The sequence below is a fragment of the Theropithecus gelada genome, chromosome 5 (assembly GCF_003255815.1).
Source record: "Theropithecus gelada isolate Dixy chromosome 5, Tgel_1.0, whole genome shotgun sequence".
Lineage (NCBI taxonomy): Eukaryota > Metazoa > Chordata > Mammalia > Primates > Cercopithecidae > Theropithecus > Theropithecus gelada.
The window spans coordinates 149589461-149656200 of record NC_037672.1 but is presented as its reverse complement, the minus strand read 5'-3'; the positions used below and the strand labels follow the sequence as shown (position 1 = coordinate 149656200).

At 41.9% G+C, this 66740-nt stretch overlaps 1 protein-coding gene across 2 annotated transcripts; it reads left to right on the top strand.

Annotated features, from left to right (window-relative positions):
- Nucleotides 1–6284: 6284 nt before the first annotated feature.
- TMEM154 (transmembrane protein 154) lies at nucleotides 6285–60862 on the top strand. Of its 2 annotated transcripts, XM_025386731.1 has the most exons (7): nucleotides 6285–6574; nucleotides 33849–34109; nucleotides 34200–34238; nucleotides 42664–42691; nucleotides 43929–44014; nucleotides 46076–46133; nucleotides 58418–60862. In XM_025386731.1, the coding sequence occupies exons 1-7, from the start codon at nucleotides 6511–6513 to the stop codon at nucleotides 58431–58433; spliced, it is 552 nt and encodes a 183-aa protein (XP_025242516.1). In that variant the 5' UTR covers nucleotides 6285–6510; the 3' UTR covers nucleotides 58434–60862. The 2 variants fall into 2 exon arrangements, with proteins under 2 accessions (XP_025242516.1, XP_025242517.1); XM_025386732.1 differs by lacking the exons at nucleotides 42664–42691; nucleotides 43929–44014; nucleotides 46076–46133; nucleotides 58418–60862 and adding an exon at nucleotides 40145–40579.
- Nucleotides 60863–66740: the final 5878 nt, after the last annotated feature.

The window sequence follows — 66740 nt, the reverse complement described above, 5'->3', positions numbered from 1 at the left end:
ACCAGGAATCTGATAGACTCGTGGAATATGAGTGCTGGGTCTTAGAGATCATCTACTTAGCCCTACTGTTTTACAGATAGGCAAATGAAGCCACAAGAATCTAATTAGTGAAAAAACTAAGACCGGGACCTTGGACTTCTGGTGCTCAATCCAGCGGACCCACCATGTCTCACCACATCCATCCTTCCCTGGAGAGAGTGCGTTACATTGTTACTGAAACTATCATGAATATAAGTGGCAGGATAGTAGATGAAATTCTATAAACATAGTAGGTGTTCGGGAGCCCTGAACACTCTGTTTATACACCTACCTAAACCCACCCAAACTAGGAAATTAGACCATTTGATCTACAAAAAGGAGGCCATTCTGAAATATAAACATAAGGAGTTAATTCTTAGCTCTTGGTCCTCTAAGAGCTGACGAACCAATGTTGTATTTTAGAGACAACTTTCCCTATCAACTCTTTGGCATTCTGGAGGCAATTCTAGAGAAAAACAGAAGTGGGGGTAAAGGGTGGAGCAAGGGAGGGACCCAGAAATAACTGAAGGTAATCCCGAATAACTGGGAAATCACTAAACTGACTGATTGTATTAGTAAGTGACTGCATTTGGTTTACCACTAGCAGAAGAATTGGAATTCAAAATTGATGCTGTAATAGAAAAATAGAGCAAGTTACCATTTTCCCATGTCTGAATTTGTTACCTGTAAATTCTATACCTCCGGCCAGTTAGCAGGATTGTAATACCAACTGTTAGTACAGGAAACAAAGTGGAATAATACTGCTAGTTAATATGTATAGAAAAAGATCTGGAAGAATTTAAAAACAGAATAATTTTGATTCTGCCTTTTATGTATTTTTAGTCTTTCCACAACAAACATGTATTGTCTTTGTAATATGAAAAATAAGTTATTTTAATTGAAAACTAATCACCTGTTACCTTCTCTCACCTGATACAATATCCTCTCAAGTTTTGCTTATTTCTGGCACTACCCACATATATACCCTGGCACTGGAGTTCCTCCTAGCATCTCTCCTAATTCTTTTATTTTATTTTATTTTATTTTATTATTTTTTGAGATAGGGTCTCCCTCAGTTGCCCAGGCTGGAGTGCAGTGATGCAATCATAGCTCACAGCAGCCTTGAATTCCCAGGCTCCAGTGATCCTCCTGCCTCAGCCTCCTGAGTAGCTTGGATTACAGGTAGGTGCCACCATGCCCGGCTAATTTTTTTATTTTTTGTAGGAATGGGATCTCACCGTATTACCCAGGCTTTCTTTTCTAATTTGCTGTATCCTCCAAATCTTTGTTCCTTTGTTTTTTTCTAGTTCCATTGGTGTTGAAGATTTAGTTGGCAAGGACACTATCAACTGTGAATCGGGAAAGTCAAATTCAACAGAAAAGCACAAGAAGAAACGTTGAGGCCATCAATCTGCATGTATCATTCTGGAGTGGACTTTGGTAAAAATACTATATATTTATTAATGAGGTATGTCCTACTTGCAAAATATTTGGAGAGACTTGGGGGGAAAAGGCCTTAAGGTATGATTTGATCAAAAACAAAACAGCAATAGAAGGAAGTCTAGTTCCTTTTAACAGATGCAGGAGACCACAGATGAGTGACACTGGGGTGATTAAGGTGGGGAGACAGAGACACAGCCTGGTCTTCTGGATATATTGTGATGGGTGTTATGTGGGTGGCAGTAAAGGATGAGCATTTCGTTCAGCTTGGGTTGGGGGAGGAGGAAGGCTTCTAATAACTCCCTGGTGGAGATGTCTTCTGAACTAGGTCTGGACAGATGAGTTAGAGTTAGCCAGGAAAAGAAATATTCCTAGAAATGGTAAAGACGCCTGGGCTAATAAAAGTTACACAACCAAGCTTAAACTTTTAGTTCCAGGCTTCCCTAGTAGTCAAGGCAAAACAGGAGAATACAATGTGCTTTTTATTTCTTTGGAGAAAAAGGACCTTTCTAGGAACTAGCAATAATTTCCAGGAACTAACAAACAAATGAGTCTCAAGTTTTATCTATCATGCATAAAAATCCCCTCGAACATTACAAATGCAGAGTTCTGGACCTCAGCTCTAGGGATTCCGACTCAGTAGTTCTGGCCTAGGGTCCAGGACTCTGTATTTTAGCAAGCTCCTCCGAATAATTCTGACAAGGTGGCCCTCTCTCGTGCACTTAAAAAAACACTGCTGTAAAGGGATTTTCCCCCCATTTACTCACTTCTCTGTTCTCTGTCCTAAATGCTGAGGATAGACTGGAGAGCAAGACAGAGAATGCCATTGCTCTCAGAGGGCAATTAGAGGAGGCCATGGATGTTCACCAGTGAGCGGATGCCCTCTCTTCTCAGATGCACCACAGCACCCTCTAGCCCAGAGCTCTGCACTCTGTCCCACGTGTCAACTGCCACTTTTGCTCCTAATCACAATCCTTTACAGTTTCATGTTGTGGTGACCAGGCCATCTGCCTGGGCCCTGGAAGACCCTGTCATGGAAGCCCCTAGGATTATCCAAACCTTGCAACAGCTTCTCTGAAGAGTATTGGCAGCCAGGATGCAGAGACAGAGACCCCCAAGAGTGGAGATAGGCTGGTCAAGATGGACCTGGCTGTGCAGGCTCCAGCTGCTCCCACTTCACACACAGTGAAATACCTGTCAGCCCCTCTCCCAGCTCTGGCTTCTCTGCACACCCTAAGTTTCAGCCTAATCCTTCTGCCCCAGCCTCTGCCCTGCCCGGCTACCTCTCTGGCCTTTCCTTCAGAACCTGGGATTTCAATTGGCTTCCTCCCTGAACTTTCCTAACTGACTTCAGAGTGATACACAGGCCCCATCTGATGTTACTGTTGTCTTGTCTGAGGGCCAGCTCATAGCCAACCAGACACCCAGGAGCCATCCACTGCCGCTAGCTGGCATTTAGACAGAGAAAGCCGCCCCAGAACATTTGTGTGTGTCGATGTGAGAGTGTGTGTGTGTGAGCATGTGTGCACGTTTCTGAATATGTGAGTGTGGTGTGTATTGGGAGACTGGATATACAAATGGACAGTGGCCAAATCATATATGCAAAAACAGAACCTTGACTGCCAACTTGCAGCAACCAATCCAGGAAACCAATTCACTATCTTCAGTAGCAAGTCTAGGAAGTCAGCCTGCTAGAAATCAAACTTATAGGAGGTCAGAGCACCATCTGACAGATTCCCTTATTTTAATCTCCTCTTCTGATCTAGAAGCAGCCAAATATGCATGCCCTCACCAATTGCTGCTGGTTCCCTATGCCAGCAGCCTCCCTTCAGGCCATACCTGAGCCTTCCTATTTTTGTGTTTTTTTTTTTTTTGAGGCAGAGTCTTGCTCTGTCACCCAGGCTGGAGTGCAATGGTGGGATTTCGGCTCACTGCAAACTTTGCCTCTCGAGTTCAAGTGATTCTCCCGCCTTAGCCTCCCAAGTAGTTGGGATTACAGGTACCCCGGATCATGCCCTGCTAATTTTTGTATTTTTGTAGAGATGGGGTTTTACTATATTGGCCAGGCTGGTCTTGAACTCCTGACCTCAGGTGATCCACCCGCCTTGGCCTCCCAAAGTGCTGGGATTACAGGCATGAGCCACTGCGCCCAGCCCCGAGCCTTCGTTTTATCCACTATAAAGTTTTCTCACTCTTTGGCCTGCCTTTGGGTCTCCGCAAAAATGCAGTGACGGTGACTGACTCTCTTGCTATGGCAAGCTCTGAGTTAAATACCATTGCTTGGTTTCATTTGCCTGTGCTCATTTAGTCTTCATTTATTTCCACTATGTGCATGAATGTGTGTGTGAGAGACAGCTGTGTGTGTATCTGAGTGCATGTGCACATCTGTGTGTATTGGGAATGGCAGGATTGGCGTGTGAAGAGGAATGCGGAGAAGGCTGTCTGCACTCACTGGAAGATCCCACCATTTATCTGGATCTGTTCCCTAGGAGTCCCTCTTCTTTTATGGCCCATGGAGTTGAGGGTGGAGAGACGGGTTGGGGGACTGGATGACAGTCACTTCTGTAGTACAGACAGTTGATTGTAAAAGTCACACTCCTTTGTGTAAAGTAATAAAGAGTCCCCAGACGTGGCACCCAGTGTCCCTTCCTGCCCTCCTAACATGATGAGGCACCATACTTCTTTCCTGCTTTCAGACAGCCAGTGGCAGGCTCCAAAGTGGCATTACCCCTGCCTGTGTGCCACTCGCTCCGAGGTTCCCCTGTGCTCCACATCTGGGACTGAGGCCCTGACTTCCTGCCACCAGTGCATCAGGATTTAATCTGAGGCCGGGTGGCTACTTGTCCAAATTAATGGTTGCTAAAATTAAAACAGAGGTAAATAGCCCTTTACCTACCACACAGCCTCCCTGGAATTTTAACTGCAGCAAAGAGATCATTGAGGTGCTACCATTTTCTGATCAATGATGGTAATTTTCTTCCCCCTAAGATCAGCTTAATCATGCTAGGGTCTTAGAGAGCACAGAGGTCAAAAGAAAATTACATGGTTGGGGAGGATTTCTCTGCAGCTCCGGTTTATTTTGTACCCCATTCTGACTTAGTGTTGTGCTGCTCAGAAGCAATGCATAGTGCAGTTGTTGAAACTGTAATGAACTGTTTGGCCATGTCATGGGGCTCAGCAGAGGTCCACAGAATAAGACAGTCTGTGGTCCAATCCACAGATACCTGACTGCAAAAGCTTCCACAGGGAGCTGAAGTTTAAGATGAAAGAAACGAAGGCTGACAACCTTGCCCTTGCCAAACATTTGCCTCCAGCCTGGGATTCAACAATGTTTTAATAACATTTAATAATATTTTAATAGGGCATAAATGGTAAAATGGAGAGAACTCCCAAGCCCTGGGCCTGCTCTCTTGCACGTGTGTGTCACAGCTGCAGAAACACGTGCTTGTACAGGAATAATTACCACCCCAACTCAGTACTAGCGGGTCTTGGAGCCCGTGGTCTATTCATATGCTCGGCAAGTGTTTAATTAATAGTTCTTTCTCTGTTGTTTTCTAATCAATCACCCAGTTTTGAGCGTGTCTATTTTCTCCTGCTGTTTGTTCCGTATTGTCACCTATGGTGCAAAAAGCGTATTTTATCAAGAGTTGACTTAATTGCCAGTTTAAAACATTAAAGTGCATACTGTAAATCCATTAACAAACTGATCATTACATGAATCACCAACCTATTTCTTGTGGATAATAACTGAGATAAACAGTGACTAATGACATTGAAAAGCAGCAATGCATTAAAGAAAAAATTAACAACTATGTCAGGGGCTAAGGAATTCCAGTCACCTCATATGTCTGCACCAACCAGATCACTGAAGACAAACGACGGGAAGTGGTGACTCAGATGGTAATCTGCAGGGAAAGGTTTAGAGATGAGATGTGTCTGATGCCTCAACACTACCCCTCTCTCCATCTGTCTGTCTCTCTTGGCACCAAGATTATGAAACTGCTTTCTGCATGCTTAGTCCCTAAACCTAAACCAAGGGAAGGACCTCCAACAGAACACCCAACACATGCTAATCTCCCCTGTATACTAGACATGACCTTTCTGTATTGTTTTGATTGGATAGGATTTCCACCATTATTCTATTTCAGTTCAGTCCTGTTTTGTTTGTTGTCTGAGAACTTGATCGTCAAGTAAGAAGGAAGGAAGGTGAGATGCAGACTCACCCCTACCTCCACCCTCAGAGCACATTCTCCTCTGGAAATGGACCTTGAAAAGATCATTTCTCTCTGGGGAAGCAGGACATAACCTTCAGGTGTGGGTGTGGCATCCACCTCTATCTGGCTTGGGCCTTGGTGGGAGGAGGGCATTCAAGGGTGGAGAAAGGAGAATGGGCCTGGCTGGAGAGACGTGGTCTGGCAGTTTTCTGATGATGCAGTTGTCCCTGCTGTCTGGGCCTGCGCTATCCAACACAGCAGCCACGAGCCACTTGGAGTTATTAACATGTTATAAAAATTCAATAAAATTTAAAATTCCATCAGCACTAGCCTCATTTCAAATGCTCAGTGACCACTGTGGCTGATGGCTACTGTATTGGACAGCACAGACTTGGAACATTTCTATCAGGGCAGAAAGTTCTAAAGGACAGCTTGTCCCTAGGCTCTAGGCAGCCCCGGAGCCTCACCTGGGGGATAGGCAAAATCACAGAGTGAGAATGCTTGTGGTCCAGGACCCCTCCCAGTCCCAGATACCGAATGACATCTGAGCAAGGGACTCTGTTGCCCCGGGGTCGGTTTCAAAAGCTGGAGGCCGAGACTCCAAAGGGCTGGAGAGGCGTGCCAACAGAATCAGTGCTTGAACAGCAACTTCTCTTTTGCAATCCTTGCTGGTCTGACAGGCTCCTGCAGAATTACATCACTTCCTAAAAAACAGGCAAACACCTCTCCTTCAAGTCAGCACCGACCCAAACAAGCAGGAAACAGGAAATGTTCACGTTTCAGGGAGGCTGCAAGCCGGCGCAGCATCCTGAGCGCGCCTCCGCCGAGGCGAGCGGACATGCAGGCTCCCCGCGCAGCCCTGGTCTTCGCCCTGGTGATCGCGCTCGTTCCGGTCGGCCGGGGTAAGCCGTCTCCACTTCCCACTCCTGGGAAGGAGGATCGCAAAAGCTGGTAGGGTGCCCGAGGCTACAGAACTCTGCCGGGGAGGGTGACACCCGGAAAATCTAATCCTTTCTGTGAAAGAAGTGGAGAAAATTAGAACTCCCTTTTTTGGGGGGTGGGATGGAGGGAGGACTTCGCTTTCGCTGCAGCTGTCTAATCTGGCTCCAGCTCTCTCACTTCATTTACCCCTCTTTCAGTCTTTGTCTTCTAGGATGTGTGCGTCCCTGTAATTTACCAGCCTTAATGAGCATATTAAGAAAACCATAAACTTTTTGGCAGTTTATGTAAAAAAAAAAAAAAAAAGCTTCAATCTGCTGAAACAGAGACATGATTAATTTGCTTTTAATAGTGTGGGCTGAGAAGTCTGCTGGTTCCAAAATCTCCTGGAAAAACTGGGGTGTGAAAATTGACTACTAGAAAGCATACTAAAGAAACGACATAAACTTAAAAAAAAAAAAAAAAAGGAAACGGGAAATTATCCAAAGAGCTACCAAAGAGCTATGTGTTAGGGTACTCCCTCTAACACATCAAGTAAGGTCTTTCATCTACTTTTATTGCTCCTTGTTACTTTTACAGATTTTTTTTTTTTTTTTGCATTGACTGTTACTAATGAAGATTTGTTTGAAAAAATAGTATGATTGGAGCCAATCAAAGGTATTGGGAAAAACAAAATATTGAATCTCATTATTATGGGCTAAAAGCAACAACTGAGACTTGCCAGTTTCTGCAACAAGCACAAGCACCCTCAGTTGCCTCTCTTGTCTTGCCCTTGGGCAAATACACTCGCTGCTCATTGTTTCTGTCAATGACACTGGCTGCTTTTAGTGTAGGGCAGTATTTCAAGCAAAAGGAAAGTTCTCAAGCTACAGTTCTTTAGATAGAATGAAGGACATCAACCACGACCTAACAGATGTGACAACTTCCTGGAGGTCAGCAGCCAGCAGCCAGCCACCCCACCCCATCAATTTCTCTCCAGGCATCTGAGTAGAAAACGAAGTGGAAGGCAAACCATTCCAGCTGAAAAGATGTCTGGTTGAAATTGAGTTTAGTGTTCAGAGTGGGTTTGGAAGTTGATGTGTTGTTTTAGGCCCAGTGTTTTGGAGCTGGAAGGAACTTGAAGGTGATGCAGCTCAAACCATATTAGGCATACAGGTGAAGAAACGGAGGTGGAAAAAGGGAGATGTCTGGGTCTTGCTGCTAGTCAGCTCTACTGGCTTCTACTCCAGGGTTTTTGAGCTCCTCCATGCCCCCCCCCCGGCCCCCCAGGGAACCAATCACTGTCTCTGCCAAGAGTTCTGGAAACTTTCCTAGTAGGACATCAGGGGAGCAAAGCCTAGCCATCCTCCTTCCACCTCTTCTATTGTGCAACACTGCCACAGGTGCCTCAAACACTCCCTTAATAATAATTCATCTTGCCTGAATTTTTTCTTAGCTTCTAAAAAATGATTGCATCCTAGTGTTTGCAATTCAGGAGATGCAAAAGGAGAATCCGAAGAGACTCGGTTAAAGTTCCCTTTCTGACACCTGAATCTGATCATGCACATCTTCCCCTTCAGGACCCCTCACTTATGCCCCTTCACTTGTTCCTCATTTTTGCCCCTTAGACTCTCACTGCAACCTCCCTCCCAGTGGCACCTGCTTCCGGGTGTCTTCCCACTCCATGGCTCTTGCCTATGATGAATACATTCTTTTTCCTACCTAGCGAATTCTTATATCACCTTAAAAGGATAAAACTAAATGTGATCTCCTCCTTGATGTCTCCTTTCTCTGCCCCTTCCCTGCAGTTCTACTTGTACCTGCTGCTGGGCCCCCATAGACCTAAACTTCTGCTAATCACTTTGAACCATAATTGTGTCCATGCCTCCCAACTGGCTGTGAACAACTCCAGGGAAAATCCTCTGTAGTTCATCTTTGACTTTCCAAAATCCTGTAAGGGCTCAGCATAAATTAGAAAATAATTGTTGATAAATATGAAAATCATCCCTAGAATGGATATGAGGCTGATTACAAAAAAAAAAACCTGATAGCTCCTGAAAACAGGTAGCGTTGGAATGTAAAGAGAAGTCAAAGATGAGAAGTTGCATTTCAGTAGAGTGCAGAGATTGCCTAAATAATCCAACATGCTAATTGGGCCCTGCCGGGATTCCCAATGTCTTCAAAATGCCCACTTGCAAAAAGCTGTTTAATGAAAGCTATGACTTTGAGATGATTAGTCATGGAAAAGGTGATTTTAAATTAAAGATTTTAAAAATTAATTAATGTACACTACTTTTAGCTAATAGCGCCTGAGGCTTCAGGAGATGAGTTACTTTCTAGGTGTCACAGGTGTATTTCCTTGAATTCTTCAAAAAATACCTGGGGATGTTTGTTAGAAGAATCCAACCTACTGAAAGGCCTGGTGCTTTGTCTGTGAGCATACTCTGAGATGTATCCCAAATTAAGCCTTTATTAACAACAAGCAGGCAACGTGAGATAATATCTGCAGTTGCATGAGACCAGCACTGTTACCTCGGAGTCAGCGACCTCTTCTTTTATATAGATAGATAGCCTGACAGAGAATTGAGTTCTACCCCAAGAGAAATAATTCACTTGGAAGTCACCAGGAGAGAAATAAGAAAGCAGCTTTTCTGGGACTCTAATCAAATGGGTGAGCATAGTTAAAGGAAAGCTTGGGCCTGGGTGTCTTGGCCAGTGTAGGATCCTAAGAAAGTTCAAACTCAAGGAGACATTCTGCTCATGGAGTGAAGAGGGGCAGGGGGTCCCCATCTCTGTTCTTTATGCCCTGTCAGTGTCAGCTTAACACTACCAGAAAACCAAAAGCAACTTCCTAAATACCAAAAGCATGGGATTTATTAGTTGCTACAAGCAGAATTGTTGCAGAAGGGAGAGCTAAAGGGCATGAGGCAGAAACAAGGATGCTGTGACTGTTTTGGTGGCCCAACAGAGAGGAATGGGAGATTTTCTGGGCTGGTTCAGGAGAATAAGAACTACGTAAGTATTGGATGAATCTTGGCAAGGAGAGAAAGAATAGAAGAAAATACTAGCTATGTAAGTAAGGCTACACATTCTGACACTGTAGTATCTCATATCTCATTTCAATGAACATGGCTGACACCTGCCATTTCCTGGGACAGTCCCAATTTCAAGTATTAAGAGCAATGGTAGCTAACATATATAGAACTCATTACAGTTCAGACACTGTTCTAGACGCTACATACACGAACTCATTTAATTCTCAGAACAACCTTCTAAGGTGGGCACTATTATCCCTGTTTTTACATTTGAGAAAACTGAGGCACAGAGAGGCTAAGTGACTTGCCCAGGGTCACACAGCTAATTAGTGGATCTAAGTAAGATTCTGCCTCAGGAGTCCATACTCTAACCATACTCCATACTGCCTCTGGGTTTCCAGGCTCTGCCAGGCTACTCGTCTAGTTTTGGGTTTAGAAAACTGTGGTTGTTGAAACTTTCCAGCTGTAGGTGCAGCACAGAACTCTTGGCTAGGCTTTACGGTTGCTGCATGTCAATTATAGAGCTGCATTTGTTTGCACTGGGTCAGAGACTGGCTGACAGGAAGAGGAATTATGAGAGTTGGGTTAAAACTCAGACTGCTGAGGAAGAAGGGAGGGGCTGAAAGAGGTGCAGAGTGAGCAGAAGAGAATCTGGGGATTAGTGTATTTAAGACTAGAAGCAGGAAAAACAGAATGGTGAAGCCACTGGGTAAGAGGCTTCAGGGTGTGGGAACCAGACAGAGGAAGAACAGCCTCATGTCAGGCAGTCACTGTGGGGGAGCCCTACTGAGAACTGGCCATTAGGACCAAATACTCTCAGGGACTCCCCCCCAAAAAAACAGAGTGGATGAGCTTTAAAGTCCTTCTGTGTCTCAAATTTGGAATCCCAGGAAACCATAAAGATATTGACTGGGATGGGCTCAGTTTTGTAATGAAACAATGCAACTTGCAACTTGCCTATTTGTATGTAGTTTGTACCACTCTCAAATGCTGGCAAAGACAGACAGGAACTCTGCACTACTGGTTTGAGGGGAGATTAGTGCAATCACCTGGATCACCTTGTCTGTCTATCTTGATGGTTGATCCATCCATTGGGCTTTTAATTTTAATCATCATTATTTGGCATTTCTAGAAAATTTGTTCTTTTTTTTTTTTTTTGAGACAGAGTTTTACTCTTATTGCCCAGGCTGGAGTGCAACGGTGCCATCTTGGCTCACCTCAACCTTCGCCTCCCGGGTCCAAGCGATTCTCCTGCATCAGCCTCCCGAGTAGCTGGGATTACAGGCGTGCGCCACCACACCCGGCTAATTTTGTATTTTTAGTAGAGATGGGGTTTCTCCCTGTTAGTCAGGCTGGTGATTTGCCCTCTTCGGCCTCCCAAAGTGCTAGGATTACAGGCATGAGCCACCGCGCCTGGCCTATGTGTTCTTTTTTAATACACATTGTGCTTTGGGTTTTTTTTTTCCCTTGTGTTATTTATTCCTCCTTTTATGTCATTATTTTAAACATCTTATTATCTATTTAGTAACTTTTAGCTAAAGTTTGTGTAGACATAATCTTGCTGCTTGTCATATCTGTTGCCTCACATTCTTTTTTTTTTTTTTTTGAGATGGAGTCTCGCTCTACTGCCCAGGCTGGAGTGCAGTGGTGTGATCTCGGCTCACTGCAACCTCTGCTTCCTGGGTTCAAGCTGATTCTCCCGCCTCAGCCTCCCTAGTAGCTGGGATTACAGGTGCATGCCACCACACTGGCTGATTTTTGTATTTTTAGTACAGACAGGGTTTCACCATGTTGGCCAGGGTGGTCTTGAACTCCTGACTTCAGGTGATCCACTCACCTCAGCCTCCCAAAGTGCTGGGATTACAGGCATGAGCCACCACGCCCGGCCTTGCCTCCCATTCTTGGTGGAAATCCTGGGGGCCCTGAGAGCAGAACCTGATATGCCGAGGATGGCTCACCCTGCTTAACAGAACCCCAAATTATCTGATCCCATCACCAAGCTACTATAAAGTGCTCTAAGCCCCAATTATTTTCAAATATAATCCCAGCTTTGTCATCACAAACTAGGATTTGGAAGAAACTGAGACAGGGGTGTGCTTACAGGAGCCCATGACTGAACCTCAGTAATTCCCAGCCTTGAATGGGAAGTGGCAGGCATCAGAGGTCAGCTTCCAAGCTGCAGGAGGAAGCAACAAAGCCTCCATGAAGGGGTAAGCTGGCAGACCAGAGCCGGCAGTGGAGCTAAGTCAGGTGCCAGAAGTAGGTAACCAAGGAGACTGAACTGATTGCCCTCAAGAAAGAAGAAAGGAGTAGAGCAATCCAAATTGAAAATCAGAGGAGGGCCCAGGTTCCACAGGTGTCAGGATGATGGCAAGATCAGCCTGGGGTAGCTGACCAGACTCTGAACTTTGCCAAAGTCGTTTCAGTGACCTTTTTTTTCTCTTTCTTATACCGTGGTCTGAAGTTTTAGCTTTAACTCTTGACCCAGTGAATGGACAGGAGCTCCCTGAAAACATTATATAGCCTGTTATCTCCCTGGGCCCACACTTTTGTTGAGGAAATCTCCACTGGTAGATATAACTCTGAATTTCAACTTCCTCTATAAGCACTTACAAATATATATATTTCCTGAGCCCTAGGCATTTTCTTGCTTTCTTGAGATTTCTTTATGTGTTTAAAATATTGCTTTTTTATATTTTATCCAGCATTTCTAGGTGTTGCACATTGGGAGAATTTTCAGGTTACCACGTTTATCAGATTATATGAAAAGGGAAATTTTTCTCTACAACCATTCTGGAGAATAATTTGGAAATATTACATAAGCAGAATATGTTCATGCTCCACAATCCCAAGAATTGACTTCTAGCTCACTCACAAATGTGCAGTCAAAAGATATGGCTGAGGTTGTCGATGATAACATTGTTTGTAAAAATGAAAAACAAAACAAAATGAAAGCAACCTAAATGTCTATCAACAAGAGGAAAAATAAAATTTAATGTAGTCACAGGATGAATAGAACAGAACAAGTAAAATTAATGAAGTCAAGCCAGACGTATCAAGGTGAATCAGTTTCAAAAGTCATGTTGATATATGCATCAAATGTATCAAAAGTCATGTTCAGGAAAAAGTCAGTAAAAGATTATTATGCTGCCAGGCATGGTGGCTCACCACTGTAATCCCAGCACTTTGGGAGGCAGGGGCAGGTGGATCACTTGAGGTCAGGTGTTCGAGACTGGCTTTACCAATGTAGTGAAATACCGTCTCTACTAAAAATACAAAAATTAGCTGGGCATGGTGGCGCACGCCTGTAGTCCCAGCTACTCGGGAGGCTGAGGCAGAATTGCTTGAATCTGGGAGGCGGAGTTTGCAGTGAGCTGAGATTGTGCCACTTCACTCCAGCCTGGGCAATAGAGTGAGATTCTGTCTCAAAACAAATAAAGTAGTAAATAAAATTATTATGCAGAAGTGGGGTGGGAAAAAAAAGAAAAAATATATTATTATGCATAGAATAATTATATTTATTTAAACATTTTTAAACATCCAAAATTATGCTATATATTGCTTAGGGATATAGACATGTTTGAAAAGTGGGAATGATACACAGTAACTTTAGGAAAACCATTACTGATGAGTGAGGAAGAGAAATGAGATCAGAGAGGGGCATAATGGGGGCTTCAATTATATCCAAAATATTGTTTCTGTCAGCAAAAACATGGTAGTCCAGGGCTCAGTAAACTAAGACCCATGGGCCAAACCCAGCCAGCTTCCTTTATTTCCAAGGCCTTGAGCTAAGATTGATTTTTATATCTGTAAATGCTTATATCTTTTTTTTTTTTTTTTTTGAGACGGAGTCTCGCGCTGTGTCACCCAGGCTGGAGTGCAGTGGCGCGATCTCGGCTCACTGCAAGCTCCGCCTCCCAGGTTCAGGCCATTCTCCTGCCTCAGCCTCCGAGTAGCTGGGACTACAGGCGCCCGCCACCACGCCCGGCTAGTTTTTTTTTTTTGTATTTTTAGTAGAGACGGGGTTTCACCATGTTAGCCAGGATGGTCTCGATCTCCTGACCTCGTGATCCGCCCGCCTCGGCCTCCCAAAGTGCTGGGATTACAGGCTTGAGCCACCGTGCCCGGCCTGTAAATGCTTATATCTTTAATGTTTACATAAATAAGTGCTTTCCTAATAGCTGGTATTTGCCTCTTGGTCCACAAAATCGAAAATGTTTACTCTCTAGCCTTTTAAGAGAAAGTCTGCCAACCTCTGCTCTTGTCAATATGAAAAAATTTAAGATAATTAGAGGATGAATGCCTTGTTATTTGTTAAATCATTCTCTATTCTTTTCAGTAGGTATACTTTCATAATGAAAAATAATGAGAGAGCCTGTGAGTTCTTCTCGCTCTCCTCCATCTTTCTTTTTCACGTCTCCCAGCCTCTTTGAAGATGGTCAATACACCCTCATTTTCTCGCATTCCATTCATTTCTCAATCCTCTGCCATGTGGCTACTGTGTCAGGTACAAATTTCAAATTGCTCTGTCTCCATCACCAGTGCCTCCTATAAGCTAAACCCAAAAGACCCATTTCTGTGCTTATTTTATGTTTTTCTGCACAGCACTTGTCCTAATTAATCAGTGATTGCAGCTCTCTTATCCTTGATCTTCATGATGCTCTTTTCTTCTGGGTCTCCTACTGTGACTCTGATTGCTTCTTTCCAGTGTTTGGTTATGGACCTTTCTCTACCACCTGCTCATTTCATGTCAATGTTCTGTTCTTTCTCACTCCTTACACCAGTCCTGGGTCATGACAACCCCTTTTTTTTTCAAGGGTTTCACTTTGTCACCCAGGCTGTATAGTACAGTGGCATGATCTTGGATTCAAGCCTCTGGGTTCAAGCAATCCTCCCACCTCAGCCTCCTGAGTAGCTGGGATACAGGCACATGCCACTACTCTCAGCTAATTTTTGCTTTTTTTTTTTTTTTTTTTTTGGTAGAGATAGGGTCTCTCTATGTTGCTCAGCTGGTCTTGAACTTTTGGGCTCAAGCCATCCTCCCACTTAGGCCTCCCAAAGTGCTGGGATTATAGGTGTGAGACACTGAGCCCAGCCACACCCACTTTCTTCTCACTCCTGGGTTGAGGATTCCCAAATAACCACCTCCAGCCAGACCTATCTGCCCGACTCTAGACCTGTATTTTCATCACCAGGTTTCCCTGGACGTGTCACAGAGACCTTAAACTCAGTTCCAAAACAATACTCATTCTTGGCTCCCTGCCAGTTCAGACTCTTGTGGGCTCTCACCTAGGCTATTTTGTTAACTTCTTAACCAGTCTTCTTGCCTCTACTCTCATCTCCAACCCATTTTCACATAACTTCCAGAGTAGTGGTACTGTAATAAAAATGGAATCATTTCCTCCTGTACTCATCCCTCAATGGTTCTTCATCTCCTTGAGATAGAGTCCAATCCCCTTGGCATTATTACAAGCTAATGATGAGCTGGTCTTAAGTTCCTTTCCTGCTTTACATTTGCTACGTCCTGCTTCCCACCGTGAGTCTTATAATACAGCCACTTGAGGGTGCCAAGCTCTGTCAGGCCACTGAGTCTTTCTGTATGCTGTGCCCTCAACCCTAATGCCTTTCTCTTCCCTCTTTGCTTGAAGAACTCCCAAGGTTCAATTGACTGGTCCACTCCCCTGCATCAAATACCTGAGTACCCCTTAGCCCCAAATGCAGTGAAGGTCCTCCTCTCCCATGTGCTCATGAGACTTTGTATACAAACACATGATGGCTTTTATTAATCTGTATTATAATTACTGATTTGCATGCCACTGTCCCTACTTAACGGCCACTTCCCTGGGAGACAGAAGCTGGTCTCATTCACCTTCACATGCCAAAGCTTAGAATGGCGACTTGCACGTTAATAGTCACACAACAAAAGGGTAGTGGCTGACTCAATGAACGCATAAACAACATGAAATTTATCATATGCCCCAATATTTACTTGTATTTATGAGGATCTTATAATCATTTAAATAATAAAATCAAAATATAGCAATACTTGGATAAATGTTATTTTTAGTTAACTCAGTTTTATAATTTTATTCCAGAATATTAGCTAACTATCCCAAATCTTTTATTTAGTTAGTTAGTTACTTTATTTTATTTTTATTTTTTGAGATGGAGTCTTGCTCTGTTGCCCAGGCTGGAGTGTAGTGGTGCTGCTCCTGCAACCTCCGACTCCTGGGTTCAAGCGATTCTCCTGCCTCAGCCTCCCGAGTAGTTGGGATTACAGGCACCTGCCACCAAGCCCTGCTCATTTTTTTGTATTTTCAGTAGAGACGGGGTTGTATCATGTTGGCCAGGCTGGTCTCGAACTCCTGATCTCAAGTAATCCACCCTCTTCGGCCTCCCAAAGTGCTGGGATTACAGATTACAGGCGTGAGCCACTGCACCCGGCCTCCCAAATCTTTTAATGTATGAACAGTTCACTTCTGTCCCTTGAAACAATTATTGCGCTCCACCCCCGCCAGCCTTCCTGGAGAGAACACTGTGTAGCTGCAGAGAAAATGTTTTTACCCACCTTCTGAAAATACGAACACAAGTTCAGACCCAGAAAAATACACATTAAGTGGCAAAATTATTTACAGAAAGGACACACAGTTACAAGCAATTTGGGGAGACATTTGAAAGGAAAACAAAGGAAATATAAGTTCCATAGATACTTAACTTCAAGCCAGTAAGAGCTGATTTGATAACTTTAAAAATAACTAAACTTTGCGTAACATAAAACTCATGGGAAAATCTACTTCAGTAGTTGAGGAAAAACGCAGAAATATTTCCTGAGTAATTAAAGAAAGTGCTTAACAGAAGAGTTACCTAACAGAACAGTATTCTGGTTGTTGTTCTGGCTTCTTTTCCTTAAAACCAACAAATCTAGTTTGTTTTTGAATTTTTTTCTATGTTTCATATGAGTTTAAACCATCGTTGTTATTTTCTACTTCACACTACATTATAATTTTCAGAAACGGGATTCCAATGGTTGCCAAGGTTTGTTGACATGTTATTATCATTCCCTGACAACACTAAATTCATTCATTTAAAAATTGATTTATTCTTTTCTAAGACTTATACTTGTTTGCTTATTTGTTTATGATTAAGATTGCCAAATTTAGCAAATAAAAATATAGGACAACCAGTTAAATGTGAATTTCAGATAAGCAATGCTTTTCTTTAGTATAAGGATGTCCATTACAATTTAGTATAAATATTTAGTACAAATATTACACAGGACATACTAATACTAAAAACGTTTCATTGTTTATCTGATACTCAAATTTAACTAGGCATCCTGTATTTTATCCAGTAATTTTATTTGGGATTGTGATTATCTTTTATCAAGCAAAGACCATCTCTGTGGTGGTTCTGGTTCATCACTAATGTCACAGATATGTTGGTTACGTACAGCTACATGTTAGAATTATACTTAGGCTGAGTCCTAGATCAACCATTCAAATAAAAAGAGACCATTTCTGAAAAAAAATACTGATAATTACATAGAATAAAGCCAGGAATTCAAGAGTAGATCAACTTTTAAAAATTCTATGAACATAATCACATTAACAACTATGTTAGGGAAAAATAATAAGTTTGTATTAATAAATGCACAAGAGAGGTTGACAAAGAGAGTGAGACTAGCACCACATCAATAGCTCCAGCCACGATACTAAAATTCAAAGTGCTTGAGCATTGGAGACTGTTCAGGATGGAAAGACAGGATTGATTCTCTTTGAAGGTAAAATAGGACCAGAAGCCCAGTGGCTTTAGGGACCTGTTCAGGGTTTAACTTATTCAAGGAAATGGGATGCATGATTCTGCTCCCTTCACACAGCACTTCAAAACCTCAGCAACTTGTTTCCTTCTTCAGCCTCTTGTAGGAAAGCACCAAACGCTGTTGCTCCTGTGCTCCTGCTTAGGCTGGCGATGGGGACTCTGGTGCACATCCTCTCCCTGTTGTTCCTCCTTCACTCTTGGTGGCAACCAAGCCCCTGGGGTGGGAGCCCACAGTGTTCCCTGGTTTCCTGTTCTTTAACTTATCAAGCACTCACCTACCAGTTATCATTTTGTTTGTCTCTGTCTTCCCGTTTTTCTCTCTGGCAATGCTGAGCTGGTGCTGAGCTGAGCAAGGAGTGGGATGCCCATGAACCCCAGGAAACAGCCCCTCACCTGTGGAATGAGGTGGCAGTGTCTTCCCACCCTGTCTCAGAGGCCAGGGAGACAGCAGATGTCTTGAGGCAAGGGCATGGCTGGGAGTGTCTGTTTTCAAGTTACTCTTTTCAATTGCAATTTTGAAATTGGCCCTTGAAAAGAAGAAATATAATAAAATAAATAGAAATAAAATAAAAATAGGAAAGTATTCAGTTTGGCAATAACTATCATTTAACAATGCTTTTTTTTTTTTTTTTTTTCATTTCAAAGCACTTTCGTGTCGCTTATCTCATTTATGGTATGAAGAACTTTTTTAAGGTTTTAAAATGTATTTGTATTCTGTCTCATAAAAATACACATTCTTTAAAACTGCCAGGTGCTACAGGCCACTGTAGGAATCCAGTGTATAAAAAGATAGTCAGGTGGTCAAACATATAGCTTCCCCAAGTGAGTGACTTTAAACCAGAAACAGCTTTAGGGCTTGAGCAAATCTGATTAAATGTGAGCAAGCTTTCTCTTAAGAGGACATCAAAATAAAAGGTAAAAATGAAAAAGACATTGGAACATTGTGGGTGTCGCCATTGTAAAACATGTGTTAATCTGATAGTAAATTACAATTGCAGGTGCGCTTCTCAATTTAAAGAGGTAAAAATACAACACAGCCTCACAAGTAATTTCCCAGAGCAGACTACTAGCTGAAAGTGTTTTACCAGACAGCCTCCTCAAAACTAGAAAAAAGCATCCTTTCTTTATATTCTTTTGATGAAAGGCATCATCACCTCTAGTTATCGGGTGGCTGAAGAGAAAAAGTGCACAAAACACAGGCATTGCTTGCTGATCTCAAATACCTTCCTGTACTTACAAGCTGCCATTAACCTTCAATGCTTCTGCCTTGTATCTGTTCAACCACCTATTTATTCTGTCCATATCTTCTCCAGTAAATTAGTCAGAAAAAAAAAGTATTAGGTGAAGACTTTCACTTAATAAAATTGGCAAATATGCAGAACAACTGAGCTTGTAAGAAAACAGCAATCCCTCCTCTCCTTGAGTCCTACTACCAGAGAGAATCAAGTCACCTGACCTTTACATGGGGGCAAATGCGTGAACCACCCTCATTGCTCCTGCCAAAAAAACTATAAACATGAAATTTCATCATTTAGGATGCATAAGTTGTTATTAAGCAATTCCTCCATTCCCTAGTATGTTTGAAAAATTTAGATAGCTTTTTGAGAGAAAACCACTTTAGATTTCTGTTTCTTTGTGACTAGAGATACACCGTGTATGTATGACTGAAAGGAAGTTGTTAAGGGAAGGAGAGCAAACTCTGGAGAAAAATGTGAGAGCGTGACTGGCAATTTCACCACAGACCCACCAGGCCTATTGGACATTACCTTCAGTCATTCCTTCCACACACAGCAGATGGGGTTGCAGGTGCTGGGGATACGTTCTAAACAGTGAAGGAGACAGATGGCAGACAAGCACACAAATGAAGTAATTCCAGATAATAAACAATAAGTTAGTATCATTTGGAAATGAAGTAAACTAGAGAAAAGTGCAGAGCACTTCAGAGCAGCATCTATAGTCCATGAACATCAGTGTCCTCATAGCACTGTCTGCAGTCCATGAGCAATGGTGTCCCAGTGCCATGTCTGCAGTCCACGAGCAATGGTGTCCCAGTGCCATATCTGCAGTCCACGAGCAATGGTGTCCCATCACCACCATCTATGGTCTGTGAGCATTGGTGTCCCAGCACCACTGTCTGTGGTCCATGATCAATAGTGTCCCAGTGGTGTCATCCATCCACTTGCAGTTAGTGTCTCTATGCAAACACAGTCAGCCTCCCACAGCCAGGCTGTGTCCTGAAGAGTCTGGCATGGTTATTCTCATTTTAGTTCCATTCTGTTCCTGACCACATCACAGTCAGATTCCACAGATGCTGAACAATTGATTTTTAAAAAGAGATCAACTGAAGAGTTAAACTATTTAATGGTGCATACTCCATTAATGTTGTTCCCAAAGGCTTCTGTGTAGGGTTCTCTAATCACATTTAAAACTAATGAGGACTGTCTTCATGAACAATAGCAAATTAAAATAAAGTCCACTCAGTTATTATTTAACTCAGTAATTCTCAACCTAACATACATACTTACTGCAGTTATTTGGGGAGCTTTTAAGAAATACTGTTACCTAGGCCACCCCCTCAGATATTCTCAAATAACTAATTTAGTTAGGGCTTAAAAACTTCCCAGGTGATGCTGATGCACAGTAAATGTGGAGAACAACAACAGGTGTGACTGATAATTAGACACAACTAAATGAGATCGTGTGAGCAACTTCAACCGGTATGACCTGCAGACCAGCAGCATCAGCACAACCTAATTACTTGCTAAAAATGCAAATTCTGGTAGAGCTTAGTGGCTCATGCCTGTAATCCTAGCACTTTGGGAGGCTGAAGCAGGAGGATTGCTTGAGACCATTAGTTTGAGGCCAGCCTGGGTAACAAAGCGAGACTCCCTGTCTCTACAAATAATACAAAAATTAGTCAGGCGTGGTGGCGCACGTCTGTAGTCCCACCTACTTGGTGGGCTGAGGTGGGAGGATTGCTTGAGCCCAGGAGTGCCAGGCTGCAGTGAGCCATGTTCATACCACTGCACTCCAGGCTGGGCAACCGAGTGAGACCCTGTCTCAAAAAAAAAAAAAGCAAATTCTTGGGCCCCCTTCCAGACCTATTACATCAGAAAGTATAAGACTATGCCCAGCAGTCTGTGCTTTAAGAACCCCTGTAGGTGTTTCCAATACACACTGAGGTTTGAGGACCACTGGCTTAAAGCACCAACCAAAGCTATTGCTGATAGTTGTTCTATTAGCAATAACATTTTCTGGATATGCAGGGTTTAAACGCTGGCATGCATCTCTCTACTTCAGACTTATTCGGGAAGGTGTGATGGTCACAGGACTCTCTCAGTGTGTCCTAGCTAGACTCTTCCAGCTTCTTGAGACTTCAGTGATGATTTTTAAGCTACTGTGTTCTGGTGATAGAGTTGGCAGCTGCTAGGCAAGCCTTTGGCACCCAACTCCTTGACCTCTGATTCTTCTCAAATTCACCAAGGAGCATGGAGAACAATGATTTGGTATGGCTCAGGGGAGGCCAGAAGTGGGCAGGGTCTGGAGAAGTGAGTCTCAACTTCAGCTGCATCCTGGAGCCACAAGGAAAACTGTAAAAATTATTGAGGCCTGGGTTCTACCCCTAAATATTTTGATTGATTGATATTTAGAGCAGGGTCTTGCTCTGTTACCCAGGCTAGAGTGCAGTGGTGTGATCATAGTTCACACAACCTTGGACTGGACTCAAGTGATCCTCCTGCTTCGGCCTCCCTAGAAGCTGTACCCTCAGGTATGTTGATGTAATAAGTTTGCGGTATGGTGTGGGCATCAGGTTATTGGAAGATGCCTCAGTGATTCTATGTGCAGACTAGGCTGAGAACCACTGGAAGACTTCTTGGTTTGTTTTTCTCTCCTTCTAACGCTAATCAGGCTCTTCATTGTATACCGAGGTACAGGAGAGAATGAAAAGGAGTCAGGCTTTTGGGTTTGCTTTCTTGATCATCCTGAAATTCAAACTTGTCAGTTACTCCACAAAGCAGGGAAGAGTTTGAAGCCTTGACATCTGACATGTTTTCTTTCATTTCACCATCTTAACTATAAAATTGCTTAAATAATTGGTGCATGGAGTTCACATAATTGACAAATGAAAGAATGGGGCATCTGACTGTGGTCCAACATACTTCATGACATCCTGAGTTTAGTAGCATTCTCTTGTCATTGTTTTATTTCACATTGTATTATTAGTATGACAGTCTTTCAGTCAGTCTTTCTTCTTCTAACTTTAAAAGCTAGAGCTTGGTCGCACTGTTTTAAAACATATTTTTGTGTTAATTAAGCTTTTTAAAAAAATTTTACTTTAAGTTCCAGTGTGCAGGTTTGTTACATAGGTATATGTGTGCCATGGCGGTTTGCTGCACCTATCATCCCATCATATAGGTTTTAAGCCCCGCATACATTAGATATTTGTCCTAATGCTCTCCCTCCCCTTGCACCCCAACCCCCGACAGGCCCCAGTGTGTGATGTTCCCCTCCATGTGTCCATGTGTTCTCATTGTTCAACTCCCACTTATGAGTGAGAACATTTGATGTTTGGTTTTCTGTTCCTGTGTTAGTTTGCTGAGAATGATGGCTTCCAGCTTCATCCATGTCCCTGCAAAGGGCATGATCTCATTCTTTTTTATGGTTGCATAGTATTCCATGGTGTATATGTACCACATTTTCTTTGTCCAGTCTATCACTGATGGGCATTTGGGTTGGTTCCATGTCTTTGCTATTGTAAATAGCGCACATACGTGTTGGTTGCACATTTGTTTCACTTTCAGAAAAAGAGAAGTTAGCTAGTTTGCTTCCCTGAGAAGCAGAGTCATTTCCATTTAGTGATGATGCCCTGAGCAGGGATAATGGGGACGTTGTGCTGCCCAGCTGTTGGGGCTGCCAGGCGTTACCTCAAACATTTCTTCCCACTTACAAGGATTTCCCCAGACATCCTCACCAGATGTGTGAAAGATGAGTCCCAGATGTGTTTGCGTGAATATTGTCAGTATTTGTAAGTGACTCTGTACACTGTGCAGTTCATTATCGAGTGATCTTAAGATTTTTGGATTAACAATAAAGTGAAGTATTGCAGCTTAGTTTCATCATTCACATGACTGACCACTTCCATTATCTCTTTAAAATGCTACATTATCTGAGCACAGAGAAAGATAAATGGTGAAACGGAGGGAGACTTCCTGAGAGAGTTTGTGTTGGGGTCACTTGAGATGACTGTGACTTGGCCACCTAACAGGAGGGACTTCTGCCAAATCTGCGGCTTATGAGGCCACCAGCCTCGGCCCTCATACCCCGTGATCACGCCCATGCAGGGCGTGAAGACACGCAAGACTGATCTTCACACACCTTTCTGCTTCTAACCTGTTGTCTTCCTTATTTCTTCTCTTCTATTCTTTTGCTTGTTAATGCCTCTCTCTTTGCCCTCTCACGCTATGTCCTATCCCTGTCTTCTGCAGCTTTGCTAGTTTTACCTCTCGCCCCACCTCTTTTACCCTGAAATATGCCCAAATTTAGATAAGGCAGTAAAGCAGCAGTAAAATGAGGAAGTTATACCAGGCAGATTAACCTTCTGGGGAACAGCAGAGAAACAGGCAAGTACAGAGATGGGGGAAAGAGAACAGGTGATGGATGAAGAAATAACAAGGACACAAATACCTGGCCTGTGTGTGGTGCTTTATGGCTCCTAAAGCATTTTCACAGTTCTTATTTTATTTACTTTCATGCAAACGCTATGGGCTAGACAGAGCAGAAGGCCTACTTTTTTGACTTTTAGGAAATGGAGAATTAGAGAGGGAGGGAATTCTTCCCAGGCCCCAAGGGTGCAGAGGGCAGCAGCCAGTCTCAAGCCCAGCTATTCTGAATTCAAATCCTGTCTTCCTTCCGCGATGCCGTGGTTACGTCCTTGGAGTCCTGGAGCGCAGCACAGGAAGTACCCTGCATGTTCTGGAGGGTTCATCTCCAGACTTACGTCCTGAAACAGAGTTCTGCCTTCCTTCACGGTGGCTGGACTCCCAAGGTTGTAAAAGGTCACTTTCACCCAAGAAGCCCAGGATGCCGCCTGCAGGAAATCTCCGTGGATGATTATGGGCCTTAGTAAGTGTTTCTTTAAAAAGGCTGTAGCCCCACAAGGGGTGTGTGAGGCTGTACAGTGGTTTTAGAGGGCCTCATGTGCACTGGATTAAGAGTGGCTATTAACCCATAGGCCATGGGAGGGACACCTCTCATGTTTTTGGGGAAAATCCCTCAAGCTGCCCTCTGCATCCATACTTCTATGGCCTTTGGCACCTCCTCTGATTTCTACCTTGTCATTGTACACTTCTGATTTTCTACCTAACTCTTACCCTTGTCACCTTGGCAACCCGCTCCTGGCTGCTGATCTGATTCTATGGCTCATCTTTGTTTGCCAGTCCCCCTTCTGATGACATCTGATTCCTCCCTGCACAGACTCTTGGAACCGGTCCCCCGTGTTTTCAACTTTCCTCCCTTTGACATCCCAGACTCCCTGCACACTCGGTTCTTCCCTTAGTTTCTGCCAATTCTCATTATGTGAAAACTGGAGTACTAGGGTTGTCTTAGAGAATTTTTCAGGTCAGACCACCAAGAGTAGTTTGATGCTGTGCCCCTTTACCCTGCACCTAACACCCTCTGATGCTCTCCCCATTTTTAGACACACTGTAGAACGTGCTTGCCTGCGTGCAAACTGAAGGATGAACAGAGAGGTTTATTGCAGTATTGTTGGAAACACAACAGAACCTAAATCTCTATCAATAGGAATAGATGATAATACATTCAAATAATGGGCAGAAAAAGCTCTCTATACAGTCGTGGAATGATCTTCAAGATAAAATTTTAAGTGAAAAAAGCGAGGGGCAGAAAGTATATAAATTGTGCTACCATTTGTGTTCAAAAGAGAAAACAGGAAACAACACTTATACTTGTATATGCATAGAGTTTCTCTCAAAGGAGCAGAAACGGTGGTTACTTCTGGGGAAGGAAACTGAGTAGCTTGGGGAAAGGGTGGTAGTGAAGCTTCCTTTCTGAACTAAGCACCATGTGCAGATTACCTATTCAAAAACTTTACTTAAAAACAAGGTAGACACTTTGGAATCAACAGAGATGTGGAAATAGGTGGGACCTTGGGGATCACTCCTTAGTTGTACAGATTAGAGCATTAAGTCATTAAGGGAAAAGTAAATTGTCCAAAATCTATAAGTACGAAGTGGCAGAGCTATGTGCAGACCCTCATCTGTTATTTGTCACCTATGCTTGAGGAAATGCACCTTCAAAACCCAATAGAAATTAACAATGTAAATGACTTGCACCCCAGGGCAAGACATTCAAGATTCAATTTCTTCATCTATAAAATGTGGACAATAAAGTTGTGAAGATTGAATTAGATAGCACATGTTTATCCTAGTAGCTAGCATTCAATACATCCCAGTTACTGTTATTTATTATTTTGAAGCTATCTTAGAGTTGGGGGCGGAGAGAGAGAGAGAGAGAGGAGAGAGAGGAGAGAGAGAGAGGAGAGAGAACAAGAACAATCCCTTGATTCTCATTTATTTAAATAGCCCCTAGAGAATCTGAGAGCAAATGATGCTTAATGCAGGAAACATATGTGAGGGCATGTGGGAGGGGGGCATTGCAGAGAGAACTTTCAGCCTCTTTAACTCCACCTTCCACCACCAAGCGCCACCTGTGAGCAGCATTGTCTCATGCTGAAAAGTAAATGTACACAGGCCAGGACCATCTGGTATGCTTCTCTCCATTTCTCTTTTATTCTCGATTGTCTAGATGTCCCCATTATTCTTGTTAGCTTGTTTCCTTTCCTATTTTCTCTCTTCCTGGGGCCACGGGTCAAATGGTGACTAAGAGTACAAAGCGTTCTTTTGGGGACTTCGTTCACCTTCCTCAGAGAGGCACTGAAAAGACCCTGTCCTTCTGGGCAGCTTGGCTGGGAGCACGTCTGAGCTGAGGAGCCTTAGCAAGGGCCCCAGTAAAGCCGAGGTTTCTGGGAACCCTTTCCTCTGTCCTGCCTTGTGCCAGACAGCCACCTCCTAGGATAGGCGGAGGAATGGGAGCAGGAGGTTCCCTCTCATTCACCACTTTACGCCAAACTTTATGATTTGCAAGCATCGCATTCCTCCCTGAGGGAGGGACAACATAGTGTGGGGTTATAAGCTCTGGTTCTGCCATTGGCCCCCTGGTTTCAAATCATCACTCCTCCATGTGAGCTCTGTGATCTTGGGCAAGTTGTGTAGCCTCTTTGCCCTAGTGTCTATCTGAACAAATGGTGGGGACAAAAATGAGATAATCCGGGTACAAGGCAGAGCACAGAGATTGGTTCTTAGTAAATTCTCAAAAAAAGGTGCTGAAATATTAGCAGCAGCTACAGTATTCATAGAAGTAACCAAAAGAAGTAAAGTGAGGGGGGACGGGGTCTGGATACTCAAGGAAGGTTCACTGCCCTCTAGGTATAAGGATTATCACCACCAGCTGCACCAACCACCAACCCCATTCCCCACCCCACACCCAACCTCATCCTACCCCTATGTACCAGTCTTCACTGGCTGAGGTCACCAGTGAAAGATGCTGTTTGATCTGGCTGCAGTAGTTCTCCAAGCAGAATCATTTTAATGAGGAGGTTTTCTGGAAGACAAATGTCGTTTACTAGTCCAGGTTGATACATGACATATCAAAGGCTTTAACATATATGTGAATACATTATTGACTCACCCAATTTTAAAGACATATAGAGTAGTCCCCCCTTATCCACAGTTTTGTTTTTCATGATTTCAGCTACCCATGGTCAACGGTGGCTAAAAATAGTATAGTACAATAAGATATTTTGAGAGCGAGATCACATGCACATACTTTTATTATAGTATATTGTAGTAATTGTTCTATTTTATTACTAGTTATTGTTCATTGCTTACTGGGCCTAATTTACAAAACTAAGCTTTATCATAGGTGTGTTTAGAAAAAAACACAGTGTATGTGGGGTTCAGTTCTACCCATAATTTCAGGCATCTTCTGGGGCCTTGAAACATGTTGCCCTTGGATAATGGGGGACTACTGTAAATGTAGGACAAAGTCGCTTAACTCAGAAGGCAGAGATCAATAAGTGGTAGATTTTTACTGATACATAATATTTTACATACTTATAGGGCACATGTGTATTTTTTGTTACATGGATAGAATCTATAATGATCAAGTCAGTGTATTTGGGGTAGCCATCACTTTGAGTATTTATCATTTCTGTGTGCTGAGAACATTTCAAGTCCCATCTTCTAGCTACTTTGAAATATAAAATATATTATTGTTAACTACAGTCATCCTACTCTACTATTGAGCATTATAACTTACACTGTCTATCTAACTGTATGTTTCTACCCATTAACTACCCTCTCTTCTTCCCCTGCTCTTACCCACACACCCTTCCCAGCCTCTGGTATTTATAATTCTACTCTCTACCTTCATAAGATCAACTTTTTAAGCTACCACATATGAGCAAGAACATAAGGTATTTATCTTTCTGTGCCTGTCTTATTTTACTTAAAATAATGACCTCCAGCTCTATCTATGTTTCAGCGTAAGACATGATTTCATTCTTTTTTATGGCTGAATAGTATTCCATTGTGTATATATACCACATTTTCTTTATCCATTCATCTGCTGATAGATACTTCGGTTGATTTCATATCTTGGCTATTGTGAATAGTGCTGCAATGAACATGCGAGTGCAGTTATTCCTTTGATATATTAATTTATTTTCCTTTGGATAAATATCCCGTAGTGAGATTGCAGATTGTGTGGTAGTTCTATTGTTAGTTTTTTGAGAAATTGCCATACTGTTTTCCATAGTGGCTGTACTAATTTACATTCCCACCAACAGTGTGTAAGAGTTCCCTTATCTCTGCATTCTTGCCAGCATCTACTGCTTCTGCCTTTTCAACAATAACCTTTTATTTTCTTTTCTTTTGAGATGGAATCTTGCTCTGTCACCCAGGCTGGAGTGCAGTGGTGTGATCTCAGTTTACTGCAACCTCTAGCTCCTGGGTTGAAGTGATCCTCCTGCCTCAGCCTCCCAAGTAGCTGGAACTACAGATGTGTGCCGCCATGCCCAGCTAGTTTTTATATTTTTAGTAGAGCTAAAAATTTTGTATTTTTAGCTGTCCAGGCTGGTCTCAAACTCCTGACCTCAGGTGATCCTCCTGCCTTGACCTCCAAAAATGCTGAGATTATAGGTATAAGCCACTGTGCCCAAAAATAACCATTCAATGAGATAATAGCTCATCATAGTATTGTTTATTTTTTGTTTGTTTGTTTTTAGTCTATTTCATTTAGTTCTCTCTGATCTTTATTATTTCTTTCCTTCTACTAATTTTGGATTTGATTTGCTCTTGCTTTTCTAGTTCCTTGAGATGCATCACTAGATTGTCTACTTAAAATCTTTCTACTTCTTTGATGTAGGTAGTTACTATAAACTTACCTCTGAGCACTGCTTTTGCTATATACCATAGGTTTTAGTATGGTGTGTTTCCATTTTTATTTGTTTCAAGCCTTTTTAAAAAATTTCCTATTTAATTTCCATGTACTTGTACAGTCTCTAAAATTCTTCTTGTTATTGACTTGTAGTTTTATTCCATTGTGGTCTGAGAAGATATTTGATATGATATCAATTTTTAAAAATGTGTTGAGCTTGTTTTGTGTTCTAACATTGTTTATCCTGGAAAATGTTCCATGTGTTGATGAGAAGAATGTATATTCTGGCACTGTTTGATGAAATGTTCTGTAAACGTTCTTTTAGGTCCATTTGGTGTAAGGTGCCATTTAAATCCAATGTTCCTTTGTTATTATTTTTTTTTATCTAGATGATCTGTTTAATGCTGAGAGTGGGTGTTCTATTTCTCAACTCTTGTATTAGATTCTACCTATCCCTTTAGATCTAATAATATTTGCTTTATATATCTGGGTGCTCCCAATTTTAGGTGCATATATGTTTAGAATTGCTATATTCTCTTGCTGAATGTATCACTTTATTATTATATAATGACCTTTTTGTCTATTTCTTCCGTTTTTGACTTGAAGTCTGTTTTATTTGACATAAGTATAGCTACTCATGCTTGCTTTTGGCTTCTGTTTGTATGGAATATCTTTTCCCATCCCTTTACTTTCAGTCTATGTGTATCTTTATAGGCGAGATGAGTTTTTTGTAGGTAGCATGTAGTTGTGTTGTGTCTGTGTGTTTTTTAAATCCATTCAGCCAGCCTGTATCTTTTAAGTGAACAGTTTAATCCATTGACAGTTAAGATTATTATTTATATATCAGGGCTCCTTCCTCTCATTTTATTAATTGATTTATGATTGTTTTGTCTATCCACTGTTCCTTTCTTTCTCTCTTATTTGTCTTTATTATGGTTTGGTGGTTTTCTGTAGTGGTAACATTTTAGTCTTTTCCTTGTGTGTGTGTGTTTGCTCTACCAGTGGGTTTTGTATTTTCACGTGTTTTCATGATGATAGATATTGTACTTTTGCTTCTCAGTGGACTCCCTTAAGCATTTCTTTTAGGGCCAGTCTAGTGGTAATGAATTCCCTCAGCTTTTGTATGTCTGGGAAAGACTTTGTTTTTCCTTTGTTTTTGAAGGATAACTTTGCTGGGTATAGAATCCTTGGATGACAACGTTTTTGTTGTTGTTTTGTTTTCTTTCAGTCCTTTGAATATATCATCCCATTCTCTCCTGGCCTATAAGATCTCTGTGGAGAAATTAACTGTTAGTCTGACAGGGGTTCCTTTATAGGTGACTACATGCTTTTCTCTTGCTAATTTTAGATTCTTTCTTTGTCTTTGATGTTTGACAATTTGACTGTAATGTGCTGTGGAGAAGTCCTTTGTTGAATTGTATCTATTTGGAGAACTCTGGGCTTCCTGTATCTGGATGTCTAAATCTCTTGCTAGACTTGGGGAGTTTCATCTATTGTTTCATTAAATAGGTCTTCTTTTTCTTTTCTTTTTTTTTAAAGCAGGATCTGGCTCTGTTGCTAAGGCTGAAGTACAGTGGCACAGTTTCAGCTCACTGCAACCTCTGCCTCCAGGGCTCAGACGATCCTCCTGCCTTAGCCTCCTGAGTAGCTGGGATTACAGGAGCATGCCACGACACCCAGCTAATTTTTGTATTTTTAGTAGAGATGGAATTTTGCCATGTTGCCCAGGCTGGCCTTGAACTCATGAGCTCAAGCAGTCTTCCCTCCTCGGCCTCCCAAAGTGCTGTGATTAGAGGCATGAGCCACTGCATCTGGCCTTGTTTCATTTAATAGGCTTTCTAACACTCATTTTCTCTTTGCCTTCTTGCTTTATGGTATCCCATATGTCACATAGGCTTTTTGCATTCTTTTTTCTTTATTTTTATCTGACTAGGTTATTTCAAAAGACCTGTCTTCAAATTCTGAGATTCTTCCTTCTGCTTGATTTAGTCTATTGTTGAAGCTTTCAAGTGTATTTTATTTTATGAATTCTTCAGATCCAGAATCTGTTTGGTTCTTTTTTATTATCTCTATCTCTTTGGTGAACTTCTCTCATTCATACCCTGAATTGTTTTCTAATTTGGGTATTGTTTTTCTGTATCCTCTCATGGCTGGAGTGCAATGGCGTGATCTTGGTTCACTGCAACCTCCACCTCCCAGGTTCAAGCGATTCTCCTGCCTCAGCCTCCCAAGTAGCTGGGATTGCAGGCATGCACCACCACGCCTGGCTAATTTTGTATTTTTAGTTGGTCAGGTTGGTCTCGAACTCTTGACCTCAGGTGATCTGCTTGCCTTAGCCTTCCAAAGTGCTGAGATTACAGGCATGAGCCACTGCTCCCGGCCTCTGAATTTACTTTCATTGGGGAGGAAAAAGTTCTCCCCTATGAAAGTAAGGTGTTTCTATGATGTTCGTTAGGTAGAGTGCTTTGGCTTTGATTCTGGGTATGTACATTAGTGTAGTCTCCATATGATTTATTCTGCTGGAACCAGTGTCAGTAGTATCTGTGGCTTCCCCAGCAGCTTAGGATATGGTTGTTAGTGGAGGCTGTGGTGAAGTTTTGCTGGGGACTAGGATACCAGATGGGCCAGCCTTCAGGCCCCAGTGGTGACAGAGGTGGGTTGGACATATCTGTCCCTAGGTCCCAAGGCAGCATACACTGGCACTGGTGTTAGTGTGTCCAGGCAGGCTGGTTCTTTGGCCTCCGGGTGTCTTGCTTGGGTGCTAGAAATGGTAGCGGTTAACCAGGCAGGTAGGCAGATTGGTGTGGGTGTTGGCAGGACAACACTCTGGGTCCCAAATACCTGTGCTGGTGTTGGCAGTGGTTACAATGGACTGGGCAGGCCAGTCCCCAGGCCTGTAGCTGGTACATGAGGGTGGATGCCAACTATGATGGTGGCAGCAGAATGGGTAGTCCCAACCTCAGGTCTCTGGGAGGAATGCTGTTGTGTCAGTGGTGATGGACTGAACTGGGCTGGGCAATCACCAGGCCCCAAGTGGCACGCTCAAGTACTGCACTGGTAGAGAGCAGGCCTGTGCAGACCTGTTCTTTGACTCTCTGGTGGTGCATGCAGTATCTGGCTATAAAAGGCAGCAGTGAAGCAATCCCCAGGCTGCTGATGGAAAGCTCAGGTGAAGGCAGCAGTGACTACACTGCTGTCCACTACTGCGGAGGATGGGATTGCTTTCGGTGGGAGCAACCATAGGCAGCCAGCTGGGGCAGGGGCATGCTTTGCTCATGCTTTGGCCCCAGCAGCAGCAGTTTATAGCAGCAATTAGCTGCGAACAGTGGAGTTTGTCCTTGAGGCACATAAACATGTGTGAGTGCCCCTCTGCTGGCCGGGGATCGGGGGAGGGGTGCTGCCAGTGGCTCCTACCTTGACCCTGGCAGCAGCAGCAGCAGCAGTGGTGGCTGCAGGCAGGGGCTCCAGAGACATGGAGATGCAGGGGCTGTTGGGCCCTAGGGCAGGATACAGTCTGATGGGGGCTGGGCGCTCACAGTGGCACTGTGCTGTAGCCACTAGGGCTCAGGGGTGTGTGAGACTCTGCGTAAGATCCCTCTCTGGAGAAATGCCATTGCACAGTCTACAGGCAGCTCTCAATGTTAGTCTTAGGGCCTGTGATAGTTGAGGGGCTGTCCCATGGCTAGGCTGCAGGAGTCTGCAGTGGAAATATGGACCATTTACCCTTTCCCCACACTGGGGAGCTTCTCCAGGCTCCCAACCATTTTCAGCCAAGAAGGATGTCTTATTTCCCTCTCCTTCCTTGCTTTAAGTGTTTTCTGTCACTACTCTGTTGAATTCCAGTGTTCTCTCTTAAATGATCAATTCAAAATGTAGCCTGTCTACTCACAACTTTTGTTATTTTTTGTGAAGGAGATGAGTGCCAGTTGCATCTAGTCGGCCATCTTGAAGCCCCTCCTCTCTTCAAAACTTGGTAGTTATGTTTTCAATCCTGCCTTTGGCATATACACGTGAGAAACGCCAGCGAGTTTACTCTGCAGTTTGTAATTGATTCTGACGGTTTGGGGTTGCATTTACTAAAGGGATTATCAAATGAATTCCCTGCTGTGGGAGACTGAAGTATTTATTCATACAATCAACACAATTAGATTCTTATTGTCTTAGCTCAGATGCCATAACAAAATACCACAAACTGCGGGACTTAAACAACAGACATTTATTTCTCGCAGTTCTGGAGGCTGGGAAATTCAAGATCAAAGGTGCTAGAAGATTCAGTATTTGGTGAGAACTCTCTTCCTGGCCTGCAGTCGCCACCTTCTTTCCGTATCCACACATGGCAAGGAGAGAGAACTCTGGTTTTCTTATTTTCTTGTAGGAGCAATAATCCCATCACAGGGGCCCCACTCTCATAACCTCACCTAAACCTAATGACCTTTCAAAGGCCTCACCTCTTAGCCCTAATCCATCACATTGCGGATTAGGGCTTCAATATATGAACTAGAGGGGAATACAAACATTCAATTCATAGCGTGACCAAACATTTTTGTTTCAACCAAAATCAGAGGACTCCATTGTTACGGGATTATGAAGATAGATGAACTGTTGAATTGGCTCTGCATTGTCCAGTTCGATCATTCTATGCAGTAATTGCCTAACCTATACCACAGAGTGTGGTTTAAAGCAGCTGACTTCTCTATCTGCATAGTTCCTTTCACCTTAGAAGAACTTTCTTATAAATTCTTATAATTTCTTATAAATTATCTCATTTGATAACTTACAAGGTATTTTCTTCAGTTGGCCCCTTCTGAAAGGTAGGCAACATTACATGATATTAGGAAAAAGACCTTCAGCTTACCTTACCATGACTACTGCTTAGACAGGTAAGGAAAAGTTTTTCAGATAGTCATCAAGTCAGTAGTCCTTTCCCATCCTGATGGTTTTTATTTTCCTTTTCTTTTTCTTTTTTTTTGAGACGGAGTTTTGCTCTTGTTGCCCAGGCTGAAGTTTCAATGGCACGATCTTGGCTGACTGCAACCTCTGCTTCCTGAGTTCAAGCGATTCTCTTGCCTCAGCCTCCCAAGTAGCTGGGATTACAGGCATGTGCCACCATGCCTGGCTAATTTTTGTATTTTTAGTAAAGACACACCTGCAATTCTAGCACTTTGGTAGACTGCGGCAGGTGGATCACTTGAGGCATGGAATTTGAGACCAGCCTGGCCAACATGGTGAAACCCTGTCTCTACTAAAAATACAAAAATTAGCTGGGTATGGTGGCACGTGCCTGTAATCCCAGCTACTCTGGAGGCTGAGACACGAGAATCGCTTGAACCCAGGAGGTGAAAGTTGCAGTGAGCTGAGATCATTCCACTGCACTCCAGCCGGGGCAATGGAGCAAGACTCTCCCACAAAAAAAAAAAAAAAAAAAATTAGGACACAGAGTGCATTTGTTTACATCTAAAAGTGCTGTATGGCATGTACTTAACTTTTAGTAAAGGTGAACTTAAATTTATTCAGACATCTTATTAAAATATTATCATACCCTACAGGAGACGTCCTGTACTATCACATAACTTGGCTTGGAACATCACCCTTAACATGGGGCAGCTTCCTAACGCCCTTTGCTTAAGCGCATCTGAAATGTCTGGTCAATGCAAAACTGCCTACCTTTGCGGAAGGTTTTTCTCTGAGCTCTGATTCCATGTTCAATACACTCCCAGCTTGAGCTTCATTTATGTTAAATCAATGCTCTGTGTCACACTTAGCTTGGAGCCCAGGTATAATGGGTCAAGTTTATCACAGAATGTATCTAGGAATAATTTTAAAATCATTGACAATATAACATACTAACTTTGTCTCCATGGCAATCTCAATTTTGTATCTGTTCCCACAGGTAATTTTGAGCAATTAGAACACTCAGGAGATACAACTGAGGAATCTGAAAGACCAAATGAAGTGACTACTCCAAGCATATTTGCTGCAGTGACCGCCACAGAAACATTAACTGCAAATATAAATTCTACCGACATTGCTCCGGATGAAAATCAGTTACAGTTTATACTGATGGTGTTGATCCCTTTGATTTTATTGGTCCTCTTACTTTTATCTGTGGTATTCCTTGCAACATACTATAAAAGAAAAAGAACTAAGCAAGGTAAATATTTGGTGTTTTCCCATTTCCAGAAAATTGCTTCATGTGTTAGTGAAAAATCAATAAAACAAAATATTCTTTGCTTTGATACAGAACCTTCTAGCCAAGGATCTCAGAGTGCTTTACAGACATGTGAGTATTATCCTAAAACCTGCCTGCAGCTGGGGGTGGGATTGGAGAAGGAGTAGAGACGTTTTAAAATTAAGCAACAAGGACTACTTACAATAGTAATAAATAATACGTTTCAATGAAATTTTCCAGAAGTGAATATATGCATATTCCTTTCTTTAAAAAAAGTTTAATGGAATTTTAAAATACAGGCATGCCTTGTTTAGTTGCACTCTGCTTTATTGCACTTTACAGGTATTGCTTTTTTTTTTTTAAACAAATTGAAGTGGCAACCATTGCATCGAACCAGTCTATTGGTATCATTTTTTCAACAGCACATGTTTACTTTGTGTCTCTGCACTACATTTTGATAATTCTCACAATATTTCAAATGTTCTCAATATTGCTGTGCCTGTTATGGTGATCCATGATCAGTGATCTTTGATACTACTGTTGTAATTGTTTTGGGGTGCCTGAAACCATGCTCACGGAAGACAGTGAACTTAATGGATAAACATTGTGTGTATTCTGACTACTTCACCGACAGGCCATTCCCCATCTCTCTCCCTGTCTTCAGGCCTCTCTATTTCCTGATACAGAACAATATTGAAATTAGGCCAATTCATATCCCTACAATGGCATCTAAGTGTTCAAATGAAAGGAAGAGTCACATATCTCTCATTTAAAGTGAAAAGCTAGAAATGATTAAGCCTTGTGAGGAAGGCAAGTTGAAAGCTGAGATAGGCTGAAAACCAGGCCTCTTGTGCCAAGCATTTAGCCAAGTTGTAAATGCAAAGAACAAGTTCTTGAAGGAAATTAAAAGTGCTACTCAGTGAACATACAATGATAGGAAAGCAAAGCAGTATTATTGTTGATACAGAGAAAGTTTCAGTGGTCTGAGGAGAAGATCAAACCAGTCACTGCATTCTCTTAAGCCTAAGCGTAATTCAGAGCAAGGCCTTAATTCTCTTTAATTCTACAAAGGCTGAGAGAGGTGAGGAAGCTGCAGAAGAAGAATTGGAAGCTGGCAGAGGGTGGTTCATGAGGTTTAAGGGAAAAAGCCATTTCTATAACATAACAGTGCAAGATGAAGCAGCAAGGACTGATATAGGAGCTGCGGCAAGTTATCCAGAAGACCTAGTTCAAATCATTGATGAAGGTGGCTACGCTCAACCATAGATTTTCAATGTAGATGAAACAGTCCTCTATTGGAAGAAGATGCCGTCTGACTGGGCATGGTGGCTCATGCCTGTAATCTCAGCACTGTGGGAGGCTGAGGCAGATCATTTGAGGTCAGGAGTTTGAGACCAGCCTGGCCAACATGGTGAAACCCTGTCTCTACTTAAAAAAAAAAAAATGCCATCTAAGACTTTAATAGCTAGAGAGGAGAAGTCACTGCCTGACTTCAAAGCTTCAAAAGATACGCTGGTTCCCTTGTTAGAAGCTACTGTAGTTGGTGACTTTAAGTTAAAGCCTATTCTTATTTACCATTCTGAAAATATGACAGCTCTTAAGAATTATGCTAAATCTGCTCTGCCTGTGCTCTGTAAGTGGAACAACCAAGCCTGGATGTTAGCACATTTGTTTATTGCATGGTTTACTGAATATTTTAAGCCCACCATTAAGACCTATTGCTCAAAATACAAGATTCCACTAAAACTATTACTGCTCATTGACAATGCACCTGGTCACCCAAGAGCCCTGATGGGGATGTACAAGGAGACTAATGTTTTCATGCCTCCTGATACAACATCCATTCTGCAGTCCATGGATTAAGGAGTCATTTTGAATTTCAAGTCTTATTGTTTAAGACATACATTTTGTAAGGCCATAGCTGCCATAGGTGGTGAGTCCTCTGATAAATTTGGGAAGGAATCTTCTGGGAAGAATTCACCATTCTAGATACCATTAAGAACATTTCCGATTCATAGGAGGAGGTCAAAATATCAGCATCAATAGGATTTTGGAAGAAGTTGATTCCAAGACCCACGGATGACTTTGAAGGGTTCAAGACTTGAGTGGAGGGGTCACTGCAGATGTGGTAGAAATAGCAAGAAAACTAGGATAAGAAGTGAAGCCTGAAGATGCCATGGAATTACTGCCATCTCATGATAAAACATTAAGTGGCTGAGAAATTGCTTCTTCTGAATTAACAAATAAAATGGGGTTTTTTTGTTGTTGTTGTTTTTGAGATGGAATCTACTCCTGGTGAAGATGCCATGAACATTGTTGAAATGACAACAGAGGATTTAGAATATTCCATAAACATAGTTGGTAGAGCAGCAGCAGGTTTTGTGAGAATCGTCTCCAATCGTTTTACCGCATTTACCGCAATTCTATTGCGGGTAAAATGCTATCAAACAGCATCATATGCTACAGAGAAATCTTTGTGGAAGAGAGTCAATCAATGTGACACATTTCACTGTGATCTTACTTTAAGGCATTGCCACAGCCTTTCCAACCATCAGCAGCTGCCACCCTGAGCAGTCAGTAGCCATCAACATCAAGGCAGGACCGTCCACCAGAAAAATCATTACAACTCGCGGAAGGCTCAGACCATCATTAGCATTTTTTAGCAATAAAGTGTTTTAAATTAAGGTATACGCATTCTCTCTGTAGATACAATGTTGTTGCACACTTAATAGACTACACTGTAGGAAAAACATAACTTTTTATGCATTTGGAAACTAAAAAATTAATGTGACTTGCTTTATTGCAATACTCACTTTATCGCAGTGGTGTGGACCTGAACCTGCATATTTCTGGGGGATGCTTTTCTGCTGCTGCCATCTCCAGATGAAGATCCCGTATAATTTTGGCCAATAAGCCAGTATAACATTTCCCATCACTGGGGAAAGAGAAAGGCTGATCAAGGAGTGGGTCAGATTAGGGTTAGGGATGGGAAGGTTAGAGGCCCTGGGGTCATCACCACAAGAAGAGCATTCTTTCATCTATATTTCTGTCACAGATTTTATTTTCTCCGCCACCCCACATCCCAATCTGATCCTGAAAAGTCCTGGAGGAAGCATTGTTCTTGTTCCCATTGAAGCTATGCTAACTTTTATAACCAAATTCTTCAACTGTCTAAAGATTAGTAACATCAATCTGAAAACCAATTAGATAGAAATTCCCTCAGTCAGAGACCCACTTTGAGAGTATTCAGTTCTGATTTAAGAAGCATCACGTGCTAGGGGTCAGGGTAGTTCTAGGTCCAAAGCAGACTTGGGTACTTTTGGCTTGTGGTAGTAAAAATTACTCGATTCTATTTTTTTTTTTTGAGATGGAGTCTTGCTCTGTTGCCCAGGCTGGAGTGCAGTGGCGCCATCTCAGCTCACTGCAAGCTCCGCCTCCCAGGTTCACGCCATTCTCCTGCCTCAGCCTCCTGAGTAGCTGGGAGTACAGGCGCCCGCCACCACGCCTGGCTAATTTTTTGCATTTTTAGTAGAGACGGGGTTTCACCGTGTTAGCCAGGATGGTCTCAATCTCCTGACCTCATGATCCGCCCACCTCGGCCTCCCAGAGTGCTGGGATTACAGGTGTGAGCCACCGTGCTTGGCTCAGATTTGATTTTTAAGTTGAAGCCTTTATAGTCTTTCCAAAAAGTTACTCAAAGGATAGGAACATCTCTAATACAATACATAGTCATACATGTATACAAAACTCACTTTATGTCCCTCACTCCCACTACAGGGCACCTCTGGCTTTGGGGCTATGCCTTTGTCCCACATGCCTCCCTCACTGTCCCTGTGCCACAGGAACCTTTCATTGCCAGCAGCTGAGGCAAATGTGAGCTGGGAAAGAAGCCCCAAGGAGTATTTCCTTTCATGGCAGAGGCTGACATAATAGATTCCAAGGAAGTAGGAAATACACATGTTTCTCCACTGCTTGAAATTTCAGGACTTCCTAATAACATAGTCATATGGAGGCTTCTTTCTAAGCTTAAGAAAAAACAAACAAACAGAGCTTTTTAAATTTTTTAGAATTCAGGGAAAGTCATGATTTCCTTCCCCAAACCGTGGCTGGTTTTACCTAATGGAGTCAAGGGTTGGGGGGATGTCAGAGGTATCCACTCACATGGTGGGACTCTTAGGCTCCAAATCCAGGAATTGATTTTTCATTGAATTTCATTGGGAAAGTCCCATGGTTCAAAAGCCATTTACAAGTGAGAGCCAGCCTCAACCTCAGACATGGCCCCTGTATCCTCCACTGTAACTTGAAGTATTTGCTGTTCCCAGAACATGACTTGACTTTCAGGGTGCCTCCATGCCTGGTTGATACCATTTCTTCCATCTGGAATTTTCTTCTTGTCTGCTTGGCAATCTGCCATCCTATTTTTTAGGGCCCAGGTCTGTTTTTGTTTTGCTTAAGAGACAGGGCCTTGCTCTGTCGCCCAGGCTGGAATGCAGTAGCACGATCCTAGCTCACTGCAGCCTCAAACTCTTGGGCTCGAGCGATCCTCCCACCTCAGCCTACAGAGTAGCTGGTACTACAGGCCTGTACAACCATGCCTGGGTAGTTTTTTATATTTTAAAAAAATGTTTTGTAGAGACAGCATCTTGCAGTGTTGCTCGGGCAAGCCTCAAACTCCTAGGCTCAAGTGATCCTCCCACCTCAGCCTCCCAAAGCACTGGGATTACAGGTGCGAGCCACCACACCCCATTGCTAGGGTCCAGTTTTTAGGAAGCCTTGAATAATCCTCCCTAGGCAAAATTAATTACCACCTCTTCTGTGCTCTCAGAATACTTTGTTCACACTCTTTGTTCACAGTATTCATATTGTCATAAGTTGGTGACTAGCTTCCCTCCTTGCTTGCTTGCTTCCTTCCTTCCTTCCTACCTTCCTACCTTCCTTCCTTCCTTCCTTCTTTCCTTTTTTCTTTTCTTATCTTTCTTCTTTTCTTTCTGGGTTATGTTGTCGTTAAGGCCCAAGAGAACCAAGAACTGGTCTTATTTGTGTTGTGTGACAGTGTGGCATTGAGGTTGACAGTCCAGACTCAAACCACATACACTGCTTGGTTGGCTTGCACTTCCTGGCACTGTGACTCTCTGATTAAGTTTCTTCATCTGTAAAATGCGCAAATTCAACACCTACCTCATAGAGTTGTGAGAATTAAATGGTTTATATAGGCAAATCACTTAGAAAAAGTCAGAACCTGGCATAAGGGCTAAGTGCTAGCTTATTATCATCCCTTTACCTAACTCAATGCCTAGCCCAACACACACTAGCTGTTTGTTTGTTTGTTGAATAAGTGACTTAATTAAAGACTGTTAGAATGTTTTTTAAAGAACATCTACTCTCAGAGGGAAAGCCAAATTTGTACATTATCCTTACTATGAATTGGTACATTGTTTTTACCTTAAATATGCCTAACTTTAAAACATACAACAGAGAAAACTTAGAATTTCAAAACAATTGGCTTATCACGAAAGTTTTTGATAGATAGTTTTATTTGAATTTTTTTCTCTTATCAGCCAATGCTTTAATACAGACATGATCACTAGCTGCTTAACAGAGGGATATCATTTCAGAAAAACTGAATGCTCAAAGTTCATAAAAGCAGAATGTTTACTTTAGCAAAATGTGATTTTTTTCAGGTAAAATACAATTATCATGGAAGGTCAGAGCAGTATGTTGCTTGGAAAGCTCCCACAGAAATGCTTTACAGGAGGGCATGGATACCTGCACACTACATCCCCTGGGAAAGTCAGAAGCAGACATACTGTTTCTTACCCCACATGGATAGAGCCTGGTCTGTTATACTATACCAGGAAATAAGTCTTTATTATCGACACTGGGAGAGGACTTGGCCAAAACTTTTAGAACACTTCATCTGATTGGAAATTACTTTTTCCTTTGGGCTTGTCCATTTCATGTCCAGGGAAAGGGAAACATGGTGTAGTAATGTGATGTTCTGCTATCATTCTTCCTAGACCTCCCGGCATTAAATCTGCAGTGTCTTGATGTGCGAGGTCTCTCTGAAAGAGCTGCAGGGGAAACAGCTGGCAATAAACTACCACTTTAAACAGGCTGTGGCTACATGATGCCTGGCTTGCTCAGTAAATCTTCTGGAAAGAGACTCTTTCTCTTGCTCACTGCTCAGCATGGAAACAAGATAAGGAAGACAGAGGCTCCTGTAGCTCCTGCCCTCCTCTAGCCTCCACCAGACAACCCCACTATCAAATGCACAAAGGAGAGGATCTGAGAGGAGGGTACTGTCAGGCTAAGTGGGGGTCACGTAGGAACTGAAGGAGGAGGACAAAGTGGGTCGGAGGAGATGAAATGGAAGGGTTGTTGGAGGGAAAATGGAAAGGGGGGTTGAGATGGAGCTTTGTAAGAGCTGCATTTGCCTCCTGGTTGCAAAGGGAATAGGTGGCTATTCGCAAATAGATGTAGGCCGGTGGAGTGGAGCGGGCAGAGCCTGACTGCTGAGGACAAGTAATTGGTCTCCCTCCTGGTTTAATGCTCTGCTCTTTGTGTGCCCTCCCAGATGTTTTTCTGTTGCCATGGTGGCTGGAGCAGAGGTAATAGCCATGGAGCAGGGAAGATGAGGCCACAGAAAGCTTTTTGCTCTGTTTTAATACTGATTACAGGAGCTTCACATTTGGTGCATCTGGAGCACTTTTGTAATGGCTTTTAAAAGTTTTCCTTCATCTGCATGCAGGCTAGCTTTTGCTCACCCTGAAGCCTGTGGGGAACCCAGATAATAAAGATAAATCCATGCCGACAGCGGTGGGGCCATGCAGCCACTTGCTCTCTGGGAAATTACTCAGGGGTTATTCAGCAGGAAAAAAGGGAGAGGGAGGAGGAGGGGGTGACAAAACAGGAGGATCTTTATGGGTCACCTGTAGGGATGTTCAATTGTGTAGGAGCTTTATTTATAGTAAAATTCCTTAAGGAAATGGCCTGTATATTTTAGATAGAAAGTGTGTGTTTATGATATGTGTGTGTGTGTGTGTATTCTCCTTTTCCCATCTAAGTTTCTGAGGAGTCAGGCACCTGCAGGAAGCTTTAGATTCCTACCGGAGGGCAAGAGGACGTAGCCTGCAGCTCTTGGAAGGCAAGCAGTGATGGCATGAAACTTACATCTGTGCCCAGCTTTCCTGGATTAGCAATGCCATTCAAGCTTGCCAACACACAGGAAATTACAGCAGCTCACTGCCGCCAGGAACTCAGTTCCAGGTGTCTGCTGGTTGTGTTCCTTCACTGAGGACCTCCATTTCTCCAGGACAGACAATAGGAGGCCTCTGATTGCCAAGGATCAGAAACCTCTGACTATTGGGTGGTCCCTACAAAATAGTTTGCTTTTCAATCATTTTCACATCATAAATCGTGCAGCAGGCCTATGTTATCCACTCAACATCATTGCCTCATTTCTCTGGATGTGTTGGTTCTCCTGCCAAATGAAACAGGGCTTCAGCTGGGACATCAGGCTCCAATTCTCACCACTTGTTCATTTGGAGTCTGATGTGCGTTAGAGGCATTTTGTAAACAGTTACCTGACTCTCACCTCAACCAACGGGAACTAAAAACAGGCTTCTTGGAAGTTTCACTATGCTAAGTCCAAAATATTGGACATGAGTTGAACCCCAGTGCTGGACAATTGAGGTTAACACCTAATCATTTATTCTACTGATATTGACTAGGCATTTACCAGGTACTGTGCTAGCTGGCTCAGAGCTGAGGGGATACCACAATGTGTAAGACAGACACGATCACTGCCCCTTTGTACTTATGGTCCAGTGAGAGAGACAGACAGAAAAAAAAAAAATCAAACAGACGAGTTGACCAATGAGAAATTGTGGCCAATATTATGAAGGATGCAAGCAAGGTGCTGAGCTGGGGAGCAACAGGAAAGACGGGCCCTGCTTTATATAGAGGAGGTGGGAAAGGCCTCCCTGAGGAAAGAGTATTTAAGCTGGGACCCTGAGGATGTGAGGGATCCGGTCATGCAAAGAGCAGGGGTAAAAGGAAAATTCCAAGGGGAGCCCTTGATGGAAGAGTCCACATCCTCTGCCAGGAGTGGGGCACAGTGCCACAGTGCTCAGCATGGTGTATCACAGGAAATGAAGCAGCAACCTTTAGATCTGGGACATTTTACTGAGGGAGGCCAAGGAGCAAGCCCTCTTGTTTCACCCTCCCTTGCCTTTCCTTACCACTGTTTTCCTCTTCTTGTGGATGTCAAACATAAAGACAGATGAACATCTGATCTGAAGTGAGTGTTCTCAGCTGACCATCCACATCTAAAAGAAAGCAGATTTCACAGGGATTAGGACCTCGTTTCAATATGGCAATCCGCACTTGTTTAACTCTAAGTTAAGGATCGCTCCTTTAAAAACATTATTTAATGTCATTTTGCTCTCTTTGTAAAGCAGACTTCAGCTGTTGTTGAGATTAAAAGTTGTTACGGAAGAACAAAGCTAACATGACCTTTATGTTCATTTCCTTTTAGATGAACTGGGAAATGAAAACGTGAAAGTGTAAGTTTTCCCTGCTGCTTCTGATCCACCTGGGGTGTGAACAGCAACAGTTAGGGCAGACAGCTGCCTTTTCAGGTGTTTTTGTTCTGACACCTTGCGGAGCTCTCCTGCTTCCCAGGCTGGGCTGGAGATCCCTGGTAGCCTAAGGGAGGATGTGCTGGCATCCCCAAACCCTGTCCAGCGTGTGAATGTGATCTGGGCAAGGACAGTGTGTCATCTGCTTTATTTCATTGTCCTACATTCAGGAAAGAATTCTGACTGCTGCCAATTTCAAGTGCATAGCAGTTAAATATTCCATCCCTAGTTGTATTTCAAGGATGTCGTTTCATTTACTCTGATTAGAAATTTTATCACCTGCAAAGATACTTGAGCTGGTATTTAGCAGGGGAGCCCTGGTCGAAGCAGAAGTTTGCACAGCAAGAACCCCCAGGGATGGGAGAGAGAGAGGAGGAAGAAGGGAAGAGTGGGAGGAGCAGGAGGAAGGGAGAGGAGGGAGGGAAGGAGGGGTGGGAGAGAGAAAAACAAGCCTCCACTCAGAAGCATGTTCTGGGGTGATGCCATCCCCTCCCCACCTTCCAAGCAGCCTCCTGGTTTAGAAACTGTGGCTTCCTCTACACAGTGTACTGCCTACGCTGCTTTCAGAGCTGGTGGTCCCTCCTTCCCCAGCCCCATCTCCACTAACCATGGGCTCTGTCCCTTGACTGTGCACTTTGAGCTTCTGCAAGTGAGAGCGGGGAATTTCTGAAAGCAACTGCTCCATTTCTCCAGGAGAGAAAGGCCTGGGAATTGAAGGGACAGGTGATAACTATAGCCTGCAGACAGTGGCCTCTTGACCTGGGGCACTGATCAAAAAACCCCAAGGAAGAGGAAGTGAAATTAAGCAAGGCTAAAATGCTTAATGTGGCGACTCCCCGGAAGGGCCTCACCCTGGGAGCCTTGCAGACTTGACTTTGTACCTTCAGGGGAGCAGTCAGTCTCCTGGGTTCCCTTTTTAGTCCACTTGCTGGGCCTGTGGGCACCCCACTTTTGGACCTGTGATAAATGTATGTTTGTGTGGTAGCCTTTCTTCCTATTGAAGTTTGATAGTTTGGACAAGGGCAAGCCCTCAGGCTTCCCTAGAGCATAAGGCACTGAATCAAGTTCATCTTCCTCAGGATCAGCACTCTAGTCTCTTTCCAAATGAAATCAGACACATTTCACATTTCTTTCCAACAAGCCTTTTGCTCTCTATTTCTAGCCCTATTTTTGAGGAAGATACACCCTCTGTTATGGAAATTGAAATGGAAGAGCTTGATAAATGGATGAACAGCATGAATAGAAATGGTATGTGGTAACCTAAAGTTTTTTTTTTTTTTTTCTTTCCTCTTTAGTAACAGAAGGCTGCAACAGCTTTATAAATATCTCAATAAATCCTGGAGTGAGACAGAGCCCAAACCCACATTAGATCTGGTACATGCAGATAATAAACTTGGTCTGACAATATTTAAATATTCAGCTTAATTGTTGCCACTTGTTTTTATTTCTGTACAAGTTGTTGAAATGGTCTTTTTGAAGCAGAAAATGGTATTTTACTCAAGAAAGGAAATCTCTGAGGCCAAATGATCTGGAAAAAGTTAGCATCTGGCATTAACTTATACATTACAGAATTTAGAGATCTATAAGTATAAACTGACTATGGATATAAAACTTTATCAAATGTAGTAGCCATAGATCTGTGCTGTTCAACGTAATAGACAATCACCAAATGTGGCTATTTAAATTTAAATTAATTAAGACTAAAGTTAAAAATATTGAGTGTTTAGTAGCCAATGGCTACTTAAGTGGACAGTGTAATGTAGAATATTTCTATCACTTTAGAATGCTCTATTGGACATTGCTCATGTAGATGGTGATACACATAACCCATATAACAATTTACAATTGATATCTGGCAGTAATGGAAGTATATGTTCCTTACTTTTTAGTAAATCAATAATGGGACTTTAAAATGATGACAGCTGCTTTTTCTTTTTAAAATTCCCTTTAAAAATTAATTATTTTTACTACTTAGATTAAATTAATAAAAACCCAGCATTATCATATCATTTGTATTTTTTACCATTTATCTTAAAAAGAATACCCTAGAGTCTGTCAAATTCAACACTCTATAGTAGAGTTGGAAAATTCAGAGACTGGTTATGAGAATTATTACTACCAGGCCAGGCACGGTGGCTCACGTCTATAACCCCAGCACTTTCAAAGGCCAAGGCAGGTGGATCACCTGAGATCAGGAGTTCGAAACCAGCCTGGCAAACATGGTGAAACTCCATCTCTACTGAAAATACAAAATTAGCTGGTGTGGTGGCGCATGTCTGTACTCCCAGCTACTAGGGAGGCTGAGGCAGGAGAATAGCTTGAACCCAGGAGGCAGAGTTTGCAGTGAGCTGAGATCGCACCACTGCACTCCAGCCTGGGCGACAGAGCAAGACTCCATCTCAAACAAACAAACAAAGAATTATTACTACCAGAGGCTTATCAAGATGTGATTTCAAAAAAGAGCCACTCAGCTAACCTGTACAATTTCTAACAGGAAAGAAGGACTCTGTAAAGCCATTCTATTTGAGGATGGGGCGGGTCATTGAGATAGTACTTCGGGAATCTCATTTTGTTGTTTTCAGTTGCTAAAAGTAATATGCATACATAGTAGAATTTTTAAAATGCAGAAAAAAAAGTAGAAGAAAAAAATTCACTACAGAAAGGCAATCTCTTCTTATTATGTTGCTGTATTACGTTTTGTGCCAGAGATTTTGTGAAATATAAAATCATGATTCTGTCATACTCACTAAAACCAGAAAACTGGAAAAGGCATTTCTATTCGACAACTAAAGCTGAGTTATTTTGACATATAGGTGATAGAATCAAAGAACTTTTTTGCCCTTAAAAATAACGAGTGGTGTATAGAAAGGAACTCATGACCATAGGAAGATTGGCTGTTTTCCCACTTTACCCAATTCTTGTCTACCATGCAATCTGATGGAAATCATTCTGCAGACACATTGGAACCTCAGGCGAAGCCATCTTATGCCAGTGTCTATCCTGAGACGTGCAGATTCTAGCTTTTGGAGCACTGGGGTGCTACAGGGACAGAATAACCAAGCAGTGATGAATTGTGTCCTTTCCAGGGTCAGAGGCATGTTGAAGTTTTGTATCTGTGTTATTAGCGCTTTTTCCATTTCAAGAACCTTGACATCATTAATCTTTTCACCACTGTCACTCCTTGGTGAGGCCATTTTTGCGCAAGTAACCACACAGATCAGAGAACTATGGTATTCAACTGTATCAGGATTGTGGATAGAAGATACAATTTCAGTAACTAACAATGAGTTTGCTTTTATTCTTTCCTAGCCGACTATGAATGTTTACCTACCTTGAAGGAAGAGAAGGAATCAAATCACAACCCAAGGTACTTCTCATTTCTGCCACAGATTATATGTATATAGCAGGGAGGGGATTGGCAACCAGGCTTCTCCGTGCCTATAAATTGTATGAGACCATTTACATGGGTGGATATGTGCATAGTGTGGAGAAGAGGAAGTGTGTTACAGAAAATAGAAGGCTATAAAGTAAATATCCTGGGGCTCTTTATCTTTAGAAATAAATTAGTATTGACATTTTCTTGCCCTTCTAAGGAGACACTGTTGCCTCAGCTTCTGTTTTAGTCATAAAACTTTCCAATTATGACAAACTGTAGGTTTGTTTACCTTGGATAAATAGATGTTTGGTAAGGAAAACAGATGGAGGCGACAGTCTTAAAGTGGGTAACTGTAAACTAGAGTGAGAAAATAAATGGGAATTTTAAAAAAATGTTCCATTATACCACTAGGTGGCTCTGCTTGATAGAAAATTTTAGTGCTTTGGTGTTTGGGTCTAGTTTAGCATTCCACAATTTCATTTAAATTATATTATCTTTTGTGAGGATAGAAATGACCACATTGTGGGTGTTTTGATTAGAGAATTGTTTTGTCAGGACATGGGAAGTGTTCTAAGGAAAAAGGACTGATGGTTCAGCAGGCTGGGGACTTGCTCTGCAGAGCTCTGCTGTGACCTTGGAGGTACTGAGTGGTTGGCAGCAATCACTCATGGATACCCAGAGAGGAGAGGACTTGAGCCTATGCCTGAGATATCACACTTCTGTTGGAATAAATGGAATAAACCTTCAGGCAGGATAAATGCTCTCCCTCTGTGTTCGCCAGAAGTCTGGTGCCAGTCATCTTAAATGCTTCCAGACTGCAGTCACTTGTCACTGGGCAATCTCTGAAGCCTGAGCATCGCAAGGGAATACTGATTATTAGGCAGTGGTTGGGGCAGTCAGATGTTTATCTTTGGACCCTTTTTCTGCATCTCCCCCTAAACCTTACTTAAGAATTCACCATCCCAAATCTCTCCTCACATCACACCACACAGTCTTACTCAGACAAACCTCAGCTCTGATGCCAAAGGCTATACCTATTGTAGATTTAGGTCAATATCACCCCCCTAGGCATTTTCATGTTAAGATTCTTTGCCAGTTCAGAAAGGATTCTATCCTATTTAAAAGAGATTCCAGGTCACGCTTGGTGATGCTTGCCTGTAGTCCTAGTTACTTGAGAGGCTGAGGTGAGAGGATTGCTTGAGCCCAGGATTTCAGGATTGCAGTGAGCTATGATTGTACCACTGCATTCCAGCCTGGGCAACAAGCGAGAGCAAGACCCTGTCTCTGAGAGAGAGAGAGAGAGAGAGAGAGAGAGAGAGAAACAAGCAGGTGGAGAAAACAAATGCCAGGGGGAATATTACAAAGGGATATTTTCCCCATGTTTTGACCTTACCTGGAAATCTGTAACTATATATGTCTGGTATAGGGCTCAGATCACTACTAAACCTCCATAAATATCTTAAATATCTTATTACTCTATCCCTAATGAGCACCTTCAGTGATGCTACAAACCACCCTCAGTGATTTTTACATACCTGCCTTTTGCTCTTTGAAATTGTTGGCAATATGGAAGAAGCTTAACATTACAGAATTGTATGGCAGTGAAAGCTCCTTAAAAATCAGATTTTTGGCCGGGCATGGTGGCTTATACCTGTAATTCCAGCACTTTGGGAGGCTGAGGCAGGCAGATCACCTGAGGTCACGAGTTTGAGATCAGCCTGGCCAACATGGTGAAACTCTGTCTCTACTGAAAATACAAAAATTAGCCAGGCAAAGTGGCGGGTGCCTGTAATCCCAGCTACTTGGGAGGCCGAGGCAGGAGAATCTCTTCAACCCAGGAGGCGGAGGTTGCGGTGAGCGCTGATCACACCATTGCACTACAGCCTGGGCAACAAGAGCGAAATTCTGTTTCAAAAAAAAAATCAGATTTTTGAAATAATGAGAAAATGAGCTACAGCCTTAACATAGTTAAATTATTGTTTTAAAAGGGAATGTCTACATTCCTCTGTGGGTCCAGAGCTGTCTGACATTCACAGGATGGCTGTCAGGCCTTCACTTTATGCCCTCTCAGTGATGCCAGCACTAGCATTTGAGAACCAAGAATGGCAAGTCCTAGATCTTTGTAAAGCCAGGCACTTTCTGATTACTTCAAAGGTTATTATGATATTGCAAAGTCAATTTTTTATTCACTAAAATATCTAAGAAAAGTACATTGGATTTAGAACAAAATCCAGCACAAAGTAAGTTCTCAATAAGCACTGGTTATTGCTACTATAATTATTAGGAAATTAAAACTGATGTACAGAAACTCACTGCCTTTATACTAAGACCCAGCTCACTAGATTAAAAAACAAACAAACAAACAAAATACCTCACTTCCTTTATCCTAAGCCTGTATCCTAAGACCCAGACACATCAATACTGGTGGGCAAAGCATTATTTTTGTCCCTGTGTTCCCTATGGTTTCTTTCTGGACCTCCCAATCCTGGGAAATCAGGAATTTGTTTGATCTACTATGAGACTTTCTGTTCTCCTTCATTACTGGCATAGGCCCATTAATGTTGGTGATTTAGGAATAGTCCACTTATCACTCTGGAGTTTTTTGGTGTTTTGTTGTTTTGTGTTGAGACAGAGTCTCGTTCTGTTGTCTAGGCTGGAGTGCAGTGGTGTGATCATGGCTCACTGCAGCCTCAACCACCTGGGCCCAAGTGATTCTTCCAACTTAGCCTCCCGAGTAGTTGGGACCACAGGTTTGTCTACGATGGCTGGCTAATTTTATTTTACTTTATTGTGGTGACAGGGTCTCCCTATGTTGCCCAGGCTGGTTTCACACTTTGGGGCTCGAGGAATTCTTCTGCTGCCTTGGCCTCCCAAAGTGTTGGGATGACAGGAGTGAGCCACCGTGCCTGGCCCATTCTGAAGTTTTTAAAAGGGTATTAGCACCTTATAATTTGGATAGTCTTTCTTTTCTGTCATAATTTTAGTTACATTTCTTTTTCTTATGTTTTAACTACATTGATAATCCATAAAATGTTTACTTTGAGTATCTACCCTGGGACAAAAATAAGATTTCTTTTGTCTCTAAAAGCTTGTGAATTGTTATAGATACAGGTGGAAAGTGCATTAGTGGGTCATAAGACTTAGAACCAGAAGACTCATTTTCAGACCTAATTTGAATGCTTGTTTGTTCTTTAGACAAAAACAAGTCACTTTAGCTCTCTGAGTTTTAATTTCTTCATCTTGAAAAATGGAAATAGGAACATCTGTCCTTCTAGTTTCACAGGATGATATAAGAGAATGAAACCACCTAACTAGGTTTTGTTTTTATTTTATTTATTTATTTATTTATTTATTTATTTATTTATTCATTTGAGATGGAGTTTTGCTCTTGTTGCCCATGCTAGAGTGCAACGGTGCACTAGAGTGCAATAGTTATTGTCAGCCTCCGCCTCCCGGGTTCAAGCAATTCTCCTGCCTCAGCCTCCCAAGTAGCTGGGATTACAGGTGTCCACCACCGTGCCTGGCTAATTTTGTATTTTTAATAGAGACGGGGTTTTACCACATTGGTCAGGCTGATCTCAAACTTCTGACCTCAGGTGATCCATCCACCTCGGCCTCCCAAAGTGCTGGGATTACAGGCATGAGACACTGTGCCCAGCAGTAGCTAAGTTTTAAAGCACTATGCAAGTGAAACTAATTATTTTTATGCAGTGGCAATAGTTCTTCCCCTCCCACATTGGTATTTTAAAAGATTATTTCTAGGGCAGTTTTAGGTTCACAGCAAAACTGAGCAGAAAGTACAGAGTTCCCATGTACCCTCTGCCCTCACACATGCACAGCCTCTCCCATTATCAATGTCCCCCATCAGAGTGCTACATTTGTTGCAATCTATCAACCTCCATTGACACACCATTATCACCCAAAGTTTTCCATTGGCTTTTACCTTGTGCATGATTCTTCCTCTGTCATCAAAGTAGTATACAGGTGAATTTAATGCTTCAGAAAGTATGCAACAGTCATTACAAATTGAATTTAGTGGAAAACACACTTCTTTCTCCTGATAAACAAAGACTTCTGGAATTCATTTACAGGGTTCCACTTGCGTTGATGCTAGAAAGACCTCCCTGACAAAGAACCTCTGTTATCTATTAAGTCCATAGAACCTAAATCTGCCATGCTTCTGGGAAAAGGCAGTTAATCTGATAACCACCCTACACTGAATATACCACATTGTGTGCAAAGACTTCAACCTTGTCTTGTTAGGGTCCATAGTCTCAGGGCTTTCAGAATTTTATCCACGTCTGATTGGCCACTCCTTGTTCATTACATTCCTCCGTCCTCATTGAATGGATATTCTTCCTGAGCTGTGGAATCCAAAAGACAGCACAGGATTTTAATAAGGACCAGAGATGTACAAAATACTATGGGAAGTTGATACTATGGTTTTCATGTTTTAAAAAAATCAATAGGAAAAGCAACAAAGGAATCATGGGGGAGGGAAGTGTTTCATATTCTTATTTTCCATCTTAGCGTCTTTTCCGTGATTCATACCTGCTATGTGCCTGGCGCTGCACGGGGGCATAGTGTCAGTGGGAGGAGGGCGCTAGGAGGGGTCTGCCCTCAAGTTGAAGAGAATTTCATCCCTGATCTCGTTAAGCATTGCCAACACATGGTAATGACAGAAAACAGATCCTCTTGGTTGGTTTTATTATTGTTTTAACTTCCGTGTAGAAAACACACTCCCTTATTGCCTAACCCCACCCTCACAACACCCTCCCAAATGCTACTAGATAGTGGTGCAAACAAGAAAAAGTCCCTTTTATCATGACTCTTCCAATCTAGCCAGCCTCTTCCTTCTTCTGGAGGCATTTGTAGTTAGACGGTTTCCTGAAAGCTTGCTGTTTCTGTCTCTACAACCTCAGATGAATAACCACAGACAAGGAATCGCAAGTATCAGCCAAATGCCTGTCTTCTTTCTTCTTATATCTCTTGACCACAGGGATGATTTTACATTGAGCAACAACATAGGGAAAGATTAGGGAAAGAATTAGATTTGATTCTGCTCAAGTGGATTTATAATTTTGAAAATTCAGTAATAATTACAACAATAGCAAGACATTTACATCACATTTTCTATATGCTAGATGCCCAAGAAATTAACTAAGAGAGAGTGACAGTATATCTGTTCTTGTAATAATTCTGCTGTTTATTCTATAGTTTATGTTTCTGAGCTCAATGTCGTTATAAAAATGGGTCGCTTCACTATTTTTCAGGAAAAGTTTAGGTTAGTTTAATAGAGAATTTTGTGGATTTCTTCCTGTTTCATCCCTTCTCTTTGTCATTTTTTGAGAAAGTACAATTTTTGATGTAGTTTTTCAAAAGACATTTGTTGAACACTTAATATGTGCCTGACACTGTTGACATCATGTCAAAACAACCAGTTAAAAATAATATAATTTGAGTAAACTTAGAACTCAGAGAGGTTAAGTGGCTTGTTCAAGTTCACATGGCAGGTTAGTATCTGATAAAGCTCAATCTAGAGAAAAGTTTCTTTTAAAAGTGTGTTTTCATTCTCTTTTACTATTTTGTTAAAATAAGAGATATTTCATAAATTAAAAGACAAATTATAGATTAGAAAAAGAAGAACACTCAGCAGCAAGAAAGCCAACCACCATAAGGCTAATATAGGAAAGTATTTGGTGAATGATGTGTCTATCACCCAGCACAGTCATTGACAACACTTAACCATTAATTGCAAGAAAACAGCAGTTTTGTGTGAGCTTTTTTTGGCCTGTCTGCTCAAGTCAATCTTTGTGACCACTTCTATTTTTTTTTTCTTTGTGTAGAGGCTTCTTTCCTCTTTTCTTCTTTAGTCCCTCAAAGTCTTTTAAAAGCGTATAAATCCTTCTTGACTTACAGTGGGGTTAGGTCTTGAGAGACACACTGTAAGTAAAAAAATCCTAAGTCAAAAATGCACGATATTTTCAAATTATAATGAGTGTATCTAGAGATAGCCCCATCGTAAGTCAAGGCATGTAGTGAATACATATCACTTTTGCTCCATTGTAAAGTCAAAAAAATTGTAAGTTAAACATTGTAAGTCGGGGATCATCTGTAATTCAAGTATTAAGTGTCGGTTTCTCTCAGATCTGAGCTTGATATTATGAGGGATACAAAGTAACAGTTTATAATCCTACAGGATGATAACCTCAAATATTATTATTAAAACACAGATGCACACGTGCACGTGTGTGTGTGCATGTATGTGTTGGATGAGGGAAGATGTACTTACTTTTAAAAACCACAGCATTGCTTGAATAGTGGCCCAGATTATATCTACAACATGGGCATGATCTATGTGCATGACTAGGCTTGCCTCTGATGCTAGCCAGATGCATTACCTCAATCATTCCACCTGAGACCAGGCCTCTTGCAGGAAGGTGAAAGGACATTCTATTGAAGAGAAAGGGAGCCTGATCTAATTGTTATGTGATTTTGTGCTAACCTGAACTCTGCACTCCCCCTAAAAATGAGTTAGAGAGCATCATAACACAAGAAAGGTTGAACATAGGTTTATTGCCATCTTTGGAGACAGAGTACACAAGCTGTGGTCATAAAGAGGGATTGTTACAAGATAGACTGGTCAGGAGAACAAAGATGACTTATCTAATCCTGACTGCAACAAAGGGGCAATTATGAAACAAGGTATTACAGTTGCATCAGTCCTTATTCAACTGGTAGCATGCCCATTACATGCCTTCTTAAAGAAAACAATACAATGATGCTTTTTAGTCAATTAAATTTGGTTTTATTTGTCAGCCTGTTACTATGCAGACTTTTGGGAAAGGTGCTCCACATTCTTTTTTTTTTTTTTTTGAGATAGGGTCTCACTGTGTTGCCCAGACTGGAGTGCAGTGGTGTGATCTCAGCTCACTACATCTCCTCAACCTTCCCAATCGCAGGCAATCCTCCCACCTCAGCCACCCAAACATAAGTTATAAGGTTGGTGCAAAAGTAATTGCAGTTTTTGCCATTACTTTTAATAGCTGGGACTACTGACACGAGCCACCATGCCCAGCTAATTTTTGAAATTTGTAGAGACAATGTCTCACTATGTTCCCCAGGCTGGTCTCGAACTCATGGGCTCAAGTGGTCCTTGAGGCTTAAATGCCCCGGCCTCCCAAGTTGCTAGGATTACAGACATGAGCCACCACACTTGGCCCACATTCTTAAAATATCTGTCTAACATTCCTAGAAAAATTGCTCACTAATGTTACCATTGTAGATAAGTTACTAAAACTGCTTTCAAACTAAAGGTTTGAAAAGGGATCACTTATTTGATTTGTTGCAATTCTGTGACAGTTTGCTAAGATTTTTTTAACAGAGAACTCTAAGAATTTTCAGAATTAAAAATGTCTAGGTTTATTTGATGATTTCACAGAGAGAATAAATAGCCAAAAAGAGAGCAGGAAACATGCCTAACTAAGTAAAGGAATGAGCATTTGGGAGAGAATGCCTCCAGGCTCAAGTGGTGGGCCAGGTCCCAGCTTGCTGATTTACCAACATGCCTGATGTCCATCCCAGCACCAGTAAGAGTTGCTACACCTAGGAGTGGCCTGATGTCCCACAGGTGAGGCAACTATTACCCTATGTGGCAGTGCTTGTCAATTGCTCATGGTCCACGGAGCTGTGGCTGTGGGCACCATAGCTTGAGCTTCTTTTCCTCTTTGGTGCTTTAAGTTAAACAAGTCCTTGTTGATGGACAGTGTCCCACACTGAGCCTTCAAAATGCTTCCCCTTAGAAATTTAGTTTGTTTTGGAAGATGGTTGCTGAAAGCCTTTGGATACTTGAAACAATATTCATGCTAGTGTTTTACCAATAAGCACTGGCTACTGTAAAACCTGCAAAATAAGGATTACTAACATTCATTCATGTGTCTGTGTGTCAGGCCTGGAGTATGGTATTTCACCTGCATTTTCTCATTTATTATTTACAAAACAATAAAGCTCGTGGTATAGGTATGTATGTTTTGCAGATGAGATGAGATAAGAACACTCCAGCTAAGAAAGGTTAATTTGCCCAATGTCACATGGCAAGAAAGTGAACCATGATTCAGATTCAGGCCAACTGACCCAGGGCTCTTATCTACTATGTTAAAAAAGCCACTCAGCACACACCAACATTGGTAATATCATAAAAACAGCACAAACGTAAACTACCCAGGGATCAACTTAACTGAAAAAATGCAGGTGATAATATAAAATGTTCAGATTTTTATTGTGGCACATAAAAGACTTGAACGAATGGAGAGGTATACTGTGTTCCTGATGAAAGACTCAACAATGTAAAAATGATCATCTTAAATTCAACCCAGTCATCTTAAAAATCCCTGTGCACATTTCATCTGGAAGAATAACTGTGTGCAAAGAGCCAGGACAATTTTAAAAGAAGGAAAAAGTGAAATTGTAAGATGGAATAAGGGTAGGGAGTTCACAGGGAGTGTGTCATGCTTGATCAACAATTAAAACAGTGTACACTTGGAACCAAATTAGAATTAACATTTCATAGCAAGTGGATTATTTAATAAATAGTCTCGGGACAACTGACTAACATTTGGGGGGGAAATTTGGAGCTCAACCTCACGCTTTATACTAAAATAGACTCCAGATGAGTTTGAGTGTTAAAAAGAAAGAAAAAAAGCCAGAAAAAATACAGGAAAATATTATATAGCTTTAAGGAGGGAACTAGTTTGAAAGCATGATACACAAGTCAGAAATCATATTTGAAAAGGATAGATGTGGCCGGGTGCGGTGGCTCATGCCTATAATCCCAGCACTTTGGAAGGCCGAGGCAGGCAGATCACGAGGTCAGGAGATGGAGACCATCCTGGCTAACACGGTGAAACCCTGCCTCTACTAAAAAAATACAAAAAATTAGCCGAGCGTGGTGGCAGGCGCCTGTAGTCCCAGCTACTGGGGAGGCGACAGAGCGAGACTCTCTCTCAAAAAATAAAAAATAAAAGGATAGATGTAACTACATTAAAAACTCAATGTTCTTGTACTTCAAAAAACACAGTAGGCTGGCTGTGTATCTCACACCTGTAATCCCTGCACTTTGAGAGGCTGAGGTGGGTGGATTGCTTGAGCCCAGGAGTTCGAGACCAGCCTAGACAACATGGCATGACTCTGTCTCCACAAAAGTTAGCTAGGTGTGATGGCACACAACTGTAGTCCCAGCTATGGAGGAGTTGGGGAAGGGGGGATGAGGCGGTAGGATTGCTTGAGCCCAGGAGGTCGAGGCTGCAGTGAGCTAAGATCTTGCCACTGCCCTCCAGCCTGGGTGACATGGCAAGATCCTATCTAAAAATGTAATAATAATTGTTCTACTTTATGAGCAGAGACTATTAATAAGCAATTCAGCAAAGGAAGAAATTAAAATTACCAACTAAGCTTTGTAAAAGGTTTATTCTTTGTAGTAATAAAAAAGTAACGGTAAATACGATACCATTTTCACCTACTGGACTCACAAAAAAAATGAAAATAATAATATTCAATGTTGGAGAGGACATGGGGAAAAGGATATTTCCCTAAAGAGTAGTGTTGGAAGAATGTAAATTGTAAAAATTTCTAGGAAAGGGGGATAATTTGACAATGAGCCATTAAAGCTTTAAAATTGTGTATACTTTGACCTAACAATTCCCTTTCTAGGGATATATGCAAAGGTAACTATTGGAAGTTTCCAAAGATGTAGCAATGTTTATAATAAATAAAAATTAAAAATTTAAAGTAGCCTAAATGTTTAACAATAAGGAATTGGCTAAAAAAATTTTTTGATTTAGTGAGACAATAGAAAGCTATGTAGTCACTGAAAGGATGTTGTATATATTTATTAGGAGAGGCAGATGTTTACGTGTGAATGAGAGTGAGAAAAGCAGATTACAGAACAATATATAAAATATCCCATTTTGTACAAAAAAGATATATATTATTATCACAGGAAAATCTTTGGGGAAATAAATACCAAAATGTTAATGTAGTGAGATTATTGGTATTTTTGTTTTGCTTATTTGTATTTTCTATTTTTTTAACCAATGAATAGGGACTAATTTTATAATAATTAACTTTAAAAATCACTTCTATTATAACAGCTGAGCAAATATTAATGTTGTGGACAAAAGAGGGCCTTGCCTTTGTTGTTCAGTTGTATATTATACTCTGCTTCAAGTGGCTGAAATTTCAAGATAAGGTCACAAAAGGAAAACATGCAATTCAGAGCCTTATGTTCTATAGAGATAGACTCCTGGATCTTTGAAATACTCTCTTACCACCACCCAATTTCCAAGAAATTAAACCTCCTGAGGCAGTTTAAAAATTATTCAGGGTGACATAAGTGAAAGGGGTTGTCACATCTACTCTTCAGATGAAACATTTTTAAACTTTCAACCAGGCTTTCATTTGAAATACATTTTGATATGGTTTGTCTTTTTTTTTTTTTTTTTTTTTTTTGAGACAGGGTGTGTCTCTTACCCAGGCTGGAGTGCAGTGGCACAATCACAGCTCACTACAGCCTCAAATGCTAGGACTCCAGCAATCCTCCCACCTCAGCCTACTGAGTAACTGGGACTACAGGTGTGCACCACCACACTTGGCTAATGTTTAATTTTTGTAAAGATGGTGTCTCACTGTATTGCCCTGGCTGGTCTCAAACTCCTGGACTCAAGCAATCCTCCTGCCTCAGCCTCCCAAAGAGCTGGGATGACAGGTGTGAGCCACCACACCCACCCTGGTTTGTCCTTTTGTTCACTTCTCTGCCTCAGATAAAATTCTGTCCTCCCCCTCCTTTCCCATTGTTCTTCCCTCCTTATGATAGCTTCTGCCTCTGTCTTCACAACATGAACCAACACCACACACAAACATATACACAATGTCTCCTGCCCTTTCATGGATAGATCCATCATTATCTACCTACTTATCTATCTATTTATCTATCTGTCTTTCTGTCTGTCTATCTATCTATCTATGTGTGTCTCAGTTGCTCCAAAGTCCTTTTAGAAACACATGGAGTTTCACTGAGTAGAAGAGCACTGAAGTAGGAGTCAGAAGAATATCACCTATTGCAGACTATCTATACTTATGAGCCAGGGAGATACCAGATCTGTTGATCATTATCATTCAAGTGCTCCCTTGGAAGCAGAGGTCACTTCAAATAGAGACCTGCTAGGATGTGAGTGAAGGGAGTACAGAACTAAAAAGAGAAATGCGAGGAAGGGAAGTGCCACCTGTTTTCCAGGAGAGTTGGTGGAGCTGTGAGCCCACCAGGAAAAAGCTGTGGAGCCAGACACTTGGCAAAGACAGCCAAGTTAGAAGCAAAAGACCAAATCAGCCAACAGTGTGGTCATGTTCCAATACCATGTTGATCATTTATGTCTGCTCACACCCCAGGATGCCCAATATTTGAATTCTAAATGATACTGAGAAGGCCCCTCCAGCTCCTTTGTAGGTATGAACAAAACGAGCTATTGAAGACATGCCAGGACCACAAACTCTTGAGAGAAAACGGCATGTGGAAAATTAGTTTTAGAAAAAGGCAATTTGGCATGTATTCATAGAGAATGGGATTAGACTGATTAAACGGGGAACCCCCAACTCCATCTGGTTCTCTGCATCAGCACTGGGGAGGGCTGTGAGGGGCAAGAGCTAGGGATTATTTTTTGGCTCTCATTAATTTCTTCCTCAGGAATCAAGTGTAAAATTCAGACTGACCTTCGTTTCAGAAATTGTAAGCTGGACACCATTGGCTTCCTGATAGTTTGTGATCTCTTCAGTCACCTCCACAATGGAGTGACCAGCTCTCTTTAGCTTCTTAGAAATATATTACTGTTGACCCGGCACAGTGGCTCACACCTGTAATCCCAGCACTTTGGGAGGCCAAGGTGGGTAGATCACGAGGTCGGGAGATTGAGACCCTCCTGGCTACCACGGTGAAACCCCATCTCTACTAAAAAAAAAAAAAAAAAAACTAAAAAAAAAAATGCAAAAAATTAGCTGGGCGTGGTGGCAGGCCCCTGTAGTCCCAGCTACTCGGGAGGCTGAGGCAGGAGAATGACGTGAACCCGGGAGACGGAGCTTGCAGTGAGCCTGGATCGTGCCACTGCTCTCCAGCCTGGGCAACGGAGTGAGACTCCATCTCAAAAAAAAAAAGAAAAGAAAAGAAAAAGAAATATATTACTGGTTTTTTGTGTGTCTGTGTGTGTCTGTGTGTGTTTTTTTTACAGTGATAATGAATCCTAAGCCTGAATGGCGCTCATGTTTTCCAAGAGAAGCAACCCCTGAGGGAGTCCGCTGAGCCTGCCAACTGAGGATGAAGAGGATACAAATTTAATTAATTTCAAATCAACATAGACACAAGAACCTTTTGCTGTTTCTTCCAACGCCCACTCTTCCTAATGATGGCATCACTTGCACTTGGAAGAATGTGCAATTGAGAAGTACTAGGAAAAGGCCTGGCTGCCATCCATCGCTGCCTCTGAGGGTGGAGAAGGAGGCGGGTGATGTGCTCACTTCTGATCAATGCACGTTGCCTCCTCTCAGCCAGCTTCTAGCTCACTGCACTCACTCTGCTCATGCTAAATGTTCGTCACCTTTCTGTTTCATTCCTTAGGGCCTAAATCAGGAAGCCGTTTTATCAATGGTTTCCTTTTGGGCCACTAACCAGCTTTGGATAATTTCCTCTGATTATTCAAGTCCTCGGACAGGTAAACTACATTCAGCAGAACTTTTCTCAAGGAGTGTTATGTCATGGAAAAGACACCAAACACAGCAAGTGTTTTAATGAAAACACCATCCCAGGGGGTCAGTGTGCTCTGCCTGCCAAGAAGACACAGTGAGAGGGTCCACAGTCCTGATGAGATGGCGTTTGGTAACTTGTAGACCCTGACATGGCCAGGTCTGGTCACCCTTAAGAACTTCTCAGAGAAACTAGGAATCTTCGGTGAAAGAACTTATGTACTCCTCAGCTGAAATTCCCTTGCTTGTCAGCATTTCTGCAAAGCTCACACTTGTTTCACCATCCCTCCCTTGGATGTGACATGTGGGTAGGAAGTATGTGCAGGTAGGAGTCATCTGTCAGCCTATGTTTCAGAGATCCTGAAGGTGGTTTGAAACAAACAGAAGAGAAGCAGGAAATATCTGTGCCCGTGGCAGGTATCACTCATCATGCTTAGCATTCTCTCCTGCCAAGCTGGGATAAGCCTCATGTCCTAACACAGCACCCCAGGAGGTCTCTGTCAATCCATCAGAGATGACATTCTATGTGGGATTTTTGACATCCTTGTGCTAAAAGCAATGGCACAAAATGGAAAAGGCCCACTGACCACACCTACTCCAATAAAACCGATCTCCATTTATTCCTTAATTTTCCAAATCTGACCCCTTTAAATCAATCTAGCAAATTGAGAGTCCTCAGCTCTCCTTGGATACCTGATATTTTATTTCAAGAAAGACAAAGAAGGAAAATTTTATTCATTTTGCTACCCACATATGAACCAAGGGGAGATGGGACTACCCAAACATTTGCTGCCCAGTTTTGTGTCTTGTGCTTGAAAGTCTGCCCTAATGCATAACAAAAAGTACTTGTCTCCTACCTTTTGGGATCCCTTTAACAAGTATCTGCCTTCTGAACTACGTGGATAATTTCAAAGGCAGAGTTCCAGACCAGAAAGGTCTTTCCATACAATGAAAGCTATAACTAGCTGGTTGTGTTTAACCACTGTTATCACGCTATCCTGGGACTGCATAGAGCTTTGACAAAAGACAGACTTCATGGTACATAACTTCAACAGATTTGTCTGTCATATTCTCACCAGCACATCTGAATGAGGCTTTGTGTTTTCCTTGCTCTCTTGCATGTTCCTTTTCAACTCATGGCCCACAGTGACTCTCAGATATTTATGCCAAAATTGCATACAATTGTTTTCTGAATCATAACTTGTCTATTTTTCTGCCTATGTGTGCTACTTCCAGTTTGTTTCTCATCAACATTTTGACTCTCAGAAGAGCCTCCATTTGCCTCTTTCTCTCTTTAGGTATCTAAGATCTTTGAACACTTGGGCCTTTACATTTGATCCAATCCTATCAAATAATGAACTTTTAGAAGTTCAGAGAAGTATCTGGGGTCCTGGAATCTCATGTTGATGAAGTCATATTTTATAATACGATAAAAATATTATCATTCAGTATGTTACATAATTCCAATTCTAGAAGAAGCAAATTTCAGTGACATGTCATTGAGTTTTTATTTGGTAAAGCTATACTTGTGCAGTGTACAAATCACTTTTTAAGAAGATGCTTTGTTCTATCAAGGTATATGAAGTTAGTATACGGCCACAACAGTCAAGCCTCAATTCTTGTAGCTTGTGTCTTTTTATTACTGTTTAATCAATAGATATCATATGTTTATGACAGTTTCAAGAATTGTTTTTAAACCCAAACTTAATTTTATGTTTCAGACTATTGTTAGAAAAACAAAACAGAACAAAAAAACAAAAAAATCCCTCACTAATTTGCCCTAATAGCCAATCAGAACAAAATCTGACTTTAGAATATTTAGCAGATATGTAAGTTTGATTGCATTTTTGTACATTTTAAGCAAACTAGGTTAACAACAACATAGCCTAGTCAAACTTCTCAGGAAACTTGTTTTAATAAACGTGTAAAAATACTCATTCGTGACTCTTGACCCAGTGGTGTGACTCCTCCCTCTGGGAAGGGCTTTGTTACCCAATGCAAGACCACAGCCTGGATCCACCTTGATGTAGGTGGCTCCTGGATAACCACAGCAAACAGGTGTGCTAAAGATGAGTAAAACTGGTCTTGGGAAAATAATTTCATAGTTTTTTATTCCCAGTTATGCTATATAATACAGGAGAACCAAAAGCTGTAAAATTATTTTATTTTATTTTTTAGAGACAGGGTCTCACTATGTTGCCCAGGCTGGTTTCAAACTCCTGGGCTCAAGCAATCCTCCTGTCTCAACCTCCCGAAGTGCTGGGATTACAGGCATGAGCCACTGAGCCTGACCAGCTGTAAAATTACTATATTCATTTTCACTATGTGCTACTTCTCACCTTTTTTTTTTTTTTTTTTTGAGATGGAGTCTCACTCTGTCACCCAGGCTGGAGTGCAGTGTCATGATCTCGGCTCACTGCAACCTCTGCCTCCCAGGTTCAAGCAATTCTCTTGCCTCAGCCTCCTGAGTAGCGGGGATTACAGGTCTGTGCCACTATGCCAAGCTAATTTTTGTATTTTTAGTAGAGATGGGGTTTCACCATGTTGGCCAGGCTGGTCTCAAACTCCTGACCTCAAGTGATCCACCGGCCTCGGCCTCCCAAAGTGCTGGGATTACAGTTGAGAACCACTGTGTCCAGACACACCCTGACTTTCACTGTAATCTCTGGATGTTTTATGTAACATACCTGGGCAATAGGGCTTATGGCAGAATTGGCCTTCGTGGTACAGGCCTTCCAAGTTCCGAGTCTCATTTTTAGTCAGCCTTCCTCCATTCCAACCCCTGGATCCACCGGTTCCAACCCCTGGATCCACCAGTTCCAACCCCTGGATCCTCCATTCCAACCCCTGGATCCACCGGTTCCAACAGCCTGGATCCACCTTGATACTGACAGCCAGGCAGATGCTTCTGCTGATCACTGCAGCTCTAGCAATGGAAATGGATGTATGAAAAATAATTCTTGTCTGTTCTTTTATTTTGGTTGTTTAAACTATTAATTCACATCATCTCTGAAAAAAGGCCTTATGTTGACTAAAGAAAACATAGGCTTTAGTTTCAGCTTCTGTCAGAATTAATACCAATTCTGAATCTGGTGGAGTGATAAGACGTGGTTTCATACTGGGAAGACACTGCTGAAATTCGTCTTGTGGGAGAACATGGAAATTTTATACTGAATTAAATTAACACATGTGACTTTTCACGTTCAGAGACATTCAGGATGAATTCTGGGGTTTCCATTTAATAGCTGTAACAGGCAGTCCAGAACAACTTCACATATAGAAGCATTTCTGCTGTGTGACAATGACCAAAAGAGTTCTGTATATTAGTGTCGAGTGGAATTTGTCAAATTGCAGAACCCAGACAACCAATTGCCTGAATTATTATTTTTTGTTTTTAGCAACTCTTTGGCTTTATCTTGATGCTGTCTTGTCTGGCACCAAAGTTTTATTTCCCTCTTAGTCCTCTTGGGGATTGTTTTTGGGTGTTTCTTTTAATTTTTCTTTTTTTGAGACAGGGTCTCACTCTGATGCCCAGGCTGGAGTGTAATGGTGTGATTATGACTCACTGCAGCCTCAACTTCCCAGGCTCAGGTGATTCTGTTACCTCAGCCTCCCAAGTAGCTGGGACTACTGGTGTGCACCACTAGGACCGGCTAAATTTTTGTGTCTTTTGTACAGATAGGGTTTCACCATGTTGCCCAGGCTGGTCTTGAACTTCTAGGCTCAAGCAATCCTCCCACCTCAACCTCCAAAAGTGCTGGGATTACAGGCATGAGCCAGCGTAACTGACTGGGATTATTTGTACCTGGACCTGGTGTTTTGTTTTATTTTTTTGCCCTATGACCTTTTCTAAATAACATATCATGTTCCTGAGATAGCCGTACATACAATTATGTAAAATAGAGCTTTATATGCACTCTGTACATGCTCTAAGCTCTTTTTGAATGATATTTTAAGAAGTTTCTAAACCAAAGTGCTTAAGATAACATGAAGACGTTAATTTCATGAAGACTGTACAAGATTAGAGGTACAATGCAGACCTGTTTAGGACAAAGGTGGATGGACTTTGGTGTTTTTTTTACAACTGGACTTCAGGTACAGAAGGCTTGGGTAATGGTACTCCTCAGTTCATATCACCTTATCATTAGTCTTTAGTATTTTGTAAATAAGTAACTGGACTTTTATGAAAAGCATATTCTTAACAGTTTTCCATTTCCTTTTTTTTTTTTTTCTAAGATAGGATCTTGCTCTGTTGCCCTGGCTGGAGTGCAGTGGCATGATCTTGGCTCACTGCAACCTCCACCTCCCAGGCTCAGGCGATCCTCCTGCCTCGACCTCCCAAGTAGCTGGGATTATAGGCGTGTACCACCACACACACAGCTAATTTTTGTATTTTTAGCAGAGACAGGGTTTCGCCATGTTGGCCAAGCTAGTCTCGAACTGCTGGGCTCAAGTGATCCGCCCACCTCGGCCTCCCAACATGTTGGGATTACAGGCATGAGCCACTGTGCCCAGCCAGTTTTCATTTCTTCGGTCTGCATGTAAAGGACTAAAGGAATGATATGTAGCTACTGCATTGCCACAAACAACATTTTTCCAGTGTAAAAATCAGTGGAGAGTAAGCGTTTTATTACTCTGACTTAGATGAAACACCTGAAATTATAAATAATGTCAGGAACATGTGAAAACCCCACATGTTTAATAAATGCCAGCTTTCAGAAAGAACAGAGATTATAGGTATTCAACAAGTTAAAAAATAATGTGGTAGATCAGTAATAATTTAACAGATATGTATCTTGTACTTAAAGTTAACTTAAAATTATGTTAAAAATAAAACTCTGTGTTTGACTTTCTTTTGTTTTATAAGTGATGCAAAGTATCTGCTGAGAACGTCAGTTAGATCATCAGATGTCATATTTACCACTTAACTTTTGTCCCAGCAGCATATAAAGTCTACCTTGTAAGCCTCATGTAAGAAATGGCCTCAGCCAGTCACAGTGGCTCACACCTGTAATCCCAACACTTTGGGAGTTCACGGCTGGTGGATTGCCTGAGCTCAGGAGTTCAAAACCAGCCTGGCCAACATGGTGAAACCCCATCTTTACAAAAATGCAAAAATTAGCCAGGTGTGGTGGTACTCACCTGTAATCCCACCTACTCAGGGGACTGAGGCACAAGAATCACTTGAACCCAGGAGATGGCAGTTGCAGTGAGCCAAGATTGTGCCACTGCACTGCATCCTGGGTGACAGAGCAAGATTCTGTCTCAAAAAAAAAGAAAAGGAAATGGTCTCACTGCTATGGATTAGAACTAATTTGTAAAATTATCAGAATTTTAAGACTGATTAAAGGTTTTAGGTGTTTTCCTCCTACTTTGCATACTGAGAATAATATGTATAGTATTTTTCCAATATGAGTTACAATTTTATAAATGTCAGTATACATGTATGTATATAAATTATTCTCAACTCCATGTTTTTTTAATAAAATAAGTACATGTGTGTGTGCTAAATTACTCATTTAGCAGTGATAGACTGAACAACATTTATATATTTAAAAATAAAGCACTATCAGCACGCCAACATGGCACAAGTATACATATGTAACAAACCTGTACGTTATCCACATGTACCCTAGAACTTAAAGTATAATTTAAAAAAATAATAATAAAGCACTACAAGACATGAGGAATGAATAGCTTCTACATGAATTCTTATGTAATTAATGAATATCAATATTTAGAATAAAAGTGTATTTGAGGGTAAGATATTTGTTTACTAAAACGTTTTATTTACTATGAATAGAGGTGAATTGTGCATCTTTCTGAGGAAAAGTTCTTTTAATTTCTGTGTCTATGAAAAAGAATTTTTATCTTCATAATTGCACTCTTTTGATCCATATAATTCTTTAAATAAATAAAACAATACCAGTTCAAAAAGGGACCTGCTTTGTATTAAACTGTCTAACCTAAAAATTAAGTAGACTTTCTGCATATCTAAAATATATTATTACATATTCTTGTCTTTATTCTTCCTTACAAAACATTTTTAGATGAAGGAATGAAATTTTAATTGTTTATAAGAATACAACTTTTAAAAATATTTCTAGTAGGCCAGGTGTGGTGGCTCACACCTGTAATCCCAGCACTTTGGGAGGCTGAGGCAGGTGGATCACCTGAGGTCAGGAGTTCGAGACCAGTGTGACCAATATGGTGAAACCCCGTCTCTACTAAAAATACAAAAACTAACCAGGTGTGGTGGCAGTTGCCTGTAATCCCAGCTATTGGGAGGCTGAGCAGGAGAATTGCTTGAACCTGGGAGGCAGAGGTTGCAGTGAGCGCCAAGATTCAGCCACTGCACTCCTGGCTGGGTGACAGAGTGAAACTCCGTCTCAAAAAAAAAATTCTAGTAAAAATGGAAATCCACAAGAAAACCTTCTCTTTTTTCCTGATTTTTTTAAAAAATTTTTTCTTCATGCCTTTAATTTTAACCTCATCTCACACCTTGACATTAGAAGAGCGCAAGGCTGAACGGCAGATTCGTAAGATGTAGATTACACGAAGACTTCCTTGAATAAGGATTTATTCTTTCAGCTCACAGAGACCAGTCAGTATTACTGACAAACAACAGGCAGAAAGATTTCTCCTAAAAGTCTCAACTGAAGTTAAACCTAGTCCATTATGGCGTCAATCTACCCTTAGAAACTGATACAGAGTGTATTTCCTCCCTGTTTTAACTAGAACGTAGCCAGACTGGAGACAGCATGGACTCAAAGAGCATGCAGTCCCACAGAGTTAGGGAAAGGATGCATCTTGACTAGCATTCATCATGTGGATCAGTTAGGAATTAAGTTCCTAATTCAAGGTGAGCTGGTATGGCTGCTCCCTGGTCATCTAGGACTCAAGTCCCTTCTAACTCTTCCCTACCTTCATTAGTACAGGGCTTCTTTCCTGTCTTGCCACATGATCCAAAGTGATGGTTGTAACTCCAGCATGATATTCACAAGAAGGAAAGAGAAGGAACCAGCACAAGGGTGAGCCTCCCAAGTAGGTCAGCCACTTTTAAAGAGCTTTCCTGCCAGCCCAGTGAAGCAACTCTGCTTACATCTCATTGGCCAATCTCTGCAAGGCAGCAGGGAACAGTTGTCTCTATGGTTGGTACATTATCACTTCCAACAATAAGGGCTTCTGTCTCACGAAGTGGTGGAAGAATATTGGGTATCTGAAGAGGTAGCCACCCTGGCCAGAAGGTGCTTAACACTAAACATACATAATCTCTTTTTAATCCTAATAATATACTTAGGAGGTAGGTTTAGAGAACTTATACCTTGTTCCATGTCTCCCCAGCTCCAAAGCACAAGTTTTTAATCACCGCACTGCACTGCACTGCCTCCCCAGTAATTAGCCATAGGAAAGTGTTTTAAAAGGCATCACTTGGCGGGATGCAGTGGCTCACGCCTGTAATCCCAGCATTTTGGGAGGCCGAAGCAGGCAGATCACCTGAGGTCAGGAGTTCGAGACCAGCCTGGCCAACATGGTGAAAGCCCATCTCTACCAAAAATACAAAAATTAGCCAGGTTTAGTGGCACGCACCTGTAATCCCAGCTACTCGGGAGGCTGAGGCAGGAGAATCACTTGAACCGGGGAGGCGGAGGTTGCAGTGAGCCGAGATCACACCATTGTACTCCAGCCTCGTCTAAAAAAAAAGGCTTCAGTCATTGTCAAGGATGCCTGAAGGTGAGCATAGCCTGAGATAAGAAGTAACAGAGGCTGCAGGCTGAGATAAGAAGGAACAGAGGCAGTGAAGGCAGGACC

Coding starts and splice junctions, on each gene's coding strand:
- TMEM154 (XM_025386731.1), top strand. CDS start 6,511: ATGCAGGCTCCCCGCGCAGCCCTGGTCTTCGCCCTGGTGATCGCGCTC. Junction 6,575..33,848: donor GCTCGTTCCGGTCGGCCGGG/GTAAGCCGTCTC, acceptor CTGTTCCCACAG/GTAATTTTGAGCAATTAGAA. Junction 42,692..43,928: donor GGAAATGAAAACGTGAAAGT/GTAAGTTTTCCC, acceptor CTCTATTTCTAG/CCCTATTTTTGAGGAAGATA.